The 69,791-nt window shown below is 38.6% G+C and overlaps 9 protein-coding genes and 1 long non-coding RNA gene across 12 annotated transcripts; 7 read left to right on the top strand and 3 right to left on the bottom strand.

The window, feature by feature from the left end:
• Positions 1-6,485: 6,485 nt before the first annotated feature.
• Positions 6,486-8,150, top strand: LOC130745370 (early nodulin-like protein 4). Its single transcript, XM_057597568.1, has 2 exons — positions 6,486-6,856; positions 7,119-8,150. The coding sequence occupies exons 1-2, from the start codon at positions 6,688-6,690 to the stop codon at positions 7,910-7,912; spliced, it is 963 nt and encodes a 320-aa protein (XP_057453551.1). The 5' UTR covers positions 6,486-6,687; the 3' UTR covers positions 7,913-8,150.
• Positions 8,151-11,622: 3,472 nt separating this feature from the next.
• Positions 11,623-14,616, top strand: LOC130749754 (uncharacterized). 2 transcript variants are annotated; one of them, XR_009023063.1, is made up of 6 exons: positions 11,623-12,210; positions 12,576-12,653; positions 12,838-12,901; positions 13,365-13,531; positions 13,626-13,876; positions 14,235-14,616. It is a non-coding gene; the product is annotated as an uncharacterized LOC130749754 (long non-coding RNA). The 2 variants fall into 2 exon arrangements; XR_009023062.1 differs by having other exon boundaries at positions 11,624-12,210; positions 13,375-13,531.
• Positions 14,617-16,647: 2,031 nt separating this feature from the next.
• On the top strand, positions 16,648-18,549 carry LOC130748164 (anthocyanidin 3-O-glucosyltransferase 5-like). The gene has a single exon (XM_057601326.1). It carries the CDS (start codon positions 16,821-16,823, stop codon positions 18,231-18,233), a length of 1,413 nt encoding a protein of 470 aa, XP_057457309.1. The 5' UTR covers positions 16,648-16,820; the 3' UTR covers positions 18,234-18,549.
• Positions 18,550-18,830: 281 nt separating this feature from the next.
• Positions 18,831-37,569, bottom strand: LOC130748161 (uncharacterized). 2 transcript variants are annotated; one of them, XM_057601323.1, is made up of 5 exons: positions 37,518-37,569; positions 31,046-37,386; positions 30,446-30,567; positions 30,057-30,371; positions 18,831-18,969 (listed from the first exon to the last, which is right to left on the bottom strand). In XM_057601323.1, the coding sequence occupies exons 2-5, from the start codon at positions 32,661-32,663 to the stop codon at positions 18,880-18,882; spliced, it is 2,145 nt and encodes a 714-aa protein (XP_057457306.1). In that variant the 5' UTR covers positions 32,664-37,386; positions 37,518-37,569; the 3' UTR covers positions 18,831-18,879. The 2 variants fall into 2 exon arrangements, with proteins under 2 accessions (XP_057457306.1, XP_057457307.1); XM_057601324.1 differs by lacking the exons at positions 18,831-18,969; positions 37,518-37,569 and adding an exon at positions 29,607-29,727 and having other exon boundaries at positions 31,046-36,869.
• LOC130748163 (anthocyanidin 3-O-glucosyltransferase 5-like) lies at positions 35,089-36,513 on the top strand. The gene has a single exon (XM_057601325.1). It carries the CDS (start codon positions 35,089-35,091, stop codon positions 36,511-36,513), a length of 1,425 nt encoding a protein of 474 aa, XP_057457308.1.
• A 402-nt stretch (positions 37,570-37,971) lies between the features above and the next one.
• Positions 37,972-40,597, bottom strand: LOC130748165 (uncharacterized). The gene is made up of 4 exons (XM_057601327.1): positions 40,358-40,597; positions 40,064-40,285; positions 39,563-39,675; positions 37,972-38,481 (listed from the first exon to the last, which is right to left on the bottom strand). Exons 1-4 carry the CDS (start codon positions 40,547-40,549, stop codon positions 38,130-38,132), a joined length of 879 nt encoding a protein of 292 aa, XP_057457310.1. The 5' UTR covers positions 40,550-40,597; the 3' UTR covers positions 37,972-38,129.
• A 6,160-nt stretch (positions 40,598-46,757) lies between these two features.
• LOC130743452 (uncharacterized) lies at positions 46,758-47,410 on the top strand. Its single transcript, XM_057595705.1, has 2 exons — positions 46,758-47,265; positions 47,319-47,410. Exons 1-2 carry the CDS (start codon positions 46,758-46,760, stop codon positions 47,408-47,410), a joined length of 600 nt encoding a protein of 199 aa, XP_057451688.1.
• A 1,984-nt stretch (positions 47,411-49,394) lies between these two features.
• LOC130743451 (uncharacterized mitochondrial protein AtMg00810-like) lies at positions 49,395-50,846 on the top strand. The gene is made up of 2 exons (XM_057595704.1): positions 49,395-50,157; positions 50,800-50,846. The coding sequence occupies exons 1-2, from the start codon at positions 49,395-49,397 to the stop codon at positions 50,844-50,846; spliced, it is 810 nt and encodes a 269-aa protein (XP_057451687.1).
• An 860-nt stretch (positions 50,847-51,706) lies between these two features.
• On the top strand, positions 51,707-53,464 carry LOC130748151 (squamosa promoter-binding-like protein 3). The gene is made up of 2 exons (XM_057601313.1): positions 51,707-52,150; positions 52,931-53,464. Exons 1-2 carry the CDS (start codon positions 51,813-51,815, stop codon positions 53,154-53,156), a joined length of 564 nt encoding a protein of 187 aa, XP_057457296.1. The 5' UTR covers positions 51,707-51,812; the 3' UTR covers positions 53,157-53,464.
• A 7,054-nt stretch (positions 53,465-60,518) lies between these two features.
• LOC130748314 (probable protein phosphatase 2C 39) lies at positions 60,519-63,963 on the bottom strand. The gene is made up of 5 exons (XM_057601493.1): positions 63,679-63,963; positions 61,665-61,910; positions 61,304-61,580; positions 61,015-61,169; positions 60,519-60,924 (listed from the first exon to the last, which is right to left on the bottom strand). The coding sequence occupies exons 1-5, from the start codon at positions 63,709-63,711 to the stop codon at positions 60,787-60,789; spliced, it is 849 nt and encodes a 282-aa protein (XP_057457476.1). The 5' UTR covers positions 63,712-63,963; the 3' UTR covers positions 60,519-60,786.
• Positions 63,964-69,791: the final 5,828 nt, after the last annotated feature.

The raw sequence follows: 69,791 nt of genomic DNA, 5'->3' as shown, positions 1-69,791 counted from the left end.
TGACCGAACCCGATAGTCTTTGGTGTCGTGTGCTTGGAGCCAAGTTGAGCTCTAAGGGGCGGGCAGCCGAGTCGCCTTGGTGGAGGGATGTTCAGAAGGCTTGCCTTGATGGGTCCGGAGGGGATTGGTTTGATCTAGGTCTCAATAAAATTGTTAAAAGGGGTGATGCCACTCGGTTTTGGACAGAGGATTGGACGGGGAATGGTACTCTTAATGTTCGCTTTCATAGACTCTATAATCTGTCTCGGCAAAAGTATGCTACTATCAAAGAGGTGGGGGAGTGGATAAGTGGGGTTTGGGGTTGGAAATTTCGTTGGAGAAGAGAATTGAGTGAGAGAGAGAAGGGGTGGGTTCAAAAAATGTGTCAGGAAGTGGGAGGTATTACTTTAATGGAGAACCAAAAGGATGAGTGGAAGTGGTCCCCATGCCTAGAGGGGACCTATACAACTAACAGTGCTTATTCTGTTTTGCAGGTGTCTGAAGAGGAGGATCCAGATCAAGCATTTAAACTATTGTGGTCTACCCCAGTGCCTTCTAATGTCAGAGCATTTGCTTGGCGGTTGTTGTTAGATCGTCTTCAATCGAAACAACAATTGCTTCGTAGAGGTGTGATTCAAGTCCAGGACGATGCTAATTGCGTTTTCTGCCATGTGGAGGAGGAAAGCACAGCCCATTTAATGGCTTCATGTCCCAAGGTGCGTGAGATTTGGGCATTGTGTAGTGACTGGATGGGTAGCCCGATTGTCCTTCATGACTCGCCTCGTGAGCATTTTCTGCAATTTGCATTTCATAGCTGGATTAGTGCTCAAAAACTAGGTGAGATTGCTGTCTGGCTTGCTGTGGTTTGGTCGGTTTGGCTCCTACGCAATGATATTATTTTTAGAGCTGCTGAATTTGATAAGGAAAATCTGCTAGATTTAATCCAGTTTCGTTCTTGGAATTGGATTCGAAATAAAGTGAGGGGGGTGGGATTCTCGCTATTCGAATGGAAAAATTCCATAGATGCATGTATTCATTCACTGTAGCTGGTTTCCTCCACTTTGTGCTGCTGCCATGGTTCGTCTTTAACTCCATATATATGTCATTTATATTGAGTTGGCCGTGGGTACCTGGTTGGCTTCGCTGCAGCTGGTGTTCCAGGAGGGTATTTTCATGTTTTGGGGGTTATTCATTCCTTGGAATTGGAACTGTCTTTAAGCTGGCTGTTTTCAGTTATAGTATAGGAACTATTGGGGGTTTTCACAAGTTCTAGCACTTTTTTTCTGGCTTCTTTTTTATTTGTCTTCCTCTCTTTGTATATGGGTTAGCACCCCTTGTGCTTAATCAATATATTCTTTGCCTATCAAAAAAAAAAAATCTATACAACTCCTACCTTTCCCTCATGTTCAATAAAATTTAAGAGATTTGCTTTTTCTCAACAATCTTCCTTTTCCAAGTTTATACAAAAGCTAACATAGTGGCTCGTAATTTTTTTTTCAATTTCACATATGAACTTTGTTTGGTCTATTAATATTCCTGTTAATTTGTTATTTTGCATTTTTCAGGAATTTTAGCTTTTTGTTTGTAGGTTAGACTTAGGAAATTAAAAATACTCATTTTTTTAAAAAAAGTTATCTTAATATTTAGGGCCAAATCCCAAAACAATGGTTCCATTCCACCAACTAAAATCTTAATAAGCTATTATCATCATTTGAAATTCATAATGTGTTGTTTTCTTTGTAAAAATAAAAGTGTCGCTTTCATTTCTACTGCATGTACTTTTCTCATTATTGATGTTCATGTGCTCTTTTTTCATCAGCTTTCGTCTCTTTTTTCTGTACTTTCATATATGTTCTTCTTCTCTCCCTCCACCAAAAATTTAATTTGCACCGCCTATACCTTACAATTAGAAGTCGTGCTTGCACATCCTGTGAAAGTTGCTTATACAAGGTTGAAGATGCAATGGAGAGCATAATAACCGTCAGTTTCATTGATTTTACCAACTTTTAACGAGTTACATCAATTCTTGACCGGTCTTTTCCTAGCTCGATTTTCTAGTAATCCAAACCGGCTACTAGTCTGGTTCCTGATCCAACCAGTTTGTGATGGATATGATGGTGTATCCGCAACGAAGAGAGGCGATTTGGGTTTTGAACAACGACACCATGAAGACGAAGAATGATCAATTCTGAATTTGATATTCTTCTCTATTTTTATGGATCAGGAAAGAGGTGTCTACTGGTACACCCAAGAACCACTGAATCATCGATTTTACGTATAACCTGCCAGTTCATTTATACCGGCTCAAATGTACATCCACTCCAACTCTTTGCTCAAACCGGCAAGGTTACCAATTTTCACTCGGACCTATTCAATTGCTCCATCTGAGCTGAGTTTTACAATATTGAGATCCTACAATATTCATCAGCTTATATTTTATATGATACAACTTTGTTGAGTTAACATGTTTACCCACATATAATGAATGTCTCTTGGATGTACACTATCGAAGTCTAAGTATCACGACCCTAATAGAAACTATCTTTAATAGCTTCTTCTTTTTTCTTTTGATGAATTAAATGAAAAGTTTGGGTGACCTGGTTATGCTTTGATCACCTACGGGTTTGCAACCAACCTGTACCATAGGTAACTTACATAAATATTTACATATTGGACACCAACACAACTTTAATTTAAATCGGTAACGAAAATCAAACTCAAAAATAAAGTTTTGTTCATAAACCATTTTTACTTTCACCAAGTAGAAATATGAAGAGAATAGAGTTATAGAGAAAAATAAGAGATATGATGAATATTTGGTCGAAAAAGAAGTGAGAGATATAAATAAGTAAAAATGAAATGAAAGAGATATGATTGATATATATATTTGGTCGATAAAGAAGTGAGAAATATAAAAGTTACTCCCTCCGTTCCCTATTGTAAGTCACATTTTTTGAAAAAAATTTGTTACAAAATATAAGTCACTTTCTAATATCTAGGAAGCATTAAATAATTTTTTCCAAGTTCACCCTCATATTTAATATGAAAGAGATGATAAACTTTAGAAGTATTAACTTAGAGAGAGAAAATCATAGGAAAGTAAATAAGGGTAATATAGGAAAATAAATCATTTTTTTTACAAATTTATTACTAGTAACTACTTTTCTTTGTGACTTATATATAGGAACGAAGGGAGTAATAAAAATGAGATGAGAGAAAAAATAAAGTAGAAATCTGAAATCATTGGCAAAAGTCCTCACACACAATCAATTTTCTGATCTAAACCTAAAAACTTCAAAGATACATTAATATCATATGATACTGTGTGGTAATTAGTAGAGTCAATGACGGCTTTTGACCGCTTATTATTTATGCTTGGCTTATAGTAACGGCCGTTTATTTATTTTTACTTTTAGGATTAGCACTAGTCGTTAGCTCCAGGAAAATGTTATTATTATTTTAATTTAATTAACATCTAGAATTATATTGTTACCCAAAAAAAAAACATGTAGAATTATATCGTACAATAAATGTGCCAGACCGATATGTAAATGAGCAATTCTCTTGCGCAACAACATTATGAAATGTGCTCAACTTTGTTGGGGCAGTGATGAAACCCAACTCTATAATTAAGAAATGAGGTGAACATACAATCACTCTATTTTCTCCGTTTCAAAATTATTGTAATTTAAGGTTATGTACAAAGTTTAAGAGTTCATTAATTGATGTTATAATTTAACTGAAACACTTTTATTTAATATGAGTTATATAAAAGAGAGAGAATGAAAATCATTGGTCAATTAATTGGTGAGAAGTGTGATTGGTAGAAATAAGATGTGGTACTTAGGGATACAATATTAAATAAGAGCATGAATTAAAGATAATGAGATAAAATGCATTGAATATGTAAAACAACAATGATTTTGGAACAAGACAAAAAAAATTAAAACTACAATTATTTTGGAACGGGGAATAATAAATACGAGTTATTATCTTATTATTTTCCTAATAATTAAATAAAAGTCAAAAGGTCGAAAGTTAAAAAAATTAAACTAACAATATAAATGTTAATTACTACATCTGTTTCTTATTAACAGTCCATTTTAAAGAAAAAATATTGTTCTTATATATATATATATATATATATATATATGTCCATTTAGAGTTTCAAGATAGCGTCTCTGAATGATAGCTCAAGTGGTAAGAGCTAGGGGATTTAAGGTTGGGGTAGGGAGGTCCAGGGCTCAATCTCTGGTGGGAGTAATTTATCTTTCCGATGTACAAAAAAAAGAGTTTCAAGAGAACATTAAGTGATGTTTTTCCAAGAAATGCCCTTACAGAAACAATAAATGAGGAAAACAAATAATACTTTCATGAAAATTAACGAAATTAATTGCACTCTTTATAGGGATGGCAATGGGTCTAGGACCCATAGGGTACCCGCAAAAAAATACCCACTATGGGTAGGGTAAAAACCCGCTAGATGGGTATGAGGCTAGGTATGGGTAATTACCCGCAAAAAGTAGCGGGTATGGGTGCGGGTATGGGTATTATAGTACCCAACCCGCCCCATACCCGCACACACATATTATTATTATTATTATTATTATTATTATTATTATTATTATTTGGTAATATATAACAAATTAACTTAAGCAATAACTTTCAAACTTACTCTTTTTTAAAAAAATTAGTGAGTATTTAAGTTGTTCATAATCATCACTAATTTACTCCCACTTATTTTTAAAATTTGTAAGTTATTAACCTACAACTTTAGAGCTATATTATAAATCTAAATTATAAATTTAAAATTATATCTTTTTCGTTTATTCCTTCTAAAAAAATATGCTTAGTTGAATGATTTTATTTGTTAAGTATTTAAATATCTTTTATATTTTTGTTAGTGTTTTTTATTTAAAATTGTAGTTGTATATTTGTTTACTATTAACAAAAATAGTGAAAAATATATTTTGGTTAACTAAATTGCGGGTAATGGGCACGAGGGCAAATAGGTACCCAGAGGGTACGGGGACGGACATTCAAGTTGCTACCCACGCGGGTATGAGGGCGGGTACGGGTAATTTTTGAAAACGCGGGTATGGAAATGGGTACTATAGTACCCTACCCAGACCCTACTCATTGTCATCCCTAACTCTTTAATATGTGTGTTTCTTCTCTTCCTAGATAGTTAAATAGAAATAGAGGTAGTAAGTTTCAAGGTACATTACCTACCTTTGTATTGGAGTAAAGATCTTCTTCAGAATACCTTTACTTGTACACAATCGAAACGTTGTGTCATTTCTATTTGAATGAAATTTTATGTTGACCGTAAAAAAAGTTTCAAGGGTACATACAAATAGGGAGCGTATCAAGTGAGAGCAATGTTTATTGTGAGAGATGAAAACATCAAATCTTGACCATTAGATATAACATGAATGACCAAGATTAAAACATAAAGTCACATGACTTTTTTAAAAAGTCACATGGCTTTTATATGGTCAAGATTTGATACTCTCATCTCTCATAATAAATATTGCTCTCACTTGATACGTTCCCTATACAAATAATATAAGTGACGATATTTTATGTGTTACGCTCATTAATATAAATCTTTTTATATTTCATTAAAACAAGATAAGATAAAATAAATTTCTCTATTTATTTTTTGATTAATTCTATTTTTTTTTAACTTTGATTATTTCTATGATTGAAGTTATACGGTTCTATATTTGACTTTGTGTTTATATTTTATTTATTAAGTAAAAAATTCTTCTGTTACATATATATTTTTCCATAAAAATAACGTATACCTAAAATGCTTTAAATTATTAAATGCAATAGTAACATTTTCCATCCTGGTCGTCCAGCGCAATGTCGACGTTTACCATAGAATAGATAGAATCTCATTCTCATCAAGTCTCCCACCCACCAAAAAATATTAAGTTTGATTTAGTTACACCTCATTCCTCTTCTATTTCATCTCATTTCAACTTATTTTTTTTTTCTATCTTTTTATTTTTTATAGAGTTTAATGGATATGCACTGACAGTGTAAAATAGTTTTACACAGACATCCAATTGAATTCCGCCAAATCAGAAAATATCTTATTCTTTTAATTAAAATTAAAGTCAAATGTAATTATCTCTCCTATGTGACATGCTTTGGTTGGATGACTGTGTAAAACTATTTCACACTGTCAGTGCATATCCATTATTGTATAACTTATTATATTTCTATTTTTTTTTATTTCTTTTCATATCTCACACCAGGACAAAAATGTCGACTAACATAATATTATTCTAAAAATATTCATTGAATTAAATTCGTTTCCTGAAATACCAAAATTATATGCCAAATTATATTCCCATGATTTCGCCAAGTGTATGGTTTCCAAAGTGTGAATTGCCTAATCAAACCAAAAAGCTTCACACGTTTCACCCTCGCATTCGACACTCTTTTTAGTTTTTAGCATCATCATCCCCCATTGTACTAATCTACTTCTTCAGTCTTCACTCTTCACATTATAAATTCCAATCCTTTCATCATCATCATTGCTCAGTCTTCAGTTTTCCATCACCAATTTCCTCCCAAACTTCGTGTGTCACACACCATCACGCACTTCCTTCTCTCTCTATTTTACACTTTATATACACACACACACTCATTCAATTCACAAACCACCACCACCACCACCACCACATCTTTCAAATGGAGTTTCAAAGACCACTATGTCTCTTGTTCCTTCTCTTTTCTCTTCTCCCAAGCTCCCAAGCCCATAAATTCTACGTTGGTGGAAGCAAAGGTTGGATCCCAAACCCTTCGGAGAGTTACACCCTATGGGCTGGAAGAAACAGGTTCCAAATCAAGGACACCATTGGTAATTCCTTAACTTATTTTCTATATCATATAACTGGTTAATTGGTTTTCAGTTTGAAAGTGTTTTCGCCTAAGGAAGTCCAAAACTCTTTTTCACATTTGGACCATTGGAATGTGCGATGTTAAATTCCAACGACTCAAATAGACTATTAAACTGAAAACCAAACACACCATGAAAAGAGATGCAATTTTGATTATCTAATTACAGTTCTGATTGATTTAAAATTCTGGGTTTCTCTTTGTTTTCATGATCAATTCTACAGTTTTTAAGTACACCAAGGGTTCAGATTCTGTGTTGGAAGTGAAGAAAGAGGACTTTGACAATTGCAATAAGGCAAACCCCATCAAGAAGTTTGAAGATGGTGACACAGAATTCACGTTTGATCGATCAGGACCATTTTACTTCATCAGTGGAAAATATGGAAACTGTGAAAAGGGTCAAAAGATGATCCTGGTGGTTATATCACCGCGAGGAACACAACCACCACCGTCGCCGCCACCAAAATCTTCACCTTCACCGTCTCCGAAGGCGAGTCCACCATCTGGGTCACCGCCGACCGCCGGCGAACCCTCTCCGGCAGGAACTCCGCCGTCTGTATTGCCTTCTCCGGCGGGAGCTCCAGTACCGGCCGGTGGACCGTCGGCCGGAACTCCTCCGTCTGCATCAACATCTCCATCTCCATCTCCGGTAAGTGCCCCTCCGGCGGCTTCTCCGGCACCGGGAGCTGAATCACCATCTTCGTCTCCGACAAGCAACTCTCCGGCGGGTGGACCTACGGCGACTTCACCTTCTCCGGCGGGAGACTCACCGGCCGGTGGTCCTCCGGCACCATCTCCGACGACAGGTGATACACCGCCATCAGCTTCCGGTCCAGACGTATCGCCTTCCGGTACTCAGTCGTCGCTTCCGGCGGATACTCCGTCGTCATCATCCAACAACTCGACGGCGCCGCCACCGGGAAACGGTGGTTCATCGGTGGTGCCATCAAGCTTTCTGCATTATTCTGTTACCATTGTTGTTGGTGCTGCGTTACTATACGGCACCGTTTTGGTTTGAGACTGAAACTGCTGAGTGGTGTGAACATTTATTTAGCGGCGAGTTTGAACTTTGGTGTTGTAATTAATTCTGGGTTTCATTGTTGTTATTTTCTCATGGATATGAGATGATTGATAGTAGCATTATTTTGTGATTTTTTTGTTTTTTTGGTATGCATTCCACTTTATATTAGCATTATTGTACTTTGATTCTGTGATATTTTTAGCCTTTTGCTACGTGTAATAAATCTCATCTGATATCTTGTCCTTTCTAGATTTTTTAGGGATGCCAATTGAGTGGTGGGCTGGTGGCTATATTACACTCCCATTTATGATGTTTTTAGATTGCTGTAAAGTAGGAAAAGTTAAAAAATAAAGAAACATGGTTAGTGACGGTTTGAAACCAATACAAACATAGAAATTAGAGATATGCTTTAAAGGCTCATCATCTCTTCTTTAGAACCTTTTTTTTCATATGCTTGAAGTGAATCCATCAATTGGTCCACTATCAATGTGTCTTAAGTCTTTTTACTCTTCAATTTCACAAACCATATAATGAGGTTTTGCGATTAACGAGCGAAGAATAATCTTCCTCTACTACACAAAAATCTTGCATCTTTTTTTGGTAACGCTTCATTTGGTTCACAACCACCATCGCTCTATTTTCAAAATCCGATATAGACTTGGAATCCTTCATGCGCAGGGATTTAGACTCTTCACGTAAAATTTGTATACGTAGATGCACTTTCTTCACCTTGTTAGCACCTTCAAGAGAGAATGAGAGATCTTCAAAATCTCCCAAACTTCTTTGGAGGTAGTAACATTTGACACTATCTCTAACATGGTATCATCTAAACCTTGATAGATGAAGGTGAGTGCTTGTTAATCCTTCTTCTTCATCTTCAACAAATTCTTCTCATTTGGTGATAAGATAACCTCAATTGTGACCTTTATATTTCTAATTAAAACAATTTTTTTTCTAACACCAGAAACCTTTATACTTTTTGTTACACCAAAATATTACCACAACCGGCAGTTATAAGACTAAATTCTTCAAAGTTCTAAAATTACATCAGATGAATATGTCTTTACTAACAAATCATTCTTCATAAACACAAATTAATAATTTTATATATGTCGCCAAAGATGAATATGTCAGTACTTTGGCGTGGAACTTCTTTCATTCTTTGTGGAGCTATTTGATTTTATACTACCATTTGGGATTTTTGCTGCATTGTGTCATGATATCCTTAGCTGAGTGGCATACGAAGATTATTCATACAGAGGGGCTTGCTTGATTGCTTTTGTTTTTGGCAAGTTTATTTAGAGTGGGGGTTTTTGATTATCAATGGTTTATGGTAATTTGGGCTGGTTGTATGATCATATGACTTTGTATTTTTAGGCCCCTTGGAGATTAGTCTTTGATATTAGATTTTTGTACTCTTTTTCCTTGTCTAGGTTTTCCCAAGGGAGTTTTTCCTAGAAAGGTTTTAACGAGGCAAATTTCTTCTATTTTTCTCCTAGCGGTAGCGGGTTTAGTTTAGAAGTTGTTTGGGGGTTAATCTACTGTATCTCTACTGCTTATTGCTTCTGTAATTTTTTTCTTTCTACTTATATTGGGTTGAAGTACCCCTTGTACTTCTATTCAATATATTTTTCATGGCTTATAAAAAAAAATGTAACACATACATGATACAACAATAACAACATATTTAATTTAAGCCATATTTTCATAGACAATCGCTTGCCAATCCATGGGATCATCGTACTCCTCGTGTCATCTTCTAGAAAATTGTATGGAAAAATGTTTTGTTTACAATTATTTTTCACTCCACTTTAGTTGAGCATAAAGAGAAAAAAGAGAATTGAACGAAATAATATGTGATGTGATAGGAAGTGTAGAGTGAAATAAAAAAAAAATGTGAAAAATATGATAAAAGAGAAAATGTGCTGTGAATGAATTACTGGAAAAAAAAAACAATTGCCTATAATTATGTGTTGGACAGACGTGACAGGTAACCATATGCATTAGACGATAGTTGACGAAGACTTGGTTTTCATGCTGCTGGACCAACTAGAAAAGTACACAATTTTGGGAAGCAGCTTTCACAGTACTATATATGGGGAAAACTTTTGGATCATACCATATACATAGTTCAGGACACATATTGGCATAGCATTTTTCAGATGATGATAGCTAGCATCATTAAACATTATAACCAATCTAATTATCAAAAAAAAAAATTAACTAATCAAATTAATTTCCTAAGAAGGTTCTTAGGCAAGCCACCACATACTTTATGCACTCAGAGATAAGATACTCTTGTTCTCCCCCAAAAAATATATATATAAGATTCCAATCATCATATTTTTACGCGTAACAATCAATATATATTATTTATAATGTATTTCTTATTTCTTGTGAACAAAATGTTCTCGGTAGAACCATATGATTCTCTAATTGAAAGCATGTGCTTTTATGATAGTTACAAGTAAGAGTGTTCACGGATTGGATTCGGTTTTAAAGGAAAAAACCATTCGATTTAATTTCATCAGTTTTATGATTTTGTTATCAATCGGATTTATCTCAAAATTCAAATTCAAACCAATTCGATCCAATCTTTAGCGGTTTGGATTGGATTGGATTTAATTTTTCAGTTTTTTTATTACTTTTTTCCCTTTGAAATTATAGTGTATAAATTTTTAAAATGTATGATAATTAATTAATACAACAATATAGCAACAATTTAACATTCATAAATTGTAACTTAAAAAAAACATTCATAAGAGTGACAAAAAGGAAGCCTCAGCTAGCACCTTAAGAAGAGAAGATGCCCATTTGGTCTTCATCCAGCAAAAGAGAGGCCCCAGCAGGAGAATGATTATGAAGCACCCACATGTAGGATGCCTCATCCTTGGCCAGAAAGTCACCAACCACATTCTCTTCACGAAGAGAATGGTTCAAAGAAACTCTCAAATACCCCCTACAACAGACACTCAGTTGACACCCAGTTGAGTTTATGATGGACACATACAGATGAAGTTGAGGCACGCAGCAACCTGACTGAGGAGGGTCAATACCAAAGTAGAATCAGTATGTACCATGACCTGTCTAAACCAATCTCCCACTAGCAGAAGCGCAATCCATGAAGCACCGCAAGAAGCTCATCCTAAAGAATCTCGAAAACTCCATCATGACCAAAGAAACCAATCTTCCGAACCCCGCAAGGATCCCAAACGACGCCACCAAAGCCAGCCCTCCCCGATTTATAAAATATGTAATTAGTTTATAATAAAGGTACTGAAAAAATAATCAATGATATTAAAATAGCCACTACAACAAAAATGTCTTTTAACGACAATCAGATAGCGGCAATGACATTATTGCCGCTAATTTAATCACAAAATTAAAAAAATTGTATTAAGATGAAATTGGTCGGAAATAACTCGTCTATATCTGCAATTAGACATTAATGCCACTAAAAGACACACTCCCGCGGCGACGCGGCGGGAGTTGGGTTTGGCACCCCACCTATGGGGCTTGGCACCCCACTTTATCAAATACGGAATTTAAAGTTCCGTATTCTCCATATTGAATACGGAACTTAAAATTCCGTACTGTATTTAAGCATGCGTGTCACATTTTCAACCACTCATTATATACTAAAATAGATACGGAATTTAAATTTCCGTATTGATACGGAAATTTAAATTCCGTATTTATTTTAGCGGGGTGCAAAGCCTAAGGGGTGGGGCTCCAAACCCAACTCCCCGACGCTGCGCTCTTTCTTCTCCATCGTTTCCGTCTCTCACCCAGGTCACCAGCATCCCCTGAAACTCCTGAAGGTTCTCGTGAAGGTTAGAACGACAAGATAGAGTGAGAGATCGCCACAGTTCGCCGATCACTAGTATTTCGTTCTTCGCCGGAGAACGACGAACACTCGATCGCTCGGAGGAAACCACCACCGCCGACGAACGACAAGATCAGTGACTGCATTCGCAATTCCAGAGTCTTCTCATGTCGCTTTAATTATCATGTCCTTGAAACCATATGCATGTCAGCTTGCTTGTTTTCTAGTGGTGTTCAAGAGCATGCAAATTAGTCTCTCTCATACAGTCATATTAAAATATGTATGATTGATCTAAGCTTGACCAATCGATCACGCGATCTGAATTTGATATCATGTTTGTGGGTTGCAGGGTCGAAGGAAGTGCGATGTTGCTGCCACTGCTTGCTTTGTTTGTCGCAGCTCTCGTTCCAATTGACGGAGTATTGGCCTCCACTGTCCCCGCATTCATTTGGCCATCCCATTATAATTTGTAATCCCCCTCCTTTTACATCAACTGACATTTTTTACTAGCACTATTGGCATTGGTTGTGCAATTGGGAAATTCTGTGCTATTTGATTCATGTTGATGTCGCTAGTTGCAAGATATATTAGATTTAGTTGAGATATCATGAGGCTTGATATATAATGGAAGGGTTAAAAGGGAATAGAATGGGATGGGGAAGTTGTGAACTTTTACTATTACCTTCCATACATTGGAGATAAAGTTAGATTTGCTACTGGAGTGTCTAAGTTTACATTTGGTTTCAAGTTCAACTGTTTTTATCTTAACCCTCCAGTTGATCATACCATTTTTTATCATGTGATTTCTGAATGTATACGAAATCATTTCTCTAGTTTGGTATCAAGAACAAGAACAGTGAAGTTCAGTTAAAGTTTGCAAATGTTATACTGGTTGATGCGGATGGAAACCAGGTTTGTGATTTTTCCGCAGCTTTTTAGTGCTAATAAAAATCAAATCATTTTTACCCGAACTACAATTTACTTATTTCACACACTATCTCTCTATCTATGCTTCTAAGATTTTCTAGCAATGTCTTTGTACTAAATTAAATGTCATTGTGTCTTATCTCTTGTGCATCAAATTCTGCCTACAAAGAAAAGAAGATGATGCTCCTTGCAGCGAAGTCAAAGAAGAAATTCATTTAACTGCTTCTCATGTGGTAAGTGGTAACTAGTGCTGTAAATTATGTTTCCTAGATGTTATAATTATCTTCTTCTCATAAATGGTACCTAGTGCTGTAAATTATGTTTCCTAGTTGTTATAATTACCTTCTTCTCATAAATCTATTATCTACTTTCAGGATTTTGTTGATAAGGGTAGAAGTGACTGTTGATGCTCGTTTCATAGTAACAAAATAGGGACTAACATAATGCAGAGTTGATGCTTGTTTTATATTTCAACATATATAGACACTAGTTGGTTTCCTCCCAATGTCCATTAATGATTTTTTCCTGCTAACTCATTTTTCGATTGGAAGGAATTTAAAATTAAGAAGAAAACCTTATTTTTCTTGGTTGTCTTTTTTGAATAGAAAGTTTCTTATATTATTTATTGTTAGCCTTTATCTTGTATTCAGAAATCAGAAGCATTGCAGAATTTTTTAAACAACTTTCCTCAATCAGAAAATTGCAGTGGGTGCAGGACATTCATCTGGGGTCTAAGCTTCTGCGAAAGAGCTGGAAGGGAGTATGGAGGTCTAGATTTTCCTGTGCTCATTTTAACTGCTACCAGGTTCAGCAGAGCTGCATCAACTGTGGTGTTTGCATGAGCAAGTACTTTAGTGAGACATGTAAACTCGACTGTGGTGTTTGCTTGAGCATGCAAAATTGATACATAGAATGTTTTAGATAATATTACTAGTTAATTTATTGTTTTCACTGCAGGTATCTAAGCAGCAGTACCATTGCAGTGGCTGCGGAATTTGCACGTATGAACTGTTAATAAGTTAACTATATAAGTTATCTGAAATATCAAGCCCTTTGATATCAAGTCAGTTTGTGACATGTCAAAGGTTTGGGAGAAATTTGACTTGGAGATTGCTGCTACACCAATGCCTGAACCATACCTTAGGATTATCTGTAAGCTATGGGCTTCATTCCCTTGCTTATTGGACTTCATTAGCATATATGCAAGAGTAAGTCCCCTTTGAAGGACATTTCTTGAGTACATGATGAAGAATTGGACAGAAGTCTATCATCTCTTGAGCAAATGTTTTCCATAAGAATGTTGGAATCTAATGAATTATGTTTGGCTGGTTAGCATTATATAGATTTTAAGTGAAACTTCTTTTTCACTGATCATAGGTGATCCTTGTAAAGTGCAAAGCATATTTCCCCCTCCATTTGATTTGTGCACTTCAATTGCAGAGTGTACTTCTAATCTAAGAAAATTGATTTTTGTATTTCAATGGGTTATCATTGAATTGTATTCATTTTGTTTTTCTCTCCCTGAGTTTCTAAGCATTTTGTTTTTTTCTCTTGCAATCTATTCAGATTGAGCTTAAACGTGCTAAAGCTTTGGTCCAAGTCCTTACTTGAAAGAGCCTGTCAAACAAATTGAGGACACAACTCAAAGGTTAGATGCATTCCTTTCACAACGCAATTAAGTTTTCCTTAATCTGGAGCCCGTGGTGATTTTTCGATAAATTGTGGTGCTTTGCCGCTATTTGGCATTAATGTTTCCTAGCTTGTTTGGTGTTGTTACATGAAGTTTAAAATCTAATTTGTAGAGTAGTTTTAGTGTTTATACTTCCATGGTTTTCTGCTACTCTAGTTCTGAAACTATACAAGGTAATGAATTGAGTGGTAAGAGCATTAGTGCTCGTGTAAGTTTTATGCAAGTAGGAATTTGTGTTGCAAGTTCTATTTTTTGGCAGCTATGAAACCCATTTCTAGCGGTTTAAAACCGCCAAGATTTGTTTTACGAAGCCAATGCAAACATTGCCATTTAGCGGCAGTAGTAAATGCCGGTAAATATGGCCGCTAAACTACGACAGCTTTTGCCGGCCGTTTTTAACATCTTTACCGGCGCCCGGTATAAGCGCCGGCAAAGCCTTTGCCGACCCCGATGCACCGGCGAAGTAGTTTTTGCCGGTAAAAGCCATTGCTGCCATTTTTATTGCCGCTAAAGGAAATATTTATTGCCGGCAAAAAGTCTTTTTGTTGTAGTGAGCTCATGCATTGACTTGTACCAATGCAATCGCAGTTTTCAATTCAACTAATAAGAATTTGACATTTTTGTAACGAATAATGATTCATACACACATCATTTTCTATCTCATCTCATTTTCACACATTTTTCTTTATATTTTTTTTTTGTGCATTTCTTGTTATATCACAAATCATATCACTCATTTTTTCTCTTATCTTCACATTTATTTAAAATGAAAGTGGAAATGAGATATCGCTAGATCTTCATTTCCGCTTAATCACTTAATTCGCAAGGAAATTTCTAAATTCATATTTGATGTATTTATACCACAATCAGACAAAAAGCTTCACATGATCATTTTCCATAATGCAACATGTTGACTGATGGAAGCAAATAAAGCAATGGTATCAATTGGTTAGTTGTATGAAATGCCCAAAAGATGAAACAACCAGACATTTCATATTAATTCATATTAGGCCCACTACTTTCGTGTACCAATTTCTTTCTAATATAGCTGACTTTTCCAGTTTCTACAATTATTTATAAGTAATGGAAAAGAAAACATGAAACACCGACGTGCACAAAACCAGAAAAGGGGGAAATTCAGCCATTATATATGAAAAAAATGCAAAAGGTAGCCAGATTTTTATCCCTTTGTATTTCTTATCTCTATTCTCTCATGTCCATTCTCTTTACACGAGTATGAATGAAACTTTATCTTTATTAAAGAGATCAAAATGCTTGAGAACACTACTCATTCAAGTGAGCATAGGAGGAAATCACCACGCTTACAACTTGAAACAAGCTATTATTCAAACCAAGATTATCCGCTTTGCTTATTACATGACAACCTTCTCTCAAATCACCCAAGTGACCACCATCTTCGACAAGAGGCTTCAAGCAATCTATGCCAGAGACTTCACATCCAGAATATATATATTACTTGAGCCGCTAATAAATTTTGAATGTCAATTAAAAATCACCATCTAAGTTTCGAATTGACACACTTTTTTGTAATCAAAATGACAAGATTTAATTAATTAGTGGGGACCAGAAAAATGAGATGAGGTTGTGGTACATACTTATCCGGGTGGTGTACGTTACACAAATTAGCTATATATGCAAGCGTAACAAACTGATCGTATATATCGCCAAGTCCAATACTAGACTGCAAAGTTTGAAACCCATACGCAGCTGAAGTATAACTCTCATGGCTGAGTCTCAATTTTAATTCATTTCTCCTTCCTTTTCCTACTCAACTCACATGGAGGATTTGCTCGTGCACATACAGTCATGCACAACAAAGTCCTACTCACATTATCTATTCTCATTTTTACATGTTTTAATTTATCTTTCTATCTCTTACTTTTATTTTAATCACATGATTATCATATCTTACATTTTTCTGTTTTTTCCTCTTAAATGACAAGGTGCAGGTGTGTTTTATTGGTAAACAAAAAAAACTTTATTGATGAACAATAATGAGATATTCATAACTCACTTTCTTTTTAATCTCATTTTTAATTATTTTTTCTTACTATCTCTCACTTCTTTTACTATCACATCACACATCATACATCTTAATTATCTATCTTTTATTTTTATCTCACTCCATTTAGTGATGATGAATAGGTGTGAATATATCTACTTTTTCTTTCAAAAAAATATAGAAAAGGTCTTGAATCCTATAACTCTATTATTGGTTAAAGTCAGACAAATTTTTCAATAAATAATCTTACCCACTTAGATATGGTTCTAACCACTTGATATATACAAGTTCAACAAGAGTTGATCAGTCTGAATTGCGTGAATATCCAACATTTTCTTTATATAACACTGAACTGTAAAGTCTGATCAATACGCAGTTGAACAAACCCACTGCTGATTCTCATTTTTCCTCCTTCTTTTTCCTACTCGATCATCACGACATGGAGGACTTGCACAAGCACAACAAAGTCCAACCACACCTGGTTCTGCTATCCAGCCCAGGTTTGGGCCACCTCATCCCCATCATCGAGCTCGGCAAGCGCTTCCTCCGTCACCCCAACTTCAAAGTCACCATCCTCGCCGTCACTTCCCAAACCTCCGACGCCGAAGCCGAGGTCCTCAGATCATCCCTCTGCGACATCATTAATATACCAGCCCCGGACATCCCTGTCCTCACTGGAGCCACCGTCGTCACTCGCCTCTGCGTGACGATGCGTGCCGCCGTGCCCGCCATCCGAGCGGCGCTCTCCAGCATGCAACTCCGTCCCTCCGCATTCATTGTTGACATTTTCGGGACAGATTCTCTGCCCGTCGCTGTAGAACTCAACATCCCGAAATTCGTCTATGTGGCCTCACACGCTTGGTTTCTGTCGCTGGTCGTGTACTTGCCCGTGCTGGATGAAATAATTGAAGGACAATACGTGGATCAGAAAGAACCTCTTAAAATACCTGGGTCAAGCCCGGTTCGACCGGAGGACGTTTTTGACCCAATGCTGGACCGGAACGACATGCAGTACTCGGAGTGTCTAACACTAGGAAAAGCAATTCCGAGAAGCGACGGCGTTTTGGTCAATACGTGGGAGGAGCTTCAGTGTAGAGACCTTGAGGCACTAAGAGACCAAAATTTAATGGTCTTGAAGGTCCCGGTCTATGCGGTGGGACCCATCATGAGGGAACCCGATTCGGAAACGGGTTGGGATTCCGGGTGGGTTGTGCAGTGGTTGGACAAACAGCCGAGGGAGTCGGTGGTTTACGTGTCGTTTGGAAGCGGAGGAACAATGTCGTTTGAGCAGATGAGGGAGATAGCGTTCGGTTTGGAATTGAGTGAGCAGAGGTTTGTTTGGGTGGTGCGCGCGCCCACGGAACGAGCTGCAGACGCGGCGTTTTTCACGACAGGGCGTGGAAGTAGTGATGGTTGGAGTGGTGTGTTGCCAGAAGGTTTTGTTGAGAGGACGCGAGAAGTGGGGTTGTTAGTTCCGCAGTGGGCCCCACAGGCAACAATTTTAAAGCACCGCTCGGTAGGTGCATTCTTGTCGCACTGTGGGTGGGGTTCGACGTTGGAGAGCGTGACAAATGGCGTGCCGATGATTGCGTGGCCGCTGTATGCGGAGCAAAGGATGAACGCGACGTTGTTGGCGGAGGAGCTGGGTGTGGCAGTGCGGACGAAGGTGCTACCCACGAAGAAGGTGGTGGCGAGGGAGGAGGTAGCGGGCATGGTGAAAGATATTATCGGAAGGAGCAACGCCGTGGCGGACAGAGTTAGAGAGATCAAGCGTAGCGCTGAAAAAGCTTTGTCGCCAGGTGGTTCATCCAATGTCGCGCTAGCTCAAGTAGCGAAAATGATCGAAGGATGAAGAGATAAAGTGCATGAGGGCCAACATACCGTCTTATTCAGCTAGACTTTATATCAAGAAGGAAAAAAAAACTTCAAGAAGGAAATAAAAAAACGAAAGGTACGAATAAGAAGATATGAACTTATATTCCATCTTGTTTATTCACTTTTGTTTATTATTTTTTTCTATTGGTGTTTGTTGTGGTACCTTAATTTAGATCAAGGCGTGACACCTAAATTGATGTTTACCAATAAACATACATGCTCTGATTGTGTCAACGTTCGTATTCATATATTTGTATTAATATTTTTTATAAATATTAATTATTTTATCAATATTTGCAAAGTAATCCTTACAATTCTTCATCCTTCTTCTCATATGCATCACAATTTTTTTTTTTCAAAGCAAAGACATCAGAAATTGCACCATCATTTTTATTGTTTGAGGCATGGACTCCAGATGTCACATTCTCTACCGTATATAAGCCTCAATGGTCAAAACTGTATTGCACATAACAATAATTTGCTAGATCACTTAATGAGGGTATCACCCAAAATAATTTATCGATACCACAAAATTCACCTGTTCTGCTTTCTCTTTGTGGTTGATTTTCGGCGCTGAAAAGTATCCCCCAATGCTTATGTTGGGCTCAGCTTTTTGTTGGGTTTCAGTCCCCGGCAGATGCCCTATATTGGTCTTTCATTGCTTGATCCCGGTTTGAGTCCTTGTTGTTGTAATCTAGGGTTTGTCCTGCAATCTGTCCAGGGGAGGTAGTTCTTAAGTGTTGCAATTTCATAGTTTTATCTTAGATGCACTTAAAAAATTGAGTTTTTAGGGTTTTCTTTGGTGTATTGGGGGATTTTTGCTCATTTTATTGAGTACTGTTTGTATTATTGATCACTTTTTCAATAAAGATTTCTGCCTTCTCAAAAAAAAAATCACCGTTTTTTGTTGTATTGAGGGATAATGATGGTGTTTTCTATTTCTTATGCTTTGTATAATAATTTGGATTAATAGTACATGCACCGACGGACAACCAATAGCATTTCAACCATTTGCGTTAAGGTAATAAACATATGGATATTTGGAACATAATTTGGTTATAAGATTGTCCTCTCTAAGTTCCCATCAAATATAAAACATAACCAAAACATACGTGAAAGTGAATCAACTCAATTGAGTTTAAAATGCTTGAGAACACTGGTCTTTTTTTGGTAAATAAAGGGAAAACATTGATGACCACCCATACAAAAGTATGCACCTTGAAACAAGCTATTCAAACCAGTATGTCGCATGATATATATAACTGTTGGCCCAATATTTTGGCCCAAGAGAGAAAAAAACGCATTCAGCTCAAAACACTCAAGGTAGTAGAATTCGGACTTAAGAAAGGGAAAGGAAAATGCACCAAGTTAATGGGACAGCCAAATTCGACAATAACAATCACCACTAAACACAAGCACATGTAACACGTGCCACATTGACCAAGTCAAATTCTCCCCACGATGGTCGAAAACGTGGCCAGGAAACAGTTGAAGCAGTTGAAGCACACGATCTCCACCACCATGCATGGAACTTCCGGAGCAAGCATCAAATCGTGGGGGGAAACCAGGCCCACTAACCTATCCATTGAGGAGGAAAACCGTCAAAGACACGCGGGGCACGAAGCTCTATAAATAGGAGAATCCAATTCAGGAAGAGGGTTCCCAACTCAAACTCTGAAAATTCACCAAAAAGCTCCAAATGTCCGCATCAATGAGACTCAAGGAGCAAAACGTGATGATGAAGGAGTATGTTGCAGAACCAACACTTTAGTTTTCTTGTATTTAAGCTTGTTAATTCCCAGTTCCTGTATGCATTTTCCTGTCGAGATCCTCATCTCTTGTAGCTTTTGTGTTATTTTGATGTATGTGATTTCTTTGTAATTGACCCGTGCTTAATGAAATTCAGTTCTGTTTAAACCAACTCGTTGTCGTCGAAAAAGCACTTACACACACACAACACTTTGGCAAAGCGTTTTCTCAAAAGGACCCTAAATCTAAACTTCCTTTAGTCGAACTAAGAGGATATTTGTTTACCAAAAATCCATGTAAACAAATTGGCATGCCCAGTGGGACCGTTTTTGTGAAAACTAAGTTTTACAGAAGCGTTTTGTGTGTTTTGTTTGTTGCATGCTACTTGGTATTTGTTACTTGCACTGGTTGTGATTTACGTTTTATATGCACCTGAGAAGTGGTAAGACCGTAAGTATGGCAAGTAATCGAGGAAGAACCTCCCCTCAAGGGTCTAACGTGGGTAATCAGGGTAGCCCCGGGGGGAGTAGTGGTAATAACAATGAAGAAGTGTCTACTGGGATGGGACCTGGCATCACTATGCCAACCCAGAATGTGGCAGTCTCTGCAATGGCAGAAATGCCTGTATCTACATCAGTGCAGGCACAAATTGTTCCAACTATTACGAGAGGAGATATGCCTTATGGTATGCCCATGTCTATAATGCAAGGCATACAGGGCACATATTCGACATTCCCCGAGAATGTCCCTCCTTTTAGCATACCCCCCTTTGGGGCAAATGGAACAATGTTGAACTTAGGAAGTCAAGTTAGCCTTCCTGGCACTATCCCTGGGTCTAGTTCACAGATTTATTTGTCTACAGGTATGAACACTGGTTCACTTCAAGCCATTAGGCAGCAAGTAGATGATAGTAACCATGAAATGGTTAACATGTTATCTCGACAGATAGGTGAACTAATTAACCCTGTGCTCCAAAATAATAATGTCAATAATCAGCATTTGGCACGTCAGATGGATCGTTTGGCGACAGCCCTGGGGGCACCAGTCGAAATCCAACCAGCACCAGGGATTAACCAAATCCCATTGCCTAACCCTGCCCCTGTGCGCTATCAGGTGCCACAACACCAAGATATGGGGGCAAACCCTTTATTTAGGGGAAACGAGGCAGTGCAGCCACCGTTGCAAAATGTGTATATGGTGAACAAGGAAGAACATGCTGATGGTGTGTTAGAAAGAATTCGACACCAGAATGCTGGGGGGCAACAAAATGTTGCTGCCGTAGTGGAACAATTGTTGAATCAACATGGCTTCAACGTGGGTTTTGCGAATAGACCCCATTTTGTGTCAGCCTTTACAGAGGAAGTTCTCGAATCCGAGCTTCCTCGAGGCTGGAAGGTCCCCAAATTCACTAAGTTCTCGGGGGATTCAGGAGAGTCCACTGTAGAACACATAGCCAGGTACCAAATCGAAGCAGGGGACTTGGCCATCAATGAAAATTTAAAAATGAAGTACTTCCCGAGTTCTTTAACTAAGAATGCATTTACCTGGTTCACCACCCTCGCTCCTAGGTCAGTCCATACATGGGCCCAGTTGGAAAGAATTTTCCATGAACAGTTCTTTAGGGGAGAGTGCAAAGTGAGCTTGAAGGATTTGGCCAGTGTCAAAAGAAAGCCAGCAGAGTCTATTGATGATTATCTAAACAGGTTTAGGATGCTTAAATCTCGATGTTTCACTCACGTCCCTGAACACGAGTTAGTTGTCTTAGCCGCCGGTGGGTTAGAGTATTCTATTAGAAAGAAAATCGATACTCAGTACATTCGAGATATGTCTCTGCTCGCAGATAGAGTGAGGCACATCGAATTACTAAAGGCCGAAAAGTCTGAGGAAAGGGCCAAGACTACTAAGTGGCCAAAGAAGGAAAAAGTGGCGTACCTAGACGCTGATCCAGTGTGTCAAAGTCCATGTGTTTATCGAGAAGTCTCTGCGGATGTCGATTTGAATGACGTCAATTTGGCTGAACTCCAGCCAGGTGATCCCTACGTTTGTAAAGCGTTGAAACCACGTGAAAACAAACTTGGGGAGGAAAACCCCAAGAACACGATTCCTGCTGTGAAAACTTATACTTTTGATGTGACCAAATGTGATGCAATTTATGATATACTTGTATCTGATGGTTTGCTTGTGGTTCCTAAAGACCAAAAACTTCCTTCTCCTGAACAAAGGAAAGGAAAGAAATATTGCAAATATCACAACTTTTTTGGTCATTGGACCTCACAGTGTGTTCGTTTCAGGGATCTTGTGCAGGGGGCATTGGATTCAGGACGGCTCAAGTATGATGAAAAAGCCAAAAGTCAAATGAAGATCGACTCTGATCCACTGCAGATAGCTGAGGCCAACTATGTAGAGCCTTTCTACATTGGCATGGTCGACATTTCCGAAAAGCTAAGTCTGGGCTTGACGCTTGGAGAGGCAAGAGAAGAAAACATGGCTGTCGAAGAGCCAGAGGTCGAGAAAGAGGTGAGCTTGGAAGAGGTTTACCCCAAGGCAGGAGAAACTCTTGTTGAGTTTTTGTCACGAAGCAAAGATGGCGAGAAAGAAGTCATGCTTTGTCCTCGATGTAGTGCCGTTTTCGACAAGTCAGCAGCTAAAGCCTATCAAGATTCTGAGATGAAGAGGCATTACCAGAGCAAAATGCTTGTGTCTAGAAGGTTGAAATATCCCCACGAGGAGTGGGTTGAAAGAGATCAAGAACTCGATGGCCATAAAGGCCAAAAGTTAAGAAGTAGGGACAAGACTTATGTCCCTGATGCTGGATTACCAAAAAATCAATGGTTTAAGCTAGCACCTCCAAGGCCAAAACCATACCCCAAGTGGCAGAAAATCGACCTGGGCCAGGGATCCTCTTACATCAACAATTCCCGCGTGTCGCGAAGCTACTCCTATGGTTCTGGGAACTACTACGCTCCTGAACAAATGACCAGAACTCAGTTCAGACGTTTCCTGAGGAAGAGAAAAGCTGAAAGAGAAAGAGGTGGCAAGTTCCGTTCACTATGGGACATAAAGCCAGAAGACAACCCTCGAAATGAGCCTAGTGTGGCGTCGATTATCAACCAGCTAGACTACGCCATCAAACAGGGAGCAATCGTGCCAGAAAACCCAGCCAAAGAAAAGGGCAAAGATGTTGTCGAAGATGAGGATGAAGACATGTTAGAGGATTTCGATGACAGTGATGGGGAAGACCTTAACATCATCTGCATAGTGTCTATCTTACCCGCTGAATTCGACAGAATCTCAGAGGTCACCGAAAGTGAAGAAGACTACTACGACGAAGAAGAGCCAGATGATAACCCCTTGTGCTACTACGTGATGCAAAAAGGATCCGTCGAAGACGAAAGAGCTATTTTCCAGAGGCCAACGGAGCAGATGAAAAGCCACTTGAAGCCGCTATTCATTTGGGCCAAAGTCGACGAAAAAGGAGTCAATAAAGTCCTTGTCGACGGAGGGGCCACAATCAATTTGATGCCTAAGTTTATGCTCAAGAAGCTGGGCAAAACTGAAGCAGACCTAATCCCTCACGACATGGTACTTTCCGATTATGAAGGGAAAACAGGTTCTTCCTTAGGAGCAATTATGTTGAACATAACCATAGGAACGGTAGCCCGTTCCACATTGTTCATTGTGGTCCCTTCAAAGGCCAACTACAATTTGCTGCTGGGAAGAGAATGGATTCATGGTGTGGGAGCAGTGCCTTCAACTTTGCACCAACGTATCTCCATTTGGAAATCAGATGGGGTCGTCGAGAATGTGCAAGCAGATCAAAGCTACTACTTAGCGGAGACAGGTTATGTCGGCAAAAAGAATTTCGAGAAGAGTTTAGCCACAATTGCTCCTCTAGACACAGTGGCTAATCAATATTTCAATCCTTACTCGGAATATTCAGTGACATTGGATCCCATTAGAGGATTAAACCTGAATGAAGCTTGCAAACCTGATGCCATGGGTGGGTGGCACAGCGATGAAGAAAAGGATGCCACTACTGAGTGGCAAAATGATGTTAAAGATGATTAATGCGAGCCTAGCTCGAATCTCGGCTTACGCAGCCGAAAACAGAATAAGGACGGCCTTAGAGGCCGCAAGAATAGCCAAAGAAATGGCTACTGACGAAGCCAATGCCTCAATTCTGCCTGTCGAAATGACATCTCAGGAGGAGGCAACGACAAATAAGGATAACACGTGCATAGAAGAAAACGAACAGGGTGTCGATGAATGCGAATTTGAGGACCTTTGCAATTTGAGGCTAGATTGCATCTATGATGACGGTCCATTAGGTTTCGAGAAGCCAATGGTCGACGTTTCCAAGAAAATGGAAGCACAAGACCCTTTGGAGGAAGTGGACTTGGGTGATGGCTTAGAAAAGAGGCCAACATACATCAGTGCTCTTATTGACCCAGAGTTAAAGGACAGGATGGTGAAATTACTCAAGGAATTCAAAGACTGTTTCGCTTGGGATTACGATGAAATGCCCGGCCTTAGTCGAGAATTGGTGGAATTGAAGTTACCCATCAAAGAAGACAAGAAACCAGTCAAGCAATTACCCAGGAGGTTCCATCCAGATGTGTTGGTGAAAATCAAGGAAGAAATCGAAAGACTCCTTAGGTGTAAATTTATCAGAACGGCTCGATATGTGGACTGGTTAGCCAACGTGGTTCCAGTGATCAAGAAGAACGGAAAGATGAGAGTTTGCATTGATTTTCGAGATCTTAACGCTGCCACCCCAAAAGACGAGTATCACATGCCTATTGCTGAAATGATGGTGGATTCAGCTGCTGGTCATGAATACTTAAGCTTGTTGGATGGTTACTCAGGCTACAACCAAATCTTCATAGCAGAAGAGGATGTGTCGAAAACAGATTTTCGATGTCCTGGTGCCTTAGGGACATACGAGTGGGTGGTCATGCCATTTGGATTGAAAAACGCTGGCGCGACCTACCAAAGGGTAATGAATACCATTTTTCACGATTTTATTGAAACTTTCATGCAGGTTTACATTGATGATATTGTGGTAAAGTCCCAATCAAGGGATGACCATTTATCCCATCTAAGGAAATCCTTTGAGAGGATGAGGAAATATGGCTTAAAGATGAACCCCCTTAAATGTGCCTTTGGTGTTATTGCAGGTGATTTTTTGGGCTTTGTGGTGCACAAAAAGGGCATCGAGATCAACAAAAATAAAGCTAAAACCATTCTCGACACAAGTCCACCAACCAGCAAGAAGCAGCTACAATCGTTATTGGGGAAGATTAACTTCCTAAGGAGATTCATTACCAACCTTAGTGAAAAGACCAAGTCATTTTCCCCGCTTCTTCGACTAAAAAAGGAAGATGTGTTCCGTTGGGAAGCAGAGCACCAAAAGGCGTTTGATGAACTCAAAAGGTACTTGTCCAATCCGCCTGTAATGGTGCCACCCACCAAGGGGAGGCCAATGAAGCTGTATATTTCCGCCACAGACGAAACCATTGGGAGTATGCTGGCTCAGGAGGATGAAGATGGCAACGAAAGAGCCATATTTTACTTGAGTAGGGTGTTAAAAGGCGCAGAAACTCGATACACCATGATCGAGAAATTGTGTCTATGCCTGTACTTCTCTTGTGTAAAGTTGAAATATTATATAAAGCCAATCGATGTAATGGTTTTTTCTCATTATGATATAATAAAGCACATGTTATCCAAACCAATCTTGCATAGTCGAATTGGTAAATGGGCTTTGGCCCTAACCGAATATTCATTAACTTATGCCCCATTAAAAGCAATTAAGGGGCAAGCGGTTGCTGACTTCTTAGCAGATCATACTGTGCCTAAAGAAATCGTAACTTACGTAGACATACAACCTTGGAAATTATATTTCGACGGTTCCAGCCATAAAAATGGAACTGGAATCGGGATGTTCATTATGTCCCCGCAAGGCACCCCCACTAAGTTCAAATTTAGGATCGAGGGCAATTGCTCGAACAATGAAGTCGAGTATGAGGCATTGATATCGGGCCTCGAGATCTTGCTAGCTCTGGGGGCAAAGAACGTTGTCGTAAAAGGAGATTCTGAGCTGGTGGTAAAGCAACTCACCAAAGAATACAAGTGCGTTAGTGAGCATCTAGCCAAATATTATGTAAAAGCAAACAATTTGTTGGCTAAATTCAACGAAGTTGGAATAGGTCATGTTCCTAGAATAGAGAACCAAGAAGCCAATGAATTGGCGCAGATTGCTTCTGGGTATAAGATAGATAGGCTAAAGTTAACAGAGTTAATTAAGATCAAAGAAAAGCTGTGTCCTTCAGATCTCGACATTATGGTTATTGATAATCTAACTCCTAACGATTGGAGAAAGCCAATTGTCGAGTACCTGCAGAACCCAGTAGGGTCAACTGATAGAAAAGTCAAGTATAGGTCCCAAAGCTACACTATTTTAGGCAACGAGTTGTTCAAAAAGAACGTTGACGGCACATTGTTGAAATGCTTAAGCGAAGACGACGCATTCATAGCAGTATCAGCTGCTCACGATGGCCTATGTGGTGCTCACCAAGCAGGGGCCAAAATGAAATGGATTCTATTTAGGCAAGGCTTGTATTGGCCAACTATCATGAAAGATTGCATTGAGTACGCAAAAGGTTGTCAAGATTGCCAGAAACACTCAGGAATCCAGCATGTGCCAGCTAGCGAATTGCACTCTATTATCAAGCCATGGCCTTTTAGAGGATGGGCAATAGACCTAATTGGCGAAATTCACCCAGCCTCATCAAGGCAACACAAATATATCATTGTGGCAGTCGATTATTTCACTAAATGGGTCGAAGCCATTCCACTACAGAACGTAACACAGGAAACGGTAATCGAGTTTATACAAAACCATATCGTGTATCGATTTGGATTACCAGAGTCAATTACAACGGACCAAGGCACAATATTTGTGGGACGCAAAGTGGCAGCTTTTGCAGAATCCTGGGGGATTAAACTCTTAACCTCGACCCCTTACTACGCTCAGGCAAACGGTCAAGTAGAGGCGGCCAATAAAACTCTAATAAGCTTAATCAAAAAGCACGTGGGTCGAAAACCAAAAAGTTGGCATGAGTCTTTAAGCCAAGTCTTGTGGGCTTACAGGAATTCTCCAAGAGAAGCGACCGGAACAACGCCTTTTCGACTGGCCTATGGCCAAGAAGCCGTGCTGCCCGCAGAAGTATATTTGCAATCATGTCGAATTCAAAGACAAGAGGAAATCCCAAGTGAAGTTTACTGGAATATGATGCTAGACGAAATGGTCAACCTCGACGAAGAGAGGCTCTTGGCACTGGACGTTTTGACAAGGCAGAAGGATCGCATAGCTAAAGCATACAATAAAAAGGTTAAAGGTCGATCTTTTATTACAGGTGATTACGTGTGGAAAGTTATTCTCCCAATAGATAAAAAGGATAGAGCTTATGGGAAATGGACCCCCAATTGGGAAGGGCCATTTACAGTCGAGAAAGCGTTACCCAATAATGCTTATGTAATTAAGGAATTGAGTAACCAGCGTCAATGTGTTACGATAAATGGCAAGTATTTAAAAGCATATAAGCCAATGTTGCACGAGCTTAAAATCGAATGAAACATAAGCGTTAAATTGCCAAATCACATTCATTGATCGGAAAGATTACAGGCATGGCAAAATACAAATAAAACTAGAAACCTAAAAAGGAAAAATAGCTCTGTATCCGTTATATCTAGCTTGCATGGGTGCAATTCGATTCACCAGCGCCACCATTTGGTCCTCAAGCCGAGCCTTCTTTTGACGAGCAATCAGGTCTTCAAGGGAGGCTGTAGATATCTCGACAGCTAATCGAACGAGACCTTCGGGATCTTGTTGATCCAAAGAGGCTTGGAGAAAATCGAATTTCTCCCTCCACTCATCGATTTGGTGTTCTTGAAAGAACACCATTACTGAAAGCTCCCGGAACTCTTCAAACAAAGGTTTGACCTCCAAGAGAAACCCCTGGAACTCCTGAAGGGGAATTCTAACGCGCGCGATGATTGGCCTATGAAGCAGTTGATCAATGAGCCCTAGAAGCTCATCAAGGCCAGCAGAGGAGTCATACAGGTTCTGGAAAAGGTTCTCCTGGAAAGCCAAGTCCCTGATACGACGAAGGATAAGTCTGCTATCCATGGTAAAGAATGAAAGGTCTTTGAATCGCAGGAAGACGATGAGAATGGAAAGAAAAGAGTTGTTGTTGGAAGACGAGTAAAAAACGGCACCAGTTATAATGGGGAAGTAACAAACAGACGTATTAATGCAAACATGCAGTTACCAAAGCGTCAGCCAAACACGGCAAGCCACGTCAACCACTACCACAAGTGGAGGAAGTTCTTGAGTCGTTGAACAAGAACGTGATAAAAGCGTTATAAATTATCGTGGTTTTCCAAGAAACGTGGAAGTTGAAAGGTTAGATTAAGCACCAAGTTAAATGGTGAGACTTAGCAATTCAATGCAGGAAGTAATGTAACGAAAACTAAATCGACAATAAGATGCAAATCGAGAAACAAAGCATGTTGAGCATTGCCAATACAAATTCATTCATTAATCAGAAATCAAGCAAAGTTACAGGAATGATTGTTACAAAGTTGGCAACAAAGGCCACAATAGATCCATGGCCATTACAATAAAACAACAATTATGAAGCCTAAATTCTCGACTTGAAGGCTTCAAGCTGAACCCCAGCAGCAGCAATCCTAGAATCCAAGCTTTGCTTTACGCGCCGCTCCGCTGCAACCTCTTTAGAAAGTTGAGTTGTCGATAACATCACATTTGTACACTCAGCAGCAAGAGTATTCAGCCGAGAATTAACAGTTGGACCTTCATCAATCAACGTCGCCTTCTGTTTCTCTAGCCTTGCCACCTCCCTTTGAAGCTCATCCAGTCGAGCATCGACGCTTGACAACTCATCTGCTATAAGAGCTTTCCTTGCAGTCAGCTTCAGAATTTCATCCTTTGAAGGCAGGAGCCCATTGGTGTTGGAAGTCACTTGTGCCTGCTTAGCCTCAATGAGTTGCTCCACCGCAATAGCCTTGTCAAGCGTGGCCAAGATATCGACCAGGAGAGTCTAAAGCTCGACGAGAGCATCTGCTCGAGTTTGGTCAAGTCGTTGGCTCAATAGGAAGGCAAGCAGCTCTTTAACCTCCTGGCCTAGTCGAGAGTTAGCTCGAGCCCCGCTGATGAAGCCCGCATCGAAAACCAGCCCTTTTAACTTTACAAAAGCTTCTTCAATCTGGCTATCGTCGGCTACTCCACCAGACTGAGCAGTCTCAATAGTTTCAGCTTGGCGTGGTGGAGACTCGAGATCTAGAGTACCATCGAAGAAGCTCTGAAAGATGGAAAGAGGGTCTTCGACTAAAAGAGCACTGAGCCTCTCGCCAGAAGTATGGGAGGAGGCAGCCGTCTTAGAAGAAGCTGAGCCTCCCTTAGCGTGAGGAGAAGACAAAGCGATCCGGGCACCAGGTTGAGGTTGTTGAGGAGAAGTTGGAAGTTGTCGAGAAGAAGGTTCAGAATGAGTCGAGACCAGAACATCAGCCTTAAGAGGGGGCATCACACCAATCACTTGATCAGGCTGAATGATTGGAGGTTCTTGACCTTCACTACCCTGCACCTCATCATGTGGTACATTTTCTTCGCGAGCAGGGGAAGGCATGTTCTACATATCCTGCGGAGGAAAATTAGAAAGGTTATCTCGACATTCTTTGGTATAATAGGGTTCACAACCAGGATGCTGCCAAGCAATTGGTTTCGAGTTAAAATAGAACGTTAGCTTGTCCCACACGGGGTCTGATTCAGTAGAGTTTAAACTCGAATTAGAGGACTCTAAACTGCTCGGAGAGCTAGACAGGACAACTGGTGGGGGTTTAGAAGAAAACCACGTGGCTCGAGGTACATCCATTTTAGACATGCCAACCCTCTGAAGAACAAAAGTGAAAATGATTGAGAAAGAAGAAAAGAAAGCGAATTGAGACAAGGTAAGAGCTAATAATTTACCTTAGGGCCAGATGCTTTGAGGGGGCTGGAACTGGTTGAACTTTTAGAATGGTGGGAAGAGGAGCTACCAGATTTGCGACTAGACCTTTTCCCGGAGGTCTTCTTGGCTTGAGCCATCTCGACAGGAATCGGTGTAGTACCTTGAAGCAGAGGATTAGAAGCCTGCTCATCAACACCTTGTTCACCACCTTGCTGCACTTCCTCACGTTGACTGGCTGATTTAGCAGGGGAGGGATTGCCCGCAGAAGGTTCACCAGCACCTTTAGCCCTCTTTTGGCTCGCAGAAGTAGTAGGGGTGGCCCCCCGTTTTCGACTCTGAAACAAAAGCAAATGATCACAAAGATATACACGTCAAGCAAAGGTCAAAGTTTCACAAGGTTCAGTATTACCTTAGGAATCTTGAGCTTATCAGCCAAGGCAACGTCATCATCATCATCATCATCCTCCACTTCAACAATCGCAGAAGCCACCCGAGGAGAAGCATGAGGGGTCGGTCGAGGAATTGGTTCAGCTACAAAAGGAAAACAAAGGAAGATTAAGCTATAAATATCGCAGAGATACCAGGTCGAAATAATTACCTTGACCAATAAGCGTTCTTATCGATATGTGGTTGAAGATTTCAACCGGCACATGGAGAGGATAATTCCACAGGTAACGCTTGGTCCAGGTCACCCGCTTCCGAGGGGGCAGTGCACCGTGGTAAAAGTTTTTGATACTTACATGATCAACCCACTTAGGAAGCACTACCGGAAAAGCCAAAGCATACTTACAAGTAGGCAGTGGTGGGAACCTAAAGCCGGTTTTTCGAATAATAAAAGAAAGACCATCCTCATCAGAAGGAAGGCTCAATCGAGTTTTCTTGGCTTTAGCTTCCCACATTCGCCTGAGAACTTGGGCTGCTTTGGCAACCGTTTCCTGAAGTCGAGGACCCGGAAAGTATACTACACCGAAGAATTGTTGAAAAGCGTTGATCTCAGATGTATGCATACCTTTAGTTTTCTTTGGGGCCTGCCTCTGCAAAAGAAAAATGTTTGTTATGCGCTGGAAGCAATCCTCAATTGGCGTCGAAATATCATGCCAATAAGCAGACCACCAAGCCTTGAACGCCTGGGTGACGTAAAAGGATGGAGTGAAACTGAAAGGACTAAGACCAAGTAGCTCCTCCTCGTTATAGTAACTAATGGTAGTGTCGAAAACACTACGTTTGGTGATGGTACCAGGATAGAGGATGAGGGATTTGTCGAACAAGGTATTGGGCAAATCTTGACTCAGCCCAAACTGTCGAGACACAAGCTGAGGATTGTAACCGCAAAGAGTAAAATCATTACTGGCAAAGTTGATGGTTAACACCCTGGGAGACAATATAGTCTGCCAAAGCTCGACTTGATGCTGAGAGAGGTTCTCTGAGCCAGGAAGATTGGGGTAAGAGTTCCTTAGCCACCGAGGGCCATAAGAAGGTTTGTGGTACGGTGCAAAGCTCGAGCGGAAACGCTTCAGCTCGAAAAACAGGGTAAAATACTTCTTGAAGTCAAACTCGAACGTGGAAGCATCATAAGGAGGGGTGAGAGCCTCAAGCCTGAAAGCATCGATCCTTGTGTTAGACACCGTAGGAGGAGGGTTCTTGGCTGGAAGAGATGGCTCGAAAACCGCATTCATCCAGAGCTGAAGAAGCCAGAAAGGACCAGCTGCATTCAAAGACGCAACCTTAGGATCTCGAATGTCAGCTATCGCTTCATTGATCATTTGGTAGAGATTACCGAGCACGAGCCTGGCCATGGCGATAATTCGACCCTCGTGTAACAGATTGGCTAAAGGAAGGAGTTTAGCCGGAATCCTCAAAGACTTGGTGCAGAACACATAAGCAGAAAGCCAATACAGTAGAAACGCGACATGCTCAGCATCAGAGACTTCACCATTCTCGACATAGTGATCTTTAATAAACTTACTGAAAGCAATGTTATCTGTTGGAATGGCAATAGGATTGGTGGGAGCAACAGAAGAATGGTAATCATCACCCACCACCCAGAGGCCAGTAATTGCAGCAACATCGAGAAGAGTGGGAGAAAGCATCCCAAAGGGGACATGAAAGCTATTGGTGGACCGCTCCCAAAAGAAAAGAGAGCTCAGAAGCATAGCAGGGTTATAAGTAATCGGCGACCTCGACAACTGAATGAGGTCGAAAATTCCAGTCACTTTCCAATGCCCAGACTTACTGGCCTCCACCCTGTCGAGCCATCTCAGATAGGCTCCTTCACCAGCAGATGGGTTAGGAGGCGCAGACCTGAAAGTCCTTTTGGGATCTTTCAGAAAAGGGAAGCGGTAAGAAGGTTGAAATGCAAGAATGAGCTCATCCCCACGAATGCTGGGGTGAAAATGCTCGTAGCCCTCAGGGAGACTGTTAGGTCTGCCCTTCTTTGCCTTCTTCAAAGGGCCTAAAATGGCACGTAAATTGCCATTCACAGATATATGAATAAATACCTGGGATTTCCAGATAGCCCGTTTCTCCACGTCATACGGCGGATCTGGAATGGGAGTGCGTTTGGCTTCATTCATCTCACATGCAGCAGCCAAAGGGATGACATTGTCAGAACCAGAACCAGAAGCCATAGAAATGTTCAGAGAATACACGGGGAAAACAGAAACCAAATGATGAAAGGTGGTCACAAGCAGAATCAGGCAAAAGTTTGAGTGTTCGAAAGCTTGAGGATTTGAAAGCTTGAGTGTTTGAAAAAACGGTAAAGCTTGCAGAAGGCCAACAATGGCGTATTTATAGGCAAACGAAGAGTCGGACGTGAAGCTGCATTATAGAACGTTGCATAAATTTTTTTTGAAATCCAACGGTTATTTTATTATATAACCGCAAACCCTAATGAAAAGGCTAGAAAAGGGCCATGATTACTCTAAAGTAGAGACGGCACACGGCAGACGAAGTCAGACGTCAAGGCTTCTGATTGGAGGAAAAGTCAAACGATTGGATCTCTGATGGGACTTGAAGTCAGAAAAGTGGAAAGTCGCGAACAACCGTCAAGCTCAGTCGAATTGCACGAGCAAAAAATGCTTGATCCCTCCAAGATCTAGTAGTCGAGAATCAACATTTTTGGGGGGCATCTGTTGGCCCAATATTTTGGCCCAAGAGAGAAAAAAACGCATTCAGCCCAAAACACTCAAGGTAGTAGAATTCGGACTTAAGAAAGGGAAAGGAAAATGCACCAAGTTAATGGGACAGCCAAATTCGACAATAACAATCACCACTAAACACAAGCACATGTAACACGTGCCACATTGACCAAGTCAAATTCTCCCCACGATGGTCGAAAACGTGGCCAGGAAACAGTTAAAGCAGTTGAAGCACACGATCTCCACCACCATGCATGGAACTTCCGGAGCAAGCATCAAATCGTGGGGGGAAACCAGGCCCACTAACCTATCCATTGAGGAGGAAAACCGTCAAAGACACGCGGGGCACGAAGCTCTATAAATAGGAGAATCCAATTCAGGAAGAGGGTTCCCAACTCAAACTCTGAAAATTCACCAAAAAGCTCCAAATGTCCGCATCAATGAGACTCAAGGAGCAAAACGTGATGATGAAGGAGTATGTTGCAGAACCAACACTTTAGTTTTCTTGTATTTAAGCTTGTTAATTCCCAGTTCCTGTATGCATTTTCCTGTCGAGATCCTTATCTCTTGTAGCTTTTGTGTTATTTTGATGTATGTGATTTCTTTGTAATTGACCCGTGCTTAATGAAATTCAGTTCTGTTTAAACCAACTCGTTGTCGTCGAAAAAGCACTTACACACACACAACACTTTGGCAAAGCGTTTTCTCAAAAGGACCCTAAATCTAAACTTCCTTTAGTCGAACTAAGAGGATATTTGTTTCCCAAAAATCCATGTAAACAATAACCCATGATCACCAAAAGCAAGATACAATGAGTCAATGACTAGACACTTCTATATGAAATGAAATCCCAGTCCTTTGCTTAGATGACAACCTTCTCTCAAAATTCAAATCCCCCAATTAAGTGACCACCGACTTGGACCAAACAAACAATGTAATCTAAGCCAGAGGCTTCACATATTCCCTGTACCACAAATAAATTTTAAAAAATCACCATCCAAGTTTGGCATTGACACGTTTCTTTTGTAATCAAAATGGCAATATTTAATTAGTGGACCAGAAAGTTGAGCTGGGATTGTCGATATATATCATACATATTTGTTCCTGTTGTGGACTATACACTGTAGCCAAATAGCTACAAAATAGCTGCGAGCTTAGCAAATTGATCCCTTTCTCCTTCCTTTTCCTACTCATCAGTCTGTTGTAATAATTACTCAAGGAGTAATAATTACATAGTGTTCCAAAATGACAAGTGTGTTGATTTTGCATTGAATGGATTGGAATGAAGTCCCACATAGAAAGTGGAGCAACTTTCCAAAGCATTTATATATCATTAAATGCCAACCATTCAACAAAGAGACAAAGTGAGGATGTAGTGCTACATGTGCATGGTTTGGTGGTCCCAAGCTTTTATGTCACATGTTCCATTCACACCACCCCTCGGCGTGGGTGTAGAGGCGCTAGTGGCGGCTTGTAGACGGCACGGCACTTGAGGCGCTAGTGGCGGCTTGTAGACGGCACCGGCAAGTACACGACGGCGACTCGGTTGCCGTAACGTCTGTTTGTTTGTTTTTCGAATTTTGCACCTGTTCATGAAGGGTCGCAATTATTCACATATTTGTTGGTAACAGACATAATTCATGAAGGGTCGCAACCTTATGAATTGTTCTGTTTTTGCCTATAAATAGAGTGCATGTTCAGAATTCAGAACACACAATCTTATCCTCTGTTTTCCAGAAAATACTTCGCTGCTTATCGAGTTTTCATTAGTCTTGTGCAAACTCGAACCAAGGCTGATTATCCTGGGTATTCTTGCATCCAAACTCTAAGACGAAATTCAAAGAGTGCTTGAAATACTTTAAGGAAAGTGATTTCCATCACGATCAAGCCTATTTTTATAACACAGTCATCACATATGGAAGACATGCAGAACCAACCACCACACGTGGTTCTTTTTTCCAGTCCTGGTTTGGGCCACCTCATCCCCATCATCGAGCTCGGCAAGCGCTTCCTCCGTCACCACAACTTCAAAGTCACCATCCTCGCCGTCACTTTCCAAGCCTCCAACGCCGAAGCAGAGGTTCTGAGATCATCTCTCTGCGATGTCATCGAGATACCACCGCCTGACCTCCCTGCCGGAGCTGGAGCCGCTCTTGCCACTCGCCTCTGCATGACGATGCGCGCCGCCGTGCCCGCCATCCGAGCAGCGCTCTCCACCATGCAGCTCCGTCCCTCCGCTTTCATTGTTGACATTTTTGGGACAGATTCCTTGCCAGTTGCCGCTGAACTCAATATCCGAAAATTCGTGTACGTGACTTCACATGCTTGGTTTCTGTCGCTGCTCGTGTACTTGTCGGTGCTGGATGAAATAATTGAAGGACAGTATGTGGACCAGAACAAGCCGCTTACAATACCCGGGTCAAGCCCGGTTCGGCCGGAGGACGTTTTCGACCCCATGCAGGACCGGAACGACATGCAGTACTCGGAGTGTCTAACACTAGGAAAAGCAATTCCGAGAAGCGACGGCGTTTTGGTCAATACGTGGGAGGAGCTTCAGTGTAGAGACCTTGAGGCACTAAGAGACCAAAATTTAATGGGTCGGGTCTTGAAGGTCCCGGTCTACGCGGTGGGACCCATCATGAGGGAACCTGATTCGGAAACGGGTTGGGATTCCGGGTGGGTTGTGCAGTGGTTGGACAAACAGCCTAGGGATTCAGTGGTTTACGTGTTGTTCGGAAGCGGAGGAACGATGTCGTATGAGCAAATGAGGGAGATAGCGTTTGGTTTGGAATTGAGCGAGCAGAGGTTTGTTTGGGTGGTGCGCGCGCCCACCGAAGGAGTTACGGACGCGGCTTATTTGACGATGGGGCGTGGAACTAGTGATGATTGGGATGGTGTGTTGCCAGAAGGGTTTGTTGAGAGGACTTGGGAAGTGGGCTTGGTAGTTCCGCAGTGGGCCCCACAAGTAACGGTTTTGAGGCACAGTTCGGTTGGCGCGTTCTTGTCGCACTGCGGGTGGGGTTCAACCCTGGAGAGTGTGATGAGCGGCGTGCCTATGATCGCATGGCCTCTGTATGCTGAGCAAAGGATGAACGCGACGTTGCTGGCGGAGGAGCTAGGCGTGGCGGTGCGAACGAAGGAGCTGCCCACGAAGAAGGTGGTGAGGAGGGAGGAGATAGCGAGCATGGTGAGAGAGGTGATTCAGTTGCGTGACGGAAGGATCAGTGCCGTGACGAAGAGAGTGAAAGAGATCAAGCACAGTGCTGAAAAGGCTTTGTCGCCAGGTGGTTCATCTCACACTGCGCTGGCTCAGGTAGCGAAAATTATTATCGGAGGATGAAGGGAGGTGCATGGGGCCAACACCATATCCGTCTTATTCAGCACTGCTATATATCAAGAAGGAAACAAAAGCTTTAAGAAGCAAATAAAAGCACAAAATGTACCAATGTATAAAAATATATAAACTCATATTGATCTCCTTTCTTCACTTTTGTTTCTTATCTTTTTCTATTTGGTGAAAATTATGGAGGGAAATGATGTTGATTCCTATTTCTTTAAATTACAAACCCAAAAGGGCATAATTTTGGAAGTATTTACACACACAGTGATCAAAGAATCAAGTGCAAATTTTAACAAAAAAGTATGCATATTTACTGAGATAACAGAGAACTAACGACTTAGAAGACAAAATAGAATTCCGTGTCATCAAACAATCTACAAACCGAATGGAATTTAGCATGACAATCAATGGCAGATTTATTTTCTATCCTTAGCAGTGTCAGTGCCAGTAGAAGGCATCATACATTTTGAATTGATATTTGGATATCATGGCAATGTCAAATGAAGAAAGCAGTACAATATAAAACTTCATTCACACCCCAATTCCACACACTCAGCAAAAACTAGGAAGAGAAGACAGAAAGATAAGAAAAAGTGGGTAAAAATTGGATGGAAGAAAAAATGTGTGAATGGTTCAAACCTTACAAAGTAGGCACACATACATAGAAGACTATTGACAAGTAGAAAGGAAAGACAGCTCTAAGCCGTGGAGTTGCATGTCAGTTGTCACTTGTTCTTTTCTTCTTTGGCTTCATAATGTACCTTGACCTCCTTTGCCTTTGCTTTCTTCTTCTTGGGCTTCATGAAGCAAAAGCATGAGCAACAGGGGCAATGGAACAAGAACTTCATTCCCGTTTGCTCAGATCTCAAATTCCTAGACACTCAATATAAGGGGAAAAGTCCAGCTTTAGTGAACTCATTTGCTCTTCTTTCCTATCTAATAATTATGCTATTCCATGTCTTCCTTCTTACTCTTCTCTATCTTTTTTCTTTTATAATCCTTACCTTTCGTATTGTGGCTGCTTCGGAATATTGAAGGAATTGCATAGCTAGGCTAGACATGTTGTAAATGGGAATATTAGTCACAGCTCACAATAGCACCTTGCATGATGGAAAAACATCACTCCCTTTTCCTATTTTTTGTCTGCCACAAAAGGTTCCTAAGCTGGCAAGCAATATAGAAACTTCAATCTCAAAAAAAAGGAGAAAAAAAAAAGGTGGTTTATTTGCAATGTTCTAGCTAAGAAGTCTTTGCTGTACAATCCTACAGAATAAAAACCTATATTTAACTACTCTATGGAGTCCGGATGTACAACTTTTACCTCCTTTCACCCTTAGCAATGATGAATCAGAAACTTAGAATGATTGTAATAATAGAAATTGTCTCCAGTTTTCAAAGTGACTGGTTTTATTTTTTTAGTTTTCACTAACTAATCCAGATGTATTATTTCACATTGAGTAATAGTAAAAACTCTTTAAAGCAGTTCAAGTAAATTGGCAGCAAGGTAACACTGAAGCTTACACAAGAACCAGTACCTAACATATTTTGTAATTTGTACAGATTATCTTACTGTATTCCCTTAACTTCAGCAGAGTCTTCCAAGGCAACCAAACATTTTAGAGACGAGAAGATGATTTTAGGTAGTCATAGACGCCAATGCCACGTTTTCTTCCAAGCCGGCCAGCATCAACATACTGCACAAGTAGAGGGCAGGGTGCGTATTTATTGTCCCCAAGACCAGCGTGAAGAACTTTCATTATTGACAAGCACACATCCAATCCAATGAAGTCAGCTAGCTCTAAAGGACCCATTGGATGGTTAGTACCCAGCTTCATCCCGGTATCAATATCCTCTTTGGTTGCAACACCAGTGTAGAGAGTAAAAAATGCTTCATTTATCATTGGCATAAGGATCCGATTTACTATAAAGCCTGAATAATCCTGGGAGGTTATTACTGTCTTCCCGAGCCTGCATATTGAACTACTAGTAAATTAGAAGCACAATATTATCTTGAAGAGTAGAAGGAAACTTAAGATCTTAGAGGGCCAGGGAAGAGAAGGAAAACAAAAACAACGAATTCAAGTAATTGCAGACAAATTAAAGGATACAATACTTGGTCCATATGCAAAGAACAGAATAATTCACTTCAACATATTAAACAATGAAAAATTAATCCACATTCAGAGAACAATTAGAAAATGGACAAAAGGATACAGATATTAGATTTTGCCAGAAGTTAGGACAGTACATATCTAACTTAATAGAAATGCCAAGTAGGATGTGTTCTGGTTTCATTTCTTATTTTCACCAATAATTACAAAATACCAATTTATTTTCACTTTCTTTCTTGATGTCAAATACATTCACTGGAAACGAAACTAACTTTTTAGTAGTTTTGCCATTTCCTGCACAATTCTTCTGAAAAACAAAAAAATAACATAATTATAAATAAAAACATAACATTTTTTCTCAAACCAAAAAAGAAATTACTAAGATGCTCATATCTCTTGAAAAAACAATGGCAATGCTATATATCACTACAGAAATCTGTCACAAATCACACAAACGTTGAGGTGTTCTCAGCACATGAGCAGTTGGCCAAAATAGGCTAATAATGCAATTCATCTGGGCTTGATCCTATCACATCTCTCGAGCATTAACATTCATGAAAACAATATTAACCTAAATATGCCCAACATTGCCAATCCCACTGCATCATGAAAGGTTTGGTTCTTGCTGATAGTGACTGCATGTTTGGATTAGGTTTTCATTCGTCACAATCAATTCTAAAATCAGAAACTACTCGTCCTGCTTAGAAGAATTTCCTATAGAAGAATTTCCCAATTTGAACTGATTTTACAAACATGCCCACATGTATCTACCTATTCACATTCACATTTCTCAGAAAGGAGGAACATGCCAAACATGTATCCTTACCTATTCACATTCATATTTTTCAAACAGGAGGAATATTGAAGGAAACAAACAAGGTACACAAAATCACTCTGTTTGTAATTGGACAGGGGAATGAGATGCCTAAGTTAACAACCTCTCTGACAGTGCTTTCGTCGCAGCAAAAGTCTCATCAGAAGTGTCCGCACCACGCACAATCTCAATCAGCTTCATCAAAGGCGGAGGATTCATAAAATGCATCCCTATCACCTGAACACAAAGCCATACCTTCCTTTAATTCAAGCATGAAAAATCATAGCAGACAATTGTTACAAATATAACCATTCATGCGATCTTTCTTTATCTAATAGCTTAAGCTTTAGAATAATTGGTTCTTAACATCATATCAGAGCCTCTATAACTAAGTGGTCTAGAGTTTGATCCTTGTCGCCTCAAACTCTTCAAATAAAAAAGTTGAACTTAGCACATGATAAGTGGACAGACCTGTGCATTGTCCACGCTTCAAGCCCAAGTGAGTTTCGCGTGAGGGGGCGTGTTAAAAATATAACTATTCACCTGATTTTTACCTAATAACTTAAAGCTTCTGGGATAATTGGTTCTTAACAACAATCGAATGAAAAACAAAAATGAAGAAAACCTGGCTTGGCCTGCATGTAGAAGATGCTAGGCGAGTAATGGAGATTGAACTCGTGTTCGATGCCAGAATCGCAGAACTCTTAACAATCTTGTCCAGTTGAACAAACAAGGTTTTCTTCACATCTTCAGATTCCACAATAGCTTCAATGACAAAATCAGCATCACGAAACTCTTCCAAATCCGAGGTAAAACGCAGCCGTTTCAAAGCATCAGCACCTGCCACCTATCAAACAAGAACTCACATCAAAGAAAGAATGAAGATGATATGAACAAAATCGAAGTGATTGGTTGGAACCTGAGAGAGGTGTGATTTGGAAACGAGACGGTTGATGGAGTTAGAGATGGAAGAGGAAGCTTTGGAAAGAGCTTGAGGGTCGACATCGAAGAGGCAAACGTCGACGCCGTGCATGGCGGCGACTTGGGCTATTCCGGAACCCATTTGGCCTCCGCCAACCACTCCGATTCTCTTCACCGTCGCTGTTGCCATTTTCTGTCTTTCACTCGCCCTGTTCTTGCTCTTAATACGGGGGATTTGGGTTTGCCACCCCACCTATTGGGTTTGGCACCCCCACTTTATTCAATAGGGGAATTAAATTTCCGTTTTCAAAACGGAATTTAAAATTCCGATTTTTTTTTTTATATGTAATGAACGGTTGAAAATGTGCCACATATGCTAAAACACATAACGGTTTTTTAATTTTCATTTTTTTCGTATTAAAATCGGAATTTTAATTCCCGTTTTTAGTAAAGTGGGGTGTCAAACCCAATAGGTGGGTGTCAAACATAATTCCCAAAGAGCCCTTAATACGGTGGCTTTCTTTTTCTCATTGATTAGATAAGATTAGATAAGATTAGACACATTTAGTGCTTTTATATTTCTTAATAAGCACAATTCAAGTTAAAAAAAATAAGCGCAATTCTTTTGTATTAGAACTTACGAAGAATAGAGTTTAAAAAGAACTTATGTAGAATAGCCAAAGGGGATCGCAAATGGTGAATATGCATTTTCTTAAGGGATTTTGTCTAGGTTCCTGACCGGTGTTCGATCATCTCTGAAATAAAAAATAATACATTATGGCCACGGACATCACTATTGTATTCATGTGATATATATATATATATATATATATATATATATATATATATATATATATATATATAACAAAGTGATAATATTGAACAAGCAGTGCGTATCCGAAACGTGTCCAAATACTTCTAACGTGTAACTCGTAAGCTATGCCACCTTTCTCTGCTGAATTTTAAGGCACAAATATACAAAAGAAGCTAGCTAGCGCGCTAAATCAAACCAAAGACGATGAGCATATCTAAACTGTTGTTACCCAAGAAATCAATCCCTTAAGTGATCTCCAAATTAATGCCTAATTGGTGCGCTTCTCCTAGGCTTTCCACAGTTTGTTTCTCCACTATGAAGGAAACCATCAATGGAGCTTGGAAAGAAGCCAAAGAAACTGCTCACAAGGTTAAGGATGTGGTGGCAGGAAACCAAGAAGACAAAAAGAAAGGACCCAATCCTGAAAGTCATTTCAGAGGTGAAAATAGTGTTGAGGAATTGAGGAGAAAAGCAGGAAGCTATGATAAGATGAACAAGGTTAATCATGGCTCGTGATTAGTATGCCTTAGTTAGTTGTTTTACTTTAAGTCTTAGAAATAACATAAAATTATTTATGTGACTTCTACCTAATAATGTATGCCTTTGGGATAACTGATTTTAGTTATGGTGTCAAAGTTTCTATGACCAAGCGATCTAGAGTTCGATTCTTACCTCTCTTAATTCTTCAAATGTGCATTGTCCACACTTCAGTTAGAACGGACTAGTTCTGATAAGTACGGTGTAATGCTATCATCTAGAAAATTTCAAATTGCAACAGAAAAAAGTCGACTTTTAGGGATGCACTTCACTAAAGGAAAGTATGTCCGACAACCTCACATTGTTAAAGGGTTTGATGTCTTGCAATGACAATTGTCATTGCTACATTTGCTCTTATGGTAAAAATACCTTTATACTTCTTTTGGGGCATGTAAGATAAAATCATATAAAATCAGATAAAATAATATAAAATCATTCTTGTTCTTATGACCCTACTCCAATAAGTTAAACTTTTAGAATAATTGGTTCCTAACAAAAAATTGTGAAACATACAAAAATTTGGACATACAATCGACATATGATATAGAGGCAGTTTTTAATCGTCCCTAAATATGAAGTGTAAAAATAAAACATACCACAAATTTGGTGGAGGTTTCGAACCGCCAAGAATTTGCGTTTCGAAATAATAGAGGGAGAAACCTCGCTAAACATGATATTTTTCCACCAAATCTAGCACTTTAGGAGGACCAACACTTTGAGCTGGTTACAAATGAAGGCGTTAATTAGCAACATGTCCACAACCTCAAAGTCAACAAGCTCTTTGATGAATTCGGAGAAGTCATGCAAAGGCTTCACAAAGGTTTATTGTCTCGAGTATGTCTGTCACGATGCCTATAAATACAAATTTGATCGTTCATTTACATAAAATTACTCATCTTGTTAATTCATTGTATGATTTTGACTTGAGTTTTATCGTCAATACTCCCTACTTACTTGAGTGTTGGAGTGTAAGGTACAAACCCGCCCATCAAGATCACACCATGAAGATACATCTAGGAAAGCGCACCACCCTTGAAGATCAAGGGGATCTATTTTGAAACAACACTAACAAAAACAATTCAATTATCATTGATGAGGGCTTATTTCTGACAATACAACAGAATCAGATACCTATGTCTGTTTCTGACCCATAAATCCTCTGGTAAAGCAGTGGCAAAAACGACAAGCCATCATAAATCACAGAAAAGCAAGTCGGAAAAGAGCCAATGACAAGTTTTCTGCACCTGTGAAGAAGACCCATGGTAACTTAAGCATTATGCTACAAAAGTGTGCCGTGAAAACAAGTCTTTGATTGAAGGCTTTTATTCATGGTTTGCCAAAGCTTAATTGGGGACCAACATCAATTTCCTTGATGATTTATATTCCTCTTATCTTATCAACCGTGCAGCTGTCTGCACTATTATTCTTCACAGAAAATAAGCAACAAGAATTCTCAAGCACTATAGTTTTGTCTATTCTGATAGAAATCTTCCTTCACAACTGTCCTACACGATTTAAAGAACACATTAAAAGGGCCTTTCTCAAATAGTATATATCATATCAGATCACAGATGCAACAGTGCTTGGTGCATCTTGCGTGTGGAAGTCATGATCGTGTGCACTTATTATATCATGTTTGAAACTCTTTACTCAATAATAATTTTGACACTTGGAAACTAATTGCATTTGGTTTCGAAATCAATTTTAGAAGAATTTTCAAACGTCACACACTTAATGGGCTTGCTAATTACAAGGCTTTAATGGAGTGGTGCATGACCTGCATAGCAACTAAGCAAAGGAGAATAAAATTAAGAGCTGGGGGGACCAAAGCCAAGTCAATGTGAGAGTGATAGGCATGATTTTATGGTGAAGAGAAATTCTGATTCTCATGGCTAGAAAGGAAAGTGGAGAAGGAAAGAAATACAAAATTCAGGTGAAGGTATAATATGGACGGTTTTACATTTATGGCCAAACATCATTGATGCCACTGAAAATTGATTTGCATCATTCAAGTTTTCTGCAATGACTTATCACAAGCTTGTTTTCACTTTTCACCTTAAACTACATAAAAGGGCAACATCAATTTTGGAAAAAACTTCTAAGACTTAAAAAGAGATGTAACTTTTTTTCTTCTATGAATAAAAGCTTAGGTGGATTCAGCTCCGGCTAACACTATGGACCAGAGAATGATTTTGAGATTATAAGTCGTTTATGAAGGTACTTACGAATTGTCCACTCATGTAGCCTCACATCAGCAGAGAAAATCAAACATACAACCTCCTAAGGAGTAAGCCAACATGTGTTGGGAGAGATGTAGCTTATTTAAGCAAAGATATATCTTTGAGGATTTAGTGAGAAACTCTCCAATTTAATTAGGCCATAGTTATAAACTTATTATCATAGGGACCAACCAAGTAAACCACGGGTAGCATATTCTTAGTTATAGTAATTACTAATTAACATTAGTCTACTTCAATAAGGTCTTTTTTTACTAGTCAACTAAATGCTAATAATTCAGGAATGATCCACTCTCTTTCCATTAATCGTTCAAAATCTAAGAACTCAAACACCAAAAGAACTAAGCAAACCATTAAAGTTGAATTTCCTTTTTTAGTTGTCCAAATAAAACTTGAAGTAGAAAATAGGGATTCAAAAATGATTTCTGGTAATGGGTGCTTGACATAAGATGGTTGCAATATGCTAATTAACTAGAGTTCTTCCTAGTAGACCTTTAATTTGAATAAATCTACTTGCCTTAGAAGGGCGGAACCAAATCCTATGTCTCCATTTGATGTGTGTGTCTCATTCGTTGTCCCACCAATCAAATTATGTCACTTAATATAATTTTATTGGTGAGACAGAGAAGAAGGAGAGAAATGACTGAGGATCTTCATCCGAAAGGGTTGCAAGAGATTTGTTTCCATAGATTAATGCTATGGTTGAACTAGAAACAACTTGGTGAACTAAGACATATATGAAGCTGAAGCAGAAGCCTCAATCATTAAGGCTGAACCGTTTGTTTTTGTCCGCTATATCTAGATACCATCCATGGTGAAAACTCGCATCAAGTACCGAGTACGATGGCATCTTGTGAAACTATGGTACTACTTTGCAAGGTCATGTCAGCACCACATGTTGTGGTACTATTGCAACTTGACATCATTTTATACCAGCAGAAAAGATTCTATCAGAAAAATTTCCACAATGTTAAACACTCTTCCTACACAATTTAACTTCTTCTTAATGATGTAAACATGATCCTTATTACTGGTACGAAATACAGCAAAGCAATACTAGAAAAGGGAACAGTTTGCAACTGCTCATTTATGTTGAAGACGAGCTTTTTCTCCTTGCTGCTCCCAAGTTCTTAAAGGCTTCCGTATGAAAAAAATTGATATGTCTCTCTCAATAACCCTCTAGAGTCTAGCCTTGCCCAGTGCTATGAGTACTTTGCAGGCTTAAGATTTAAGATTTAGTGGACCAGTGTCTTTTTCCTTCTGCTTCTAAGTTAATGGTTAATCTTACCACTAAAATAAATATAGTTAACCAAATCAGAGAGAGACCAGAACTACCTGTTAGGATCCATTGCAAGGTATGAGACTTGAGTTTCTTGATAGAATAGGATATTATTGATTCTCTTTGTAATTACGCCTGTAATTAGGGTTTAATATTTATTGTTAGTCAACTAGGTAAGTTGTATATATAGGGTATTTCATTATCAATAATACTCACGGAATTGATTTCCTTTATGGTATCAGAGCCAATGGTTGTTTGACCATGGGCCTGGGCCCCTATCCTAGATCCATTTGTTGTGGAGACCTCCCATATTTGGGCCACCCGTTTCATTCCACGCTCCAGATGTTCTACACTGGGCGGGAGGGGGTGTGTTAGAGTCCCACATTGGCTAGAGATGTGGCCAAGCAATTGCTTATATATGGTTGTGCAAACCTTAACTCTTGAGCTAGCTTTTGGGTTGAGTTAGGCCTCCTTCATGGTATCAGAGCAGGTTCAGATCCCTTCTCTAACCTAATTTTCCTTTTAATTCTTATTACATTTTTTCTCCCTTCCGCCCCTCTGTTTGGTTTCTGTGCTCGCCGCCGGCCACACCTCCTTCCTTTGCGCCGCCCGCCGCCGCCAGAATCCACACCGGCGCCCTCCGTCCCGCCGTCGCACGCCACACCGTCGCGTGCCTCCTCTCTGCGCGTCCCTGATCTGTTTCTGTCCAAGACCCGGCCGCGTTCGTCCTCTCCACCGCGAGCCCAGCCGCGCTCCCTCCTGCCATCTCGCGCCGCCGGTCCTCCCCCTTGGCCGCGCCACCTCCTCGCGCCGCCGCCGCTCCAGCCGTGCTGCCAAGGAAGCGCAGATCCGCCTCCCAGCCACGGATCCGCGTTGACCCGCCAAACGGATCCGTTTGGCTTCTCGTGACCCACTCCAGCACGTGGGTTTTCTTGCTTGGGTCCCCATCCCCGGTTCAGCCAGACCACCCGGTTCACCCACACGGTTCAACCAGCATCTGGTCCTAACCAAAAAAAGGACACGAAATTCATTTTATTTTCTTTCCTTTACTTGTTTGTTTTCTTCTTTCAATGGCAGATTCAGACTCTACCAACGGCGCCCCCACCACTGACACCGCTACTACTATGGTCACTCCGACCGTCCCGCCGGCTAAGCCCGACTTTCATCCGGCACTTGCTGTCACCAACATCAAAAACAACATCCCTTTCAAACTCGAGCTCGACAAGGATCATTATGCTTTGTGGGCTGAATTGTTTGAAACTCATGCTCACGCTACTCAGGTGCTCCACCACATCCTTCCTCAAGTTGGCATGGAGCCTCCTGCGCGCACCGATACTTCCTATGCCCGGTGGGCCACTCTTGACTCTACTGTCAAACAGTGGATTTATTCCACCATCTCCTTTGACCTTCTCGCCACTGTTATGGAGAAGGTTCTACTGCTATGGCTACTTGGAACCGTATAGCTTCTATGTTTGAGGACAATCAAAACTCTCGTGCTGTCGCTCTCGATCAGGATTTCATCTCCACTCGCATGGAGGATTTTCCTAGTGTTTCGGCCTATTGTCAGCGTCTGAAACATATCTCTGATCAGTTGAGGAATATTGGGGCTCCAGTCAGTGACCATCGTCTTGTTCTTCAGTTGGTCTCTGGTCTCACTGAGCCTTTTCGTGGTGTTGCCACCCTGATCCGTCAAAGCGAGCCTTTGCCTCCTTTCCTCAAGGTCCGCTCCATGTTGATTCTCGAGGAATCTGGTCTCGCCAGGATGTCAGGTCCGGCCTCTCAGACTGCTTTGCACACCTCTGCTTCCCGTCCACAGGCCTCCGTTGACTCCTCTCCGCAGCGCCCCACCTACCGCAGCGATCAGGGCCACTCCAACCATCGTTATGGGTCAGGGCACACTCGCCATTATCAGGGTGGTTCTGGTAAACCTAAGAAGAAAGGTGGCTCCCGTTATCCTGGATCATCTGGCTCCTCTGGTTCCTCTGCTGCATCTCCTCCACCCTGGCGCCCACCACCGCAGGCATCCTGGAATCCCTGGGGTTGGGCTCCTTCCCCTTGGGGCATGCCTCCTTGTCCTTACCCCACATCTCAGTGGTCGCGTCCCATGGGTGCTCCGCCGCAACCCGGCGTTTTAGGTCCGCGTCCTCAGGCCTACACCGCCACTGCTTCTCCAGCACCCACTGATATCGCTGCTGCCATGCACACCATGTCCTTGACTCCTCCAGACACCACGTGGTACATGGACACCGGCGCCTCGTCCCATACTGCGGCATCTCAAGGTACTCTCACGTCTTATTCTAATTTAAGTCATTTAAATCAGAAACTGATAGTTGGTAGTGGTCAGGGCATTCCAATTCAGGGTTCGGGATACACTTCTATTCCTACCCCTCACAAACCTTTAGCACTCAATCATGTCTTGCACACTCCGCGAATTATTAAAAACTTAATTTCTGTGCGACAACTCACTACTGACAATAATGTTTCTGTTTCTTTTGATCCGTTTGGATTCTCGGTGTCTGACTTCCAGACGGGGATGCCTCTCCTGAGATGTAACAGCCTCGGCGACCTCTACCCAGTCACTCGTTCCTCTCCCTTTGCTGGTCTTGCTTCTAGTGTCTGGCACAATCGACTTGGTCATCCAGCTTCCTCAGCTTTAAACCATCTTAGGAATGCTAAACTTATTTTTTGTGAACCTTCGCGTTCTAGTTCTGTTTGTGATTCTTGTGTTTTAGGCAAACATGTCCGGTTGCCTTTTCGTTCATCTGAAACTATTACTTTGCGACCATTTGATATTTTGCATAGTGATTTATGGACGTCTCCTGTTTTAAGTACTGCTGGTCATCGTTATTACGTTTTGTTTTTGGATGATCACACTGATTTTTTATGGACGTTTCCGATTAGCAAGAAATCTCAGGTTTATGAAATGTTTACTACTCTTGCTACACTTATTAAAACACAATTTTCAGCAAATATTAAATGTCTTCAATGTGATAATGGACGTGAATATGACAATGAATCCTTTCATCGGTATTGTGATGCTAATGGCCTTATTTTTCGCTTCTCTTTCCCTCACACTTCTTCTCAAAACGGCAAAGCAGAACGGAAGATTCGCACCATTAACAACATGATCCGCACCCTCCTCGCTCATTCGTCCGTTCCTCCTTCATTTTGGCATCATGCCCTTCAAATGGCAACGTACCTTCTGAACATTTTGCCCCGCAAGACTCTTCAGAATGATTCTCCTACTCATCTGTTGTATCATCGCGACCCTTCCTACTCACACTTACGTGTCTTTGGTTGTCTATGTTTTCCTCTATTTCCTTCCGCTACAATAAACAAACTGCAACCACGATCGACTCCGTGTGTTTTTCTGGGGTATCCGATGAATCACAGAGGTTATAAATGTTATGATTTGTCACACAGAAAGATTATAATATCGCGGCATGTCATTTTTGATGAAACCCGATTCCCCTTTGCTGACCCATCCTTGACTCCTGCCCCTTCTTATGAGTGCTTCACCGAGGACCTTCCTCCTTATTTGATCCACCATTGGCAAACCGTATCATCCCGACCACCTGACCCTCCGGTCCCGCCGTCGAGTCCCACTGACTCTTCGCCTCCCTTACCGGCTCCTGTCTCCCCTCCTGCTTCTCCCTCGCCTTTGCCTTTGCCTCCGGTCCCACCTGCACCACCCATACGGACCATGACTACCCGTAGCATGCACGGCATCTCCAAACCTAAAAAGCCTTTTAGCCTTTCGGTCTCTATTGATGACCCGTCCATCTCACCCTTGCCTCGTAACCCAAAACAAGCCTTATCCGATCCCAATTGGAAGTCCGCTATGCAGTCTGAATTTAATGCACTTATTAGAAATAATACGTGGGAGTTGGTTCCCCGTCCTTGTGATGATGTTAATGTTATTCGCTGTATGTGGATTTTTCGCCATAAAAAGCAGTCTAATGGTTTGTTTGAGCGTTATAAGGCTCGTCTTGTAGGTGATGGCAGGTCTCAGATTGCAGGTGTGGATTGTGACGAGACCTTCAGCCCCGTGGTGAAACCGGCTACCATCCGGACAGTTCTCAGCATTGCTCTCTCCAGATCCTGGCCCATACATCAGTTGGATGTCCAGAATGCTTTCCTGCATGGTGATCTCCATGAGACTGTCTACATGCATCAGTCTTTGGGTTTCCGCGACCATCACCACCCGGACTATGTCTGCCGTCTGAAGAAGTCCCTTTATGGTCTGAAACAGGCGCCTCGTGCTTGGTATCAGCGATTTGCTGATTATGTTTCCTCTATTGGATTCCGGCACAGCACTTCCGATCATTCTCTTTTCATCTTCCGGCAGGGTTCTGATATTGCCTACATACTTCTCTATGTTGATGACATCATCCTGGTTGCATCATCGCATGATCTCCGCAAATCCTTTATGGCACTTCTTGCATCCGAGTTTGCTATGAAGGATCTTGGTCCTCTGAGTTACTTTCTTGGCATCGCTGTCACTAGACATGCAGGTGGCCTTTTCCTCAGTCAGAGCACTTATGCTACTGAGATTATTGCTCGCGCCGGCATGGCCTCATGCAACCCTTCTGCTACACCGGTTGACACCAAGCAGAAGCTCAGTTCTTCCTCTGGGACTCCTTGTGAGGATGCCACCCTATATCGGAGTCTTGCTGGTGCCCTACAGTACCTCACATTTACTCGTCCTGACATTTCCTATGTTGTTCAGCAGGTTTGCTTACATATGCATGCACCCCACACCGAGCACATGCTTGCCCTCAAGCGGGTTCTTCGCTATGTTCGTGGCACATTGACTTATGGACTACATTTGTATCCCTCCCCGGTTGAAAAGCTTGTTTCTTACACTGATGCTGACTGGGGGGGCTGTCCTGACACCAGACGCTCCACTTCTGGTTACTGTGTTTTCCTCGGTGACAACCTCATATCTTGGTCCTCCAAGCGGCAACCCACTCTCTCTCACTCTAGTGCTGAAGCTGAATATCGAGGTGTTGCTAATGTTGTCTCCGAGTCCTGCTGGATCCGCAATTTACTTATGGAGCTTCATTTTCCTCTCTCTCAGGCAACATTGGTCCACTGTGACAATGTTAGTGCCATCTACCTCTCTGGGAATCCAGTGCATCATCAGCGTACCAAACATATTGAGATGGATATCCACTTTGTTCGGGAAAAGGTCGCGCGTGGCCAGGCTCGCGTCCTTCATGTTCCTTCCCGTCATCAGATTGCGGACATTTTTACCAAGGGCCTACCTCGGGTTCTTTTTGATGATTTTCGTTCCAGTCTCAGCGTCGGTGAACCTCCCGCTTCGACTGCGGGGGTGTGATAGAATAGGATATTATTGATTCTCTTTGTAATTACGCCTGTAATTAGGGTTTAATATTTATTGTTAGTCAACTAGGTAAGTTGTATATATAGGGTATTTCATTATCAATAATACTCACGGAATTGATTTCCTTCATTTCTTAATGTGACGTTTATACGACATTGGGCTTCGCAAATATAATTGTTTGCTTTGGTGGTATGGTTCTTTCAATGTTCTTTTTAATTGGTGTCAGAGTCTTCCATTGTTCTCTCAGCTGCAAACGAGCGGCGCAAATGGTGATAATATGAGATTTTAATGTGGGGTTTATAGGCCGTTTGCTCCCCAACTATTACAAACTAGATTTTATGGTATTATTCTCTCAAGGTGCTTATCATCCACCAAAAATCCTTATGTATGTATGTTCAGTGCAAGTAATTGTCAAAGTGGCAGTGGAAAACCAGTGCTGATAACTTTCTTTTTATAGATTAGTTTTGATTGATCTATGAATTCTTATTCTTGTTGGAATCTTTCTTTGCATATCAAGCCTCCTTTATAGAAGTCCATACTAGACTTGTTGCTACTTTCTTTCTGATTGTTTTAATCATGCAGAGTTTGTTGGAAGTTACATTCATTTATGGAAATTATTCTATTTATTATTTTGTAACTATGAAGAATTGAAGGCAAGGGGAAGGACATGCATGTGATATGGGTCCTTCATGTGCGTCGTACATGTTTGGATCAACTTATTTTTTCTCACAATTAATTCTATCTTTATCAACAATTCTATTAGGATTTCCAAACATGCTATAACCAAATAAGAACAAACAGAAGCAAAATTGAAAATTCTCTTCCCATTTGTAATTCCTTTAAGGGTTTATCAATACGCGCTTAGTGTTATGTGACAGCAGCACTATCACTTTCAACACACCATGCATTCAACATCAATACCCACTTCTCACTTTAGTGCAAGAATCAAGATTAAAACTTTCCATTATTAGCTTATTATTAAGTATTAACGACAAAACCCATCTCCAAGACCGTCCTCTATACACTATTCCCATACCCTATACTAATAACAATAAAGCACACAATTAACAAAATGGAACCAGTGGTCCACACCTTTTGTACCTTCTTTCTTGCCTTTCTGCTTCCTATAAACTCCCTCTTTCACTTCATTGCTCCCAAAAGGCCAGGTTCTACCACTTCACTTGCTTCTCCATTATACTCTTCATCATTGTCATCTTCACCTCTTTGTCATACCTCACAATGGAGGCCAGGAGTATTGAGAGGAAGAGAACATTGATGATGGAGAAGGTGAGAAAGAACAAGACAGTTGAAGAAGACATGGAAAATGAAGTAGAAGAGGAAGATGAAACTGGTGGTGGTGATGTTATTTTCACAGAAGAAGAGAAGAAGAAAGGGAGAAGAGGATCAAGTGGTGGTGGAGGGGTTTCTCCACCTTCATGCCAAGCTGAGAGATGTGGTGCTGATTTGACTGATGCAAAGAGATACCATCGCCGCCATAAGGTGTGTGAGTTTCATTCCAAGGCACCAGTTGTGGTGGTTGCAGGGCTGAGGCAGAGGTTTTGCCAGCAATGTAGCAGGTGTTCATTCCTAATTCATATAGAGCATTTTCTATTAAAGTCAATTTGTGTTGTTTCTACCACTATATAATAAGTTGGTCTTCCTAGTCTATCATCTGTTTTTAGTCCATTTGTTCATGAAACTAATAATTATATTATTATAAGGGAAAAGCTAACACTAGCACTAACACTTTCAACTGACAAGATGTTTGGATCCACTTTTAAGAGCATGTTTGGATTAGTTTCTGATAATCAATTTTAACACCTATAAGCTACATACAGAAGATTCTTTCCAGAATTGATTCTGGCTTCATAATTAATTGTAGAAGAGTCTCAAGACATGCATTAAGAAATCCTTCTACAGTTGATTCTAAGACCAAAATCAATTCTAAGAAGAAACTTATGTGAGTAGCTTCGAAGTGCCAATTGATTATAGAGAAGTACAAGTTGATCCAAAGATGCTATAACTCTCCCGGATCACTTCAACCTAAAACTACTCCTTGTAGCTTCTCCCAAAATTACTTCTTTCTCAAATGTGAAAATTTACCAGTTTTTCTAACACACACTGAGATCATGTCATGTTACAATCTACTCATATAAAAGATATGGTTTGATCTCTACCTCATGCCTATAAACAAGTTCTATACATTTAACAGAAACACTTTTTAAGAGCTTAGACCTTTTCACTTCTCTTTCCATGTTAGTTTTGCTGGGGAGAAGCAAAGTCAAATTTTCCAAGCTTTAAGCTAGTGTTTCCTTCCAATGTTCATTAGAAATTATGATGAGTCTTGTGTTGTGCAGGTTTCATGACCTGGCGGAGTTTGATGAAGCTAAGAGAAGCTGCCGGAGGCGGTTGGCCGGACACAACGAGCGACGCCGGAAAAGCAACCCGGAAGCCAGCAATGAGGGCAGCAAAGGCCATCTTCACCCTAAGGAAACAACACAGTGCAGGATTGCTGATGAGAGGGGAAGAGTTCAGATGAACCTGCCAGGGAGTTCTGGCTATAAGTCATTTAACATCCGATGAAGCCAAAGTGTTCAGCAAGCTCTCTCTCTTCTGTCACTCTCTGGTTTCTTACAAGCCAAGGCATAAAATAAAAGTAAAGACCCCTTTGTATGTTTACTAGAAAAAGAATCTAATTTGACTCACAAAACTTCCAACATACAAAGGGGGTGTCTTATGAAATGTGAGCTAGTTTCCCTCGAGGTCTGTGTTTACTTGCTAATGAGTGCCTTTTGTTTCTGTTTTCCTTATAAGTACCCTTATTATAAAGTACCCATGGATGCTGCTGTAACTTTATCTTCGACTGGATTAGAATAAAAAACAATTGCTTCTTTTGGGTATCTATTTATAGATTATAATTTGTTTAGAATTATGCTCTTACTTTGCCATCAACAATCTAATGCTCTTAAATTTTCACATGAACAATGAGACTGTTTCTAAGTTGCAAATTGTGTAACACATGTTTAAACAATTGGATATATTCATTTTTTATTGGACGGCCAGGATCGCTTACCTATTACTAGTTGTCCGGTTTTTTGTTATTTGTACGATCGCGGAAATAAAAGTTGGGTTTGTAGAATGCCCCTTTAAGTATTAAGAATTATAGTGATGGGTTTAGGATGTTTTGTGTGTGATTCTCCTCGAGGTGCTTCGAAGTGTAATTGGAATTCAATCTTCTCTGCTTTCAAACACATTCTTCTTTGTTTCTAAGATTCTTTAAAAAGTACCGCGAGATGTTTCTGGTTAACGGTACTTTTAAAAATGATTAATTTTTTTTTTGATAGGCCAATGTTAATTGTTAATTGTTAGTAAATTAGTTTCTTCACCAGGATTCGAACCATGTCCCTTCACCCTATAAATCCCTTCATTCCCTTAGCTCACCAAGTGAGCTACCCTTCCCCCCTTAAAATGGTTAATTAAGTGCAATTGGTGCCCAATCATCAACCCGATAATTGGTAGCTAATGGAGTTTATATACTTGGTAAATTAGTGTAATATTTAGCTATCTGAAAAATGTCATATCAATGACCACATATTACAACTGTCAAAAAAAAATGACCACATATTACAAGCTAGATATATGTATGTCCTTAACCACCTCGTATCTTCCAGGTGTTGTAATATTGAGAAGTGTATGTTCCACGAATCGAGTTCATGGCACTTAGGGCACTTGCGGTGCTAAAGCGTCTCGGAGTTGGTGGGGTCATAAAAGAACTAGATAAGGTGGCAAAGAGGTGGGAACCAGGGGTGTTCAAAAAATCTGGTTTCAATAACCAATCCATAACCAAACCATAACCATATCCAGAAAATCCGGTTTCATATAAAACCGGTTTTAATTTATCCAGTTTTTAAAGTGGATACCAATATGGATATCCAGTTTTTAAATTTGGTTAAAAAACCGGATTACCATATCCAAAACCAAAGTCAATATTTTTAAAAATTCAATATTCCATTATTCATATTCCTAATTCATAACCGGTTTTACTTCCAATTTCCAAAACCCAAATTCAATTCCATGTTTCAACCATGAAAGAACCCTAATTCCCAATTCCAATCCAACTCGCCGCCGCCCAAAAATCTTGCCGCCGCCACCCAAAATTCCAACCGGTTTTTCTTTATTTTTATGTTCATCCTAATTTCATTTGGTGTATGTTCATCCTATTCTTCGTGTTACGGGAAACTCATAAAAGTTATATTCACGTTTTTTAGTCCATCATCTTAGACAAATTTGACCGTATATCATATTAGAAAAATGAAATGACCAATTATAGTTTCAAAATCCAGTTTTAAAATCCGGTTTGAACCAAATCCAATTTTAAAATCCGGTTCTAAATCCGGTTTTTCAATCAAATCCAGTTTTAAAAACTGATTTCTGAACTAAATCCGGATTTTAAAACTGGTTTAAAACCGGTTTTAAACATAACCGGTTTTAAACTGGTTAAATTCGGTTAAATCCGGATCCAGATTAAAAACCGGTTTTATAACCGGTTTAAACCGGTTTAAGATATCAAAACTGGATCGGTTAAAAAATCCAAATTGTAAAACTGGTTTTAAAGTGGATATGGTTTGGTTTTAACCATATCCAGTTTTTGAACACCCCTAGTGGGAACAGAGGGTGGAGGATGGAGGCAATCAGAGAATTATATTGGGTTGTCATGAAACATTCACTTCACTACAGAACCCCATAAGAGCAACCCTTGTCCACCTTGTCGTTCTACTCTTACCATCATCTCAACCATCGCAAAAGCCAATTGCACTAACCACTATCGTCACCCCTACTTGAGTGTGGAAGTAAAACTTTGGAGAATATTGTTTGAATTTGAAAGGAAGGTGGGTCAAATTGGAATTATCAAAATATGGGGATTGTTTTAGCAAGTAACCATTACCTATTATAATAGTTATTTTTCTCTCCTACAGAGTGCAAGACTTAGGATGCACTTACACCCTAAAAGCCATCTTTCTAATTCTATTATTTCACCACATAAATAAATTTTCCTCAAGTGTGTTGGTTGACCTTTAGGTCTTAGTGGATAAGATAAGCTCGATAAAATAATGTAGTCATATTCTACTATAATCTGTTGTTTGTTGCGTTAAAAAGATAAGATAACGCAATCTTAACCCTAACCTTCATCATATCATCTTCATCATGTGTAAAAGTTATTCTGATGGGGAAGCTGAGATAGAATTATCTTAACAGGATAGAGTAATAGCTTTCGATTATTTTTTAGTACCCTAACTCTAAATTCAATTAATTCAATTATTTATATTTATATTATTTATCCACTTATATTGTAAGTTATAATCTAGAGATAAAGTACTTTTAAAAAAAATAATAGTATTGTTTTCCTTCGGGGAAAAAATTAAAATAGTCTAATTAATAAATGTTATTTTAAATAATTGGTTCATTTATAAAAAAATAATAATAGAATAATCACTTTTAAAAAAATAGAAAATTTATTTTTTAAAATATTATGTATTTTTTTCAAAGAAAAATTTGATACATTTTTCACCATATATATCGTATCATATCATTATCTTGTCCACTTTTTAAATACAATATATGATAAGAGTATATTATGTTCTTATGATTTTATGTTTTTTCATATTCTTTATCATATCCTGCTCTTATCTTATCATAGCCACCAAACGAATCTTATCATATTCTCTATCATATTCTTTTTTTATCATATCCTGACCTTCTTAATATAATAATTAACTAGTGTTTTTTTACCCGCGCGTTGCACGGGTGAATTTGTCTATTGTATTTGATACATCGATTAATATTTTAAATTATAATAAAGATGTAGATATTTAAATAGCACAAATTTTGAAAAACACAGAAGTTAATAAGCTAAAAGCTTTAAGTTTTGCATATGTGAGGTATAACTGAATTTTGTTTGTGAAGATGTATACTCGTGTTGCATAAAAGGTAATGCTTTTGTGTTTTAGATATATAACAATACATAAATATATAATTATTGTTTAAATTATTAAAAATACACTTAAGTTATAGAAAAATGATTTTTTTTAACTCGTACAAATTTTCATTTTTCATGTAAAATGTTCCTCCCCGTGACATCTCGTAACTCTAATTTATTAGCACTGATAAATTTAGGTCATAATTTTATAGTATATATGTATTAATATTTTGTATTCCTCGTACTTTGCTTACTATCAAATTATTATAGTTATTATTTTTTTGAGAACAAATAGCTTTTATTAATAATAAAGATGAATCATGAGAACAATCCTCTCATGTAGATTGGATGACAAAAAGTGTGATCAAGAAAATACAATCATCCCCGCCCAGGCAAACAAAGCAAAAAGCTTTGTCAACCTATGAACTATTTTGGTGAGAAAGACGGCCTCTAATTAAGAATTGTGACTTCACATCCAGTAGCAAAAAGTTAGAACAAAACCAAATTAAGAATTAATCCAAGCTGCTGCACAATAATTTCCTACGACAGTAACCTCTTCATGCCTTCTTTAATAAGCCACCCAAGGACCATGACTCACACTCTCACAGCCGAGAGAGATTCCATAAACATGTCAATAATGAGTACACAGGATGCCAACTAATCAAGGCCTCTCAAATCAATTAAATGTGCCAATCTTCCTTCAATGTGCCAATCTTCCTTCAAGTTCCTTCCCTATGACGTATAAGACATTTCAACTGAAAAATCAATTGAATAACCCACCTCTCTTTAAGATTTCTAGAAACCAGAAATTGCCACAGCCAAGGACAGCTTCATCTAAATACAACCCTCCTGCGAGTGTATAGGTACACAGGATCCATTTGAGCAGCCCCACCTCTTCTTTCCCCACGGATCAAAATCCCATTAAAATCACCTCCTAGACAGATTGCATACTCTTTTGAAAACAACACCATAGTTATATACATATATAAATATACAATCTAAATTTTTTTTAAACAATACAAAAGTTAATTATATTAAATTTTTTATATTAAAGTAATATCAATTAATTAGTTTAGAATATAATAATTGTATAAAAAAAGTATAATGGTACTTTTTATATGAAACAAAATCTCACGTAGATAGCATTATAGTAGTTTAAAATTAAAACATACAACTAACAATAACTTTTAGATTTCAGAGCAGCCTTAAATGCAAATCATCTTACTAAATGGATTCTGATTTATCAGAGAAATAAAGAAGTTAACTGTATAGAGAAATCATTGGGGTTTTACAAAATCTCATGTTACATATACATAAAGAAATCTCTAAAATTAAAAAGAAGATTTTACAATGATAGTTTTTATATCAAACAAAATCTCACGTTACATATACATAAAGAAATCTCTATAGTTAAAAATAAGATTTTAAAATTAATAATGGCTGCAATCGCATTAATAATGGCTATTTGATGGAGTAATATCGTTTCACCCTCCATAAATGTACATCAAACCTTATAAGTAGTAACCTATAAGCTCTAGTCCGCGGCTAATGAGAAACTCTACCAAATTCACCTAGTAACCATCAAATCTTTGCGTGTTCATGGTAGCTCTGTGGACCCTTAGCACCGGATCAGCTCCATTTTCCTGAAATTAACATTAAATAAAAATAAGACAAATTAAGAAAAAATCAAGAAATAAACAACCTAAATCCTAATCAAATCTAAAATTTAAAAAGGTACTAATTAAAGATAGATAAAAACTATCAAAATCTAAAAAATCACAATAAAAACTTTTAAAATCATAAATTAAATAAAAATCAGAAAATTCAATAAAGACACCATAAAAATTAATTAATACTCTCAAAATAAATTAAAAATAAAACAAAAGACCCAAGATAAAATCAAGAAATAAACAACCTAAATCCTAATCAAATCTAAAATCTAAAAAAGTACTAACTAAAGATAGATAAAAACTACCAAAATCTAGCAAATCACAATAAAAACTCATAAAAATCCTGAATTAAATAAAAATCCGAAAATTCAATAAAAATACGATAAAAATTAATTAACACTCTTAAGGAAATATGTAACTTTAGGGTTTAGAACTTATGAAAGGTGCTACTGGACTGGCGGTGTGTTTTTCACGGGCTGAACAACTTGATTTTTTTTTTGTTACTTACGGGCTTTTTGGATAGTTAATGTATTTTTACTCATATTTTTTTGTCAACATGTGCTTTTTTTATAAATGCCTGAAATTTAAATCCAGTTCCCTATTAAAAAAAATTAATTCAAACGGTTTTTTTGTGTTTTCTAATATACAATTTTTTAAAAAAAATATACACTAACTATTTAGAATTATTCAATTTGTATATATTTTATTAAAAACAACATTCAATACGATGCTATAATTAATAAAATATTATTTAAAAGAATTTCAAATTAACTGATTTTTTAAAGATTATTTTCCTAATTCTCTCCTAAAATCAAATTTGTACAAAATAAAAGGTAAACATTTAATCTCATCTTGGAGTGGTTCATATTTTCTTTTTGACGATGATCCATATTTTTATTATTTTAGAAATTGTGATCCATATTATTTTACTTCCTCACCAAGGTGAAATACCTAATTCTTTCAAGTAAAAAAAAGGTGAAATACCTAATTGAAAAAAAAAGGTGAAATATATATCTGCATCTTCAAATGTTGAACACTGTGTCGTTCAACTGAAATATATACCTGCACCTTCAAATGGTTAATGTAAATACATTTTATTATTTTTTTACTGCATAAATATATTTTATCATTATTGTTATAAATTCAAGAAAAGAAAGGGTCAGCAATAATCACAATTCAAATAACATATCAAAAACATAAAACACAAAACAGTTTCTATTTCTATGTTAGCTTACCTCTTCAATCAATTTATTCCTCATTCACGGAAATTAAAAGGACATAAAAAAGAAACTCAATAGATATCATCGGATTTTATTTTAAAAATTATCACATAAGTAATAATTTTTTTGGATGATTTGGTTTTAAATCAAAATAGGTACGCATACGTAGAAGCTACCAAAATTTAAAAAGGTACTGATATAGATAAAAACTACCAAAATCTAGCAAATCACAAAAAAAAACTCAAAATATATCATGAATTAAATAAAATTCCGAAATTTCAATAAAATACCATAAAAATTAATTAATAATATCAAAATAAATAAAAAAATAAAATAAAAGACCCACAGATAAAATCAAGAAATAAACAACCTAAATTATAATCAAATCTAAAATTTAAAAAGGTACTGAATAAATATAGATAAAAACTATCAAAATCTAGTAAATCGCAATAAAAAACTCATAAAATCCTGAATTAATTAAAAATCCGAAAATTCAATAAAAATACCATAAATATTAATTAGTACTCTAAAAATAAATCAAAAATAAATTAAGATAAAATCAAGAAATAAATAACCCAAATCCTGATGAAATCTAAAATTTAAAAGTGTATTTTTTTATGAGAATTAACTTGAGAATGACACGTGAAATTTTTTTTATGAGAATTAACGTGAGAATGACACGTCACTAAGAATTAACGTGAGAACGACACATCACTAAATTAGTTTGATGAGAGTTCTTCTTTTCTAATATATATTGATATTGATAAGAGAACATGAAGTTAGTTTTTTATTAATATGGATGTTCCCGACCCGAACATGATTGCCTTCGAATGAGGACCCCTGTCTTGCGCCAAAAAATTAAAAGCGAGTCAACTCACTTAAGTCACAAGCTCATGGTGGGTTAAGCCGGGTTATGCTTTCAGACGCTTACCAGAAAAGTCGTGGCAAGTCAGAAGCAAGTCGGAAACTCGGAAGAGTTGGGCTGGCTTACTTTGACAGGTATAAGTGAGAGAATCCTTTTTATTGGAGAGTGAGAGGTCAATCCCAATCATAAAAGCACAGAAACGGATGATCAACATAACTAAAGGGTCTTCAAATCACTGAGATTGATGAATCTTCCTTGCCTTCATACGAATTACTTTGGTCTAGACAATCCAAAACTAAATCCTTTTTACATCGTTATAGGCTTATAACAAACAACACTAAGAAAGAAATCATCAAACACTGAATGCATCGAAATAATAAAGCCTAATGGATATCACCAAACCTTTATCCTTCTATACACTGAAGTATTATATTACACTTCCAAGCTTGTAATAAAAAAAACTACCACGTGAGTTATGTGATCACTGAAGTCTCACAACAACGCAAGAGATGTCATCTGAGCTGTTCCTCTTAAGTGCCTCTTCTGTAAGGTTCTTTGCTGCAGAACGAGCATCCTTTACATTTCTGATAGCATCCACTGCTTCTTGATTTGACATCACCTTAAATAGTTTCAACATACAGATGTTACTAGTGCATAAATTTCCATAAGGTGTGTGCATCATGATTCATTATTTATCAAATAATCTTACCTTCCATAACCCATCACTGGCTAATATAATAAATTCTGCATCATCATCTATCAGCTCCACTGTCACATGTGGTTCTGAGCTCAAGTGTTTCTTCAAGCTTTTGTCCCCGAATGCCCTTGACACTGCCAACTGCCCATCAACACGTGGAACGTCCCCTGAATTGATCATAAAAGCTGTATTCTTAGCACTGGACCACTATAACTCTAATACTTAGGAAGTTTGATACAAATATCTTAACATACTTAAATTCAAGGCGAAATTATCAGAAAATCAAAAAATATGTTTATACCTGGGAAGTTTGATACAAAACCACCTCTGTTTCTTATATCCTCAGATTCTGTGGCTGGTTCATGATCCACTGACAGTGGAATGGCTTCCCCATTTTTGCATAAGACAGCTCTAGAATCCCCAAGATTGGCCACTACTAGCTTCTGACAGTTGATTAATATTGCTGTAACTGCAGTTGAACCCCCTCTACCCAATTCACCTGATTTCTCTAAAATAGTAGAATCAGTATCAACATATGCTTTCTTCACGGCTTCCACTGGTTTAGTCCAGAAGTCAGGCTACATTATGAAAAAAGAGTTCAGGGGGAGAAATAAATAGCAGCTTATGATTAAAGTTTTCATAAAAACAGGAATCTACATTACCTCTTTTAAGATATTATCAAACAAATTAGACTGCAAGTAATCAGGTACATTGTGACCTGAGTGGCCATCAAATATTGCAAATAGACCCAACTCATTGTTATCAACTGTCTTAAATTGAGCAACAACATAATCTTCCATGGCATGATCTGATCTTCCTTTTACCAAATGATAGCCATGAGTTATATTCTTCGACATCTTGCTCTTACCTTTCCCTGAATCAGGATCAGATGAGCCCAAAACTTTTTCCTGCAAGCAACTCACTCATGTCAAAAGTTTCACAGTACAAAACTCATAAAAATGAAGAAAATTGAACTCAGTTTACTCGACAAACACAGGAAATTTATTCATCCCAGTTGAATTTATTGAAGCAAAGGCATAGTAAGTCAGTAACTTCCGGGCACTATGGTGTATTCTCAAAATAAGTAGCTAAAGGCATCATATCATATATTCAACGAATTCGGGGAAAAAAATCATATTCAATCCCTGCATGGCTGCATGAATGATAAGAACATTGGGAGATCCAAACTACAAAAGCTATTGTTGTAGTTGGAGAGCCCAAGGCCATATATAAACCCCATATTAGAATCTCATATTTCAAATGTGGGACTGAAGTCTCATATTTTGCAATTGGATCCTAACTTTCCACCATGCTTTGCAGCCCATGCACGGGCTAGCTCACAGCTAGCCGAGCTAGCCCCTTGACTAGTCTAGGGGCACTAGGGCAATGTCGGCGCCACCACTCACGTCGCTTGTTTGCGGCTGAGAGACATGGTAGAAGGGTCTGATACAAATTGATAAAATCTCGAAAGAACCGTAAAAGCTGCTATATTTGAAAAGCCCAATGTCTTAAAAACCCCACATTAGAATCTCATGCTTCCAATGTGGTGACTTGGAATTGGATCCTAACAATGAACTAGGTGAGATATTGTTTAGCCTAAAGAATGTCTGCAATTGAGTATAATCAATCATTTACATTATATTGGCCTTCCACACTCAGATTTTCCATTTGTCTATAAAGCACAGCCTAACTAGCACCAATAAACAGATATGAGATAACTCATCTTATTTCATCAGGATCATCTTGTTTTCTGAGATCTAGCATAAAACATATCTCATTGATTGATGTTGCAGCTAGCTGGAATTGACAACTGTCATAAAGGATGACAATAAAGGCAACCCACCCTTCACCAAAGTTATAATTGACATATACCTTCATCCTCCTATGCTTCTATGGCCATTAAAAGACACAGTTAAGCAACTGAGTATTGAACCCGTGACTCCCCCTCCCACAGTCTTGGGGGAGCATTTAATTCTGAAAGTTGCAGGCCACATTACAACTCACACTTTCTGACCACTAACTTCCCCACCAGCTCCATTGATTAACCAATTTAACACTAATAGAACTATTCATATACACTATAGCTCATGTTTTGATTCTCAATCAAGAAGCAACTAGTATATTGTAAAACCAAACACACTAAGATTCATATAGAAAGACAAATACAGAACCAGGCTCAGGAAGAAAGCATCTAATATTATGTATGGACTTGTTAATTGTTATATCATAGAAACCTACATAGCAGGGGTGATACAAATTAACAAAGAAAGCAAACCCTGAAGGAGATTTGTTTACTGTAAAAATGGTGGCACCAAAAAGAAAGAAATTGTTAGCAAGTTAATTACTTTTGGCTGATATTAATATGATGGACCAGTGACATATCTTTTAACTATAGATCCAAATCAAAATCAGCATTAGAATTCAACAAGAAAATGAAAATACAAGCTTTTAAGATAGGGTTTATCAAATTGAGCAACACATGTATACCAAAATTAAATCTTTGAGCAACAAATGCAATCTAGTGAACTCATTAACAAAAGTCAACACCAACCAAAAAAAGAACAATCACAAGAAATTTCCAAAATTGAAACAAGTCTCATACCATATGCAATGTGTATAATTAGAAATAATTAAGAATAAAGAACAAAAGGGTCATGTCATGAAGTTGGTTCATACCTTCATCTTATGGAGAATCTCTCTGCCAGTCATGGCTTGAACCTGTATTTGTAGAATCTAGAAGAGTGTGTGGAGAAGATGAAGAGACAGAGAGAGAAGAAAGAAGAGAAAATGGAAAGGATTGAGAGAAAGACGAGTGTGTTGTGAAGGATGATGAGGATCACTGGTGCATTGACACGACTTTTGTTACTTCCCAATGTTTTGCCGCTAACCACGCAATTAAGGAAGACGCGTTTTTCCTGGCCTCTCTGTCTTGTTCCAGCATCTTCGATAACTATGAAAATCAAACATTCTTCCTTCTTATCGTTATTGTCTAGTATAAATTATTTATATTTAATTGATAGGGGATGTATCTTATGAGAAAGGCTTAATTCCACTTTTGGTCTCTCAACTTTGGCCTTCCTGCGAAAGTCGTTCCCAAACTTCAAAATTAGTAAAAAACAACCCTAAAGTTTACACCCGGTTACAAAATTGGTTTTCCGTTAAATTCTGTCTAAAATCTAACTGAAAATGATGACATGACATTTCTAAATTAATTTTAACTAAAAAAAATAAATTTTTAATTAAATAACATTTAGTCAGTTGCATTTTTAGTCCCCCACTCTATAACCACCACTCATCCTCCCCCTCCTCATTCCTCACTTTCTCCATCTTCATCAACCTCAATCCCTCATCCTCCCCTCCCTTCTCCTTTCATTCCTCTTCACCACTACCTCCCTCAACCATCAACACAAACTCTCCATACTGAAATTGAACTGGAGCGGATTGCTGGAGAGAAAGGGGTTTCAATCATCTCTATCATCTGCCCTTCTGTTCTTGGTGTCGGAACCCCGCCACCACGCCTAGCCAGCGACCACCACGTCCTCCACCGATCCAAGCCCAGAAACGCCAACCTCCACCGATCCAAACCCAGAAACACCAGTGCTCCCTCGACAACAACCACAACCAGCACATAAACAAATCCCCCAAAACTCAATCAAAAATCAACATGAAGAAGATGAACATGCAAGTGGGAGGGAGAAACTGAAGAAGAACACAACCTCGACGCTCTCCCTCTCGATCCCGCGACACCACCACCTAAGATCGGAATCTTTTTCGCTGGAGCTACCCTTATTCATCTTCCCCATCGTGTTTGGCTCTCCATACGAGAATCGATGCACCACCGCGACACCAGATCTGCATCGCACTAACCTAGATCTCGTTCGGAACCACCATTGGAAGGGGAATCGAGGAGGAGGTAAGGGAAGAGGGAGAGGGTTTCGTGGAAAGGGAGGGGGAAGATGATGGTGGACGAATCATGGAGGTGAAGATGTTGGTCTGATGAGTTAGTTCATGAGCTTCTTTATTTTTTCAATTAAAATACTATTTTTTCTCAATTTTATTTTTTCTTTATTTTTTAATTCATTTTTAACGGAATATTCTGTTAGTTTTTAGACGGAATTTAACGGAAAACCAATTTTGCAACTGAGTGTAAACGTTGAGGACGTTTTTTGCTAATTTTGAAGTTTGGGGACGATTTTCGCAGGAAGGCCATAGTTAGGGGACCAAAAGTGCAATTAAGCCTATGAGAAATGTGATCTTATGTGAGCAAATGAGAATAAATCACGATCGTTAGATCTAATTATGGATGATCAAGATTAAAACTAATTAATAGTCATATGACCACTTAAAAATGTCATGTGACTTTTTTAAAATGTCACATGACTTCACCTTTTAATCTTGATCGTCCATGATTATATCTAACGGTCATGATTTATTCTTATATTCTCATATAAGAACATCTTTCTCATAAGATACATCTTCTTAATTCATATTACCATGGTTGTAAAAACCGGACCGGACCAGCCGGTTCAACCAAATCGACTGGGAACCAGTGTCTTAAGCGGTTCAAATCAACCATAAAACCGGAGCAGTTAATAACCGGTCAAAACCGGATAACCCGGTCAAAAACCGGTGAACCGTGTGAAAACCGGCCGGTTCAACGGTTGCCGGTTGGCAAAGTCATCTCGAAAAATAGGAATCTGTTCTTCAAAAATCTCAATTGTGAACCTCACATCACCGTTAGAGATGGAACAGATTGCAAGTGGAAAATGAAAACAAAATGCAAGTGGAGAATAGAAAGCTCATAGAAGCATCAAAGCACTCATGCACACTCCACCATGAATGGATCTGGTTTGTTTTGAAAGGAAACGCATGAGGGAGTGGGGAGCTGTCAAATGTTGTGGTTGCTGAAACTAGAGGAGATAACGTGAAGGCTGAATGGAGGCATCTAAGTATACTAGGGTTTTGTTTTATTGTGGGCTTATTATTTACTTGTCTGGCATCATTTTTGTAGTTACAAAGTCAATTTAGAAAAATTTGGGCCCAAACGTATGATAATGTGCGGATCAAGTTGTCGGCCGTGTAAAAAAAACTGGGCATAATAATTACCTATTAATCACTATTTTATATTAAACTAAAGTTTTTCTAGTAGTATGAGTTGAACAAAAATAAAAAATTTGTATAAGTATGTGTAGACAAAAACAGAGTAGAAAGCATACAATTTCTTAAAAAAAAATACAATTTTGATCTACTATTTTAGTTATGTAATTCTGACTATTTTGTGTAATTTTTATTTATGAGGTTATGGACATTTTTTCAATGTACCTTATATATTATATATTTAAAATTATATTATTTAATTTATAGCGGCTATACCGGTTGGACCACGGTTCAACTATGGTCGAACCAATGAACCTTGAATCAGTGCCTTCACCGGTTTGATCACCGGTCCGGTTTTAATAACCTTGCATATTACTACTAACAGTTGTCCATGAATGATAACTCAAGTAGTAAGAGCTTGTGAACATATGGGTCCGGAAGATGAGGTTTAGGGATCAAACGGTCTGACCGATTGAACAGTGACTCGGTTACATGACTGGTCTAAGACTCTTATCGGATCGGTCCTGCTCCAACCGGTATAAACCGGTTTGGCTCGTCCGGTTCGATGGATAAATCGGTAACTCAAGCGGTTTTGGTTAGACCGGCAAGTCACCTTATTTCCCAAAATCTATTTTCCAAAAAAGAATTGCAAAATTGCCTTGGCATGGATTCAAACTCTATCCTTGTGTGCCACACACCACATAACTTACCACAACATAGCTTACCACTAAGTTAGGCATGTGTATTGATAATAAAGTTACATAGTATCATATATATGTAAGAAACAGACAATGAAAATCAATAACTCACATTATAAAATTCAGGTACAAAACATCTCAGTAAACCCACAATCTCAAATGTGATAATAATTACTTATTCTATTTATTTTAATATATATCATATTTAACAATAATTCAAATTAAATTATTTGTGTGCCTTTATCGTGATTAAAGTGTAAAACCTATATTTTTTATGATATTTTTAACTTATTTGTGATATTTAGTTGTAATAAAACTTTTCTTCTTGGTTGTTTAATTAGGTATTTGTGTGATGTTAATGATTTAAAATTTAGAGCGTGGAGTTATAATTAAACTTTTAGATTTTTTAAAATAGACCGAGTCACACAATCGAACCAGTGACTCAGTGATCAAATCAATGACTCGTTGATTCAGTACCCTTATTGAGTCGATCACCGAGATGAGTTTAATAACACTGATATAAACCTTCTTCACGATTTTCAAGCCGACCACTAATATGGAACAATTATGTGTTATGATCTCACACCTCATGCACGAACCCATGATCTTTATGTTTTGGTTTCCAACTTTTTATGTTTGAAAATTAGTGAGGAGAAAAATTAAAAATAATTTTTTCTAAAACATTTTAAATTAACTTGGTTTCCCGCTTTTTATGTATTTGTTCATCTATAAAAATCCTGAAAGGACTTCTTAATCCATCCATTGTCATTCCAACTAAATCTCCAACGTCTCAACGTTCTGTTGCCCCAGTAAAATTTCCATGGATCTTAATGTGGACGATTTCTCATGCATTTCAAAGAAAAAGATGTGTGGAAAATTATTGTGAAGGTAGTGGTGCTTACTGCTTAAGGCTAACTCCAAGGTAATATTCTAACACTTTAAACCATTAAACATTGGAGTTAGGTTTGGGACCTAACTGCAATTGTAATTAGGGGAGGTCTAACTCAACACAAAAACTAGCTCAAGAGTTAATATTTGCTTTACCCTATATGAGCACTTAATTGACCACATATCTCTAGTTAATGTGTAACTCTAACATAAAGCTTCAAACATATGATGGAGATGAAATTCTTAAGTTTGAGTTACATGTTTAATTTTGAGCCTAGCACAATCTGAATTCTCCATAACCATCATTTGGTTCTCTCTCTATAACCATTAAACCCACTCCCACTATTTATTTTCCATAACCCCATTAACTTCCCTCTATAACCGCTAAACCCACTCCCCAAACACTGTAAGGCGTAAGCAGTTATTCCAAGATCCATTGGTTCCCTTTAACTGTAGAGATACATTTGCATTTTTGAATAGGTCGTAGTAGTAGAGGATGCAGACATAGACTAGAAGAAGATGTGATCACTTTGTAAATAAAGATCTTCCAATTGTGAGATGAGCGTCTCTATCTGAATTGTCTATACTTCTCCATGACGATGGGAAATTTCATCTTCTAGCGGTTCATGGACAAGATTAATTCATGCCTGGATCACGATCTGAAGAAGCCATTTCCCCAATAGAATGCACATGAGCAATCTTTTACTGGTCTAACTAACTTTTTTTTTTTTTGACAGTACTGGTCTAACTAACTTCTACTTAGTCTATTATTTCTATAATATTATAGGAGATCTATTTGGAATATATTTTGAAAAGGGTGAAGATTTAAACATAAATCTAAATATGTTGTAATTACACTTTTCTGCCAAATGAAGTTTTGTCACATTTAAAAACAAGTATCTAAGAAATAATTGAAACACATATCTATGGTACTTTTTCATGCAAAGTTGCAAATTAAACCAGTAGTCTACGTGCATGTTCATGAATACGATGGCTATCCACGTTCCTGCGAAAATTCAATTATAACTAAGAAGTTTCTAGTTGTAGCTTTTATTTTACTTTGCTTTAAATGTTTTTTGTAAGAAAAATAAGATTAGATAGACCAAATTTAATTCTCTAGATAAGCATGCGTAAATCTATATATGTATATATATGTAAAGGAGACTTGAACTTTTTTGCATTAAATACATTAAGTAATTCTTACCTCTACATTAAAATACATTAAAAATAAAGAATTTCTTTTGCAATAAAGGTATTAAATAATAAAATTAAAACTGAATAAATTGTAAGGTCAAAAACTATTCAACTACCAACATTAAATAATATATTTATAAACTTATTTTTCTTCATTTTTATAATTATTTATATATTAATTATAAAATTTCCTATACATTTAAGTAAAAGATAAATATAATGTGATAAAAAAATATAAACATATGTAGTTAAAATATTAATTATTGACCTCAAGTTGAGAAAAAAATTAAATTTATGTAAAGTAATATATTTTATATAAAATAAATATATGAAATTTTATAAATAGTCAATGATTAAATGCTTTCCGTAAAGATATACTTAGAATTTTTTTTAATGGTTACATGTGCTGTTTAATATAGATTATAATGTTGTTTGTGTTATTTTATAAAATAATTTTACATACATAAATTTTTTTTTTTTGAAAATGAAAGTATTATTATTAATAAAAATCCAGCCCGAGGAAAAGCTTCTCAAAGCAAATACAAATTACAAAGACTCAAAAACTGAAGTTCCCACACAATAAGCAACCCCTCAAAAAAAAAAATAAAAAAAATCCCCTCTAAATGGCTTCAAACGTCATCTTAAGTATAAGCCTCATTAAAACCTTGCTAGGAAAAACCCAATGGGATAAAAACCTAGCAAGGAAAAAGAGTACCGCATCATTAAGATAACCAATTTTGCATCCCTAATTCAATATCATAGCCATAATCCCACATCACATAAAAGCCCATTCTCTCCGTAAAGCAACAGCCCCAATTTGTAACTAACAACAACAAACAGCAGGCATGAAACAACTACAGCAACAGCAGGTTCACCACAACAGCAGCATCAATCACAACAGCAAACATCAGC

This window comes from Lotus japonicus, chromosome 3, assembly GCF_012489685.1.
Source record: "Lotus japonicus ecotype B-129 chromosome 3, LjGifu_v1.2".
Taxonomy (NCBI): domain Eukaryota; kingdom Viridiplantae; phylum Streptophyta; class Magnoliopsida; order Fabales; family Fabaceae; genus Lotus; species Lotus japonicus.
Note: the sequence above shows the minus strand (reverse complement) of the source record. Positions and strands in the feature narration are given on the sequence as shown.

Excerpts from the sequence above, each read along its gene's own strand:
- LOC130745370 (XM_057597568.1), top strand. The coding sequence starts at position 6,688 with ATGGAGTTTCAAAGACCACTATGTCTCTTGTTCCTTCTCTTTTCTCTT. Across the intron at positions 6,857-7,118 it reads CCAAATCAAGGACACCATTG|TTTTTAAGTACACCAAGGGT; the intron begins GTAATTCCTTAA and ends TCAATTCTACAG.
- LOC130748164 (XM_057601326.1), top strand. The coding sequence starts at position 16,821 with ATGGAGGACTTGCACAAGCACAACAAAGTCCAACCACACCTGGTTCTG.
- LOC130748165 (XM_057601327.1), bottom strand. The coding sequence starts at position 40,549 with ATGGCAACAGCGACGGTGAAGAGAATCGGAGTGGTTGGCGGAGGCCAA. Across the intron at positions 40,286-40,357 it reads CCAAATCACACCTCTCTCAG|GTGGCAGGTGCTGATGCTTT; the intron begins GTTCCAACCAAT and ends CTTGTTTGATAG. Across the intron at positions 39,676-40,063 it reads CTACATGCAGGCCAAGCCAG|GTGATAGGGATGCATTTTAT; the intron begins GTTTTCTTCATT and ends CTTTGTGTTCAG.
- LOC130743451 (XM_057595704.1), top strand. The coding sequence starts at position 49,395 with ATGCATCAGTCTTTGGGTTTCCGCGACCATCACCACCCGGACTATGTC. Across the intron at positions 50,158-50,799 it reads TGGTTACTGTGTTTTCCTCG|AGTCTTCCATTGTTCTCTCA; the intron begins GTGACAACCTCA and ends AATTGGTGTCAG.
- LOC130748314 (XM_057601493.1), bottom strand. The coding sequence starts at position 63,711 with ATGACTGGCAGAGAGATTCTCCATAAGATGAAG. Across the intron at positions 61,581-61,664 it reads TTGATAATATCTTAAAAGAG|CCTGACTTCTGGACTAAACC; the intron begins GTAATGTAGATT and ends TTCATAATGTAG. Across the intron at positions 61,170-61,303 it reads TTTTGTATCAAACTTCCCAG|GGGACGTTCCACGTGTTGAT; the intron begins GTATAAACATAT and ends TGATCAATTCAG.
- LOC130748161 (XM_057601323.1), bottom strand. The coding sequence starts at position 32,663 with ATGGCTTCTGGTTCTGGTTCTGACAATGTCATCCCTTTGGCTGCTGCA. Across the intron at positions 30,568-31,045 it reads GGCCCCAAAGAAAACTAAAG|CTGAACCAATTCCTCGACCG; the intron begins GTATGCATACAT and ends TTCCTTTTGTAG. Across the intron at positions 18,970-30,056 it reads TCAAAGCATCTGGCCCTAAG|ATTGCAGGACAAACCCTAGA; the intron begins GTAAATTATTAG and ends TCCCCTGGACAG.
- LOC130748163 (XM_057601325.1), top strand. The coding sequence starts at position 35,089 with ATGGAAGACATGCAGAACCAACCACCACACGTGGTTCTTTTTTCCAGT.
- LOC130748151 (XM_057601313.1), top strand. The coding sequence starts at position 51,813 with ATGGAGGCCAGGAGTATTGAGAGGAAGAGAACATTGATGATGGAGAAG. Across the intron at positions 52,151-52,930 it reads TTTTGCCAGCAATGTAGCAG|GTTTCATGACCTGGCGGAGT; the intron begins GTGTTCATTCCT and ends TGTGTTGTGCAG.
- LOC130743452 (XM_057595705.1), top strand. The coding sequence starts at position 46,758 with ATGGAGGATTTTCCTAGTGTTTCGGCCTATTGTCAGCGTCTGAAACAT. Across the intron at positions 47,266-47,318 it reads GGCATCCTGGAATCCCTGGG|TGGTCGCGTCCCATGGGTGC; the intron begins GTTGGGCTCCTT and ends CCCACATCTCAG.